This window comes from Tinamus guttatus, unplaced genomic scaffold (genome assembly GCF_059628265.1).
Source record: "Tinamus guttatus ecotype Peru unplaced genomic scaffold, ASM5962826v1 Tinamus_guttatus_pri_ptg000314l, whole genome shotgun sequence".
Classification (NCBI taxonomy): Eukaryota; Metazoa; Chordata; class Aves; order Tinamiformes; family Tinamidae; genus Tinamus; species Tinamus guttatus.
The window spans coordinates 155,782-227,567 of NW_028288848.1; the positions used below are offsets into that span (position 1 = coordinate 155,782).

The following is a 71,786-nucleotide window of genomic DNA, read 5'->3' on the forward strand; positions in this document are numbered from 1 at the left end:
TTTTGTGTTGCAGGAACACTGGGAATAACACAGAGAGTTTGCTCCAGATTTACACTACTGAAATTGCAGGCAGAACCTCCTTGCGGAGAGCAGGAAGGCAAGTTAACGATACAGATTTATTGTGAAATTCATGCTCTGGGATAAGCAGGGACAGGAGTATGGCTTTGGTTTGAGCAGTGCAGCTTCTTGAATTGCCTGTGTGAAATATGGGGACTTGATCACACATTTGCATTCTCGCAGGTGAGCTCAGCTTTTATCTTAGATTTTTCTTGATTTTCTCATCACTGTCTTTAGAAGCATTTGAGTTTTGTTTCTGGTTTTATTGTTTTTAAAATCATTTCCAATGCATTGGCAATTGTGGTTTTGGTTCCTACTTAGATCTGCAGTAAGTATGGTATTTATGCAGAAAAACATTACTGGATTCAGGCTTGGCTGTCAAATCAAAGCCTGTGTGCGACTGTTTTGTAAGGAATTGACTTCCATTTTATTCTTGCCTGTGTGTGTGTTTAGCTTCCATTGCCTTTAAAGAGGGTCGTGCTGGGTGGCTGAGGGACAAAACAAGCACTGCACAAACAAAGCAGATAATGAGAGTGGGGTTCCTGAAGATGATACGGTGCCATTCTGAAGATGTCCTTGGCTGGTGCAGAATGCTTGGATAGCAGCAGCTGTCAGGAATGCTTTTATCGTCCGTGTTTGCCTAAGAGTTTGCAACCTTTCCTTTCAGATGCTGGCCTTACGCAGCTTTCTGTGCCCCCTCACCTCTTGAGTAGATTAGGGTGGTACACGATATCTTGAGGAAGACATTGCAATCACTGGAAACCTTTGGTCGCTGTGGAAAGTGGTTGCTGCCTTGTTTGAAGAGGTTGATCCAAGTTTGCAAAGTCCTAAACAGTTTGAATCCAGCATGATTTCAAAATCATCTGTCTAGACGACTTCTAGTTGCAGAAATGGATGTAACTGCAAGATTACAAGCTTATAGCAATACCCTCCCTTCCCTGATTTAAGCCTTGAAGGAGGTAGGTAGAAGGAGTTCTGAGTCCTTGACCCCTATGATATGTTTGGCCTGAGTATTTTTCACCTTTTCAGCTTTGGGTCACACACTATTTTTCTGTTCTCCTAGGATTTTCTCCAGAAACAATTATTTCAGTAAAGGAAGAGTAAGGAGCCTTTACAAAGGAATTTATGCAAAGAGTTTAACCTGGGCCTTTATAGAAGGGCTTTGTAGGTTACCCCTGCTGCCTTGTGGAAATTGCTATCTTGCAAGAAAGCATGACAGATGTCAACCTTCTTTCTCTGCAAAAGTATGAGAGTATGTCTTCCTTTAGCCTCCTGCTTTAGGTTACTTTTAAAGGTAAATCCACATTTCTTTTCAGCCTGGCACTTAATTCAAGCATATAAATGAACTCTGGCATCTCTGCAGTAGTGCAGTGTGCATTTCACATTATATTACATTGAGAACCAAGCAGTGGAGCCTGCCTGGCTAGCAGTTTACCTGAAGACAAAGATACTAGCAGATACGTGTCGCTCATAGCTTCATACATTTGTGTCTCTCTCTTTCTAGTTTCAAGGTGTCTTCCATGTTCACTAACAAATTCTTGCAAATTTTGAACAGATACCACCGTTTTTCTGTTTATCTTTCTCAGTTTCTTATAAGCCTTATAGCTCTGTATAGTATTTGTGTTCCGCCAACCTTAAATATATTCAGTTTGTGAATACTTCAGTGTGTTAAGGTAACACCAACATCCCATTTTTAGGGGTGAGAAACTGAGCTGGAGCTTTATGTTCACAGAAACAGGGCATGTTTTGAGCCTGACTCTTAAATGCCTTAAGAATCCCTGGAAGCTCCATCTTTTAAGTTGTGAGCTGTGCTCATGATAGGTATGATGAGAATTAAGGATCTGAGAGAAAAGAGCTAATGAAGTCTGCAGCCAAGCACGGACCTTTTCATGCCAGTGCTGGTAGCTTAGGGTTTTGTGGAGCTGCAGGTAAGTAGGCACTGCTGCCCTTCACACAAGCTGCGAGATAGCCGTGGATGAAGGGCCAAATGGCCTGGACCTGGAAGCTGTCCACACCGTATATACTTTCTAAGATCCTTTCTGCTGCCTCTATATCCTTTAACAGCATGCAGAGAAGTGACAGCCACCATAAATGAACAAGGACCACACTTTTGTTTCTTTAAAGTTTCTTCTTAAAAGCATGTGAGCAAAAGAACAGTGGCCATAAGCAGATGACCTAGAAAGAGCAACAAATACTTCCCTTGAGTCTTTTTACAGGTGTTGACTATTTTCAGCATGAGATTTCATGACATGGCTTGTCTATCTAGTGGCCCTCAATGGATGTTTTTTGCAATCGCTTGCCCAGCTCACCTGAAAACATATGAAGTGTTATCAAGAGTTTCAGAGCTAATGGATTTTGTACTTTAGAGAGAGTTTAGGAGACCTTTCACCTAAAGGAGTCTCTTTAATAGGCCTTGAAAATTTAAAATGCTACCAGAGCTTATTTGTCTGCTCTTTTCTGACAAATTACATCAGTCACATGAAGGTGTTTAAAAGGTCTCATGCTGTGACAAAAAGAAAGCCAGCTGGCTCGGGCCTAGATCCTTAAAGGTATTGGAGCATTTCAGTGTCTGGCAATACCTTTCTCCCACAAATCTTGTAGCTAGGTGGAGTATTCGGCTCCAGGATTCCCACAAATAATTTATAGGGAAGAGCTGGGCAACCCTGCGCCTCCACAGACACCAGCTGTGTGAAGAAGCAATCTTCCTAGCCAAGACAGGAATACCAAGAACAGTTTTGGGATTTAGACAGTCTCCAAGCAGGCAGGTACTTTCCTTTGAGATTCCCTGCCATGAATTTTCTCCTGGAGTTAGAAGCCTATGTCTAGATCACTGCCACAAGGGATGTGAGAGAAAGTGGTAGCTGTACATGCAGAGTGGAGATGTGTCTCTCCAGTGTCATTTGGAGTGGTCCAGAGCTCCAAATCCCATATTCCACATGCTAGAGGAGTTCAATCTCCTTGTCAGAAGAGCTGACAGGGAAATACAGGCACCCATCTCTTCCAGTGTGCACACCTGGACCGCTGGTCACCTTTTGGTTCCAGCATGCTCAGAGCATCTTGAAAGCACTAGCTATGAAAATAGTGAAACACATGGTTTGAAAATCCTGCCTTAGACCCAAGGCATCAGCTGAAGCTGAAGGCAGTTTATTAACTGTGGAACAATTCCAGCATCTGCCATTTGGCATCAACTCAGATAGCTGTGGACTTAGCATATGCTAAAGCAGCAGCTTTGAGAAAGCAGTGGGCCCTATATAGTGGACACGGGTTAGAGAGAGGCAAAAACAGAGCTCTGGTCTAATGTCCCTGCTCAGCTGTATGGGTTAGGAAAGGCCAGCCAAATCCAAGAGCGCTGCAGCCAGAAGTCCCAGGCAAAGGGAATCAGCAGTGAATTGAAAGGAGTGATGAATATTGCCACTTGTCTGAAATTGTGTAGTTCTCTGAAAACTGTACATTGGTAGAAAATTAGAGTATGTATCCATGTAAACTGTGTTCATATATAACACATGAAGATTTTACATAAAGTATAAATATTTTCTTTCTTTGATATAAGAGTCTTCCATAACACCCCTTAAAATATCCAATTCCTTTAGGAAGGCAGAGGAGGACTATGTCAAGGCAAACTCTTTTTTTTCATCAAAAATCCTTGTATTTGCAAAATAGAGTATGAAACCTTGTAAAAATACCGCAGACGCACAGAAACATGTATCATAGGGGAAAAAAAGTGCTTGTGCAGTGTTGTTGATGGACCTAGAAATAGGTTTTCAGCTGTCTCTGAAAATCAATTTTACACTTATTTCCTGCGATTCGCAGTGAGGATTAGGTACCTGACTGCATTTGAAAGTCAGGCTCTGGGTACTCTGAGTTTTGGACAGTGGCTTTCTTAGAAGTTAAGCAGCAGCATCGCACAGAAAGTAGACTAGACATTAAGAATTAGAGAGTGCTTCTGAATTCTGTTTCCCCTAGCGCAAATCTTAAGAGATACTGAGCCCTCACAGTCCCCATGCAGTGCTATGCAAAATGAGAGTTAGGGGTGCCTCTGAAAAACTGAATTTAAAACTTCTTGGTTGAGTTTCCTCACCCATGTGCAGAATGAGGATGATAAGAGGAAAGTGTGCTGCTTTGGTATTGATTGAATATCCAGCACTGAGTCATTCGAGCAAGGAAGGCTGCCTGTAAGTATAGATATTTATGGCAATATTGGAATTGCTTACATATCTATTGTCTGCATAGTTAGCCTGTGACTGGGAATATGTTTTTAAATTAATGCCATTTCAAACCCATTTATCTACAGAAAATCTTGCATCAGATCTTGCATCAGTGCAGGGGAAATTGCATTTGATCCAAGCACACTATTTTCCTTGCAGCTCTATCCAGTATTTCGTGTCTTACTAACATAATCTATTACAGTGAAGTTTATAGGCCTTGACAGAGCAACATCTCAGGTGAGAAAAACGATGACAGAGAAAATTTCCTTTTACAAAGTCAGTCTTTCTGGGTCTGTTCTTGGACAGCTTGACACCAAAGGCTATAAACACAGGCTGGAATCTGAACCCTTTTCTGCAGTGTCCTTGTTTTAGAAGATACTATTCTTATCTCCTTGTGCTTCTCTCGGCGGTCATTCCTCTCTACACATTCCTTACCATGTGCTCCTTCTGGTTCTTAAACAGTAGCTTCATATTTATTTTCTCTTTACTACCTTTTCATAATTCATGCAGTCTGAAAACCAACTTCATGCTAGTATAAGAATTATGTTAGTGAACCATTTGATTTCCTGTGAGTTTGTCTCCTCTGTCTGCTTCTTTTCCTTTTCTGTGACAGTTGTTTTCCAGGAGATTTGCTCCTGAGTTCAGCACTGCATTCAGTTGTACTTTAGTGCAGCAGTTTTGTTTGTTTGTCACTAGTCCAAAACCTTGGTCCTGAAATTAATTTTCTAGTATTAATTGAATGTCCCACAAATTTAAGTCAGAGAAATTTGCAGGAAATAATAGAGATAAAACTTGGTACAGTGTTTTTCAATTTGGTGAAAGGGAAGGATTCTTCATGCCATACATGCTTTGTGCTACCCAGCACTGCTTTTGGTGCACATTCATACTTAAAATTGCCCATTCTTTATATTAGTAAAGTAAGGTCACATCTACTGTCTAAATAACAGACCAGTCAAATGCAAGCTCAAAGCAAAAGGCTGCAAATATGGACTCAGCCAAAAACACAGTCCTTTAAGAGATGTTAATTGGATTTGTAAACATTATTTTTCCACATATTTCACCGTTGAGTGAAATTTCACACTCTGTCAAGTAGTTCTTTTCCCATGAAATTTTATGCTGCCATTCTAGACATACTGAGTGCAGTACCTTTGGCAGAGGCTTTTTCATTGCACTTGCACCGTGGCCAAATGAGCCACGTTTTCTGCTGAACTGATTTTAAAGAAGGCCGTGGATTCACTTCCACTGCCCTTGGCTTCAAAGTCAGGACGCCTTGTGTAAGCAAATGGGGTCTGGACATATCTGTGCATTTGATCTATTTGGGTTTCCAAATGTCCTTGCTGAGATCTGCTGGTGTTAGGGGATCCTGAAATGGATCTGGTCTGCTCTTGAGCATGCACTGTGCTCATGTTTTAAAAAACAAACTCCTCTTTCATGTTGTACCTCTTAAAAAATGTGAGCCCATATTCTGACAGTCATTTGGATTATATAACCATCACTGCTTGCGAAATGGTAATTTCACCAAAAGAAAATAAAGTAAATGTGCAGAAAAGCAGGGATTTCTTTTTGCAGCTAGTGGAGTCAATGTGATACAATTCTTCTGTTGTCAATGAAAAAGCAAATTAATATAGTTTCACTGTGTGTTTCAAAGGGGTTAAAGCATCATGTTTGTGGTAGTTAAGTTTGAAAAAGTGACAACGCTTTAAGGAAGTATTAGTTTTTCTGCTGAGCAAATTCTTGCTTTATTAGATTACCAGACTTGAGCAGTTTAGTAATACTTCAGGCTAAACATTTAAAGGAATGTCAACAACATTCTTTTCTGTTGCCAAAGAGGACTAAAATAATAAATCATTCTTGAAAATACCACAGGCCAATGTAACAGATTTAATAAGGCGAACAATATTTCTTGCACTGAATGCTCCGTTTTAAAGATTTTGATAAAGTTTTTGTGTTTAAATGAAAATAGACAGATAAGAGACTTTTCCAGCTCACAGTTTTATGCTTCATCAAAGTAAGCGTTTGAAAGAGGTCTTCAGATTTAACTAGGAAGCCAGGGACAGACTGTATTCCCATTTACATTTGTGAAAATACATGAAATTGTTTATTTATATTTATATTTTTATGTAGTGTCTTATTTCTCTATCCATTTATAGCAGTTGTATATTTCAGATATATTTCTGTGGTGCTAATTTATATAAGATGCTAAATATTTCTTCAAGAAAAAGTAATTATGTCTTACTTTCCTCTATGACTGTTGGGTTATTGTTATTACATAATCTGACTTCTTATTTATCTGCACCTGCTCATGATGAGGACTTGCCTTTGTAGGAATAACATGATTTACTAATCCATCGTCTTTATTTTAGCATGATAGACTTCAGTTTTAGAAATCTGCAAAAACTGGTATTGATTTCTTCTTTCAGAAAGATTTTAGAGCACGTGGCAGAGTGATCGAGCCTTGGGGAACGGGCATGGCTCTGTGAGTGCAGAGAACAGGGCCGTGGAGGTCTCGCGTAACCCGCAGTGCGATGGGTGGGTGACTGAGCAGAAATCCTCGCCGTGTTTATTTGAGGTGTCCTGTGCTTTGCTTCGTGTGCCTGCAGCCTCGTTCAAAGTTCTGAGCTTAGAAGTTGCCCACAAAGAACATAAGAGATGACTGGCACATGAAGATTTGAAGAAAAATTTAGTCATATTCCAGAAACTATCCATTTCAGACCTTTTACCCCCACACATATGTCTCAAGAGTACTTTCTATTTTTCTTCTTTATCAGTATGATATATTGCATATCATAATGCTTTGTCTACTGCTGAATAAATGGCACCATATGGTGTCCTCAGTATATTTTTTTAACTTTCGTATTAAGTTATATTTTGAATCACTTATATTTGCAGACTATGCTTGAAGAACGTTTCTAATTCTTGTTTTTGAATGAACACCTTTAAAACAGCTTAGACTTTTCTTTTTAGAAAATATCCTTACAGACAAAAATCTAATCATAAAATGTTCATAGACTGAAATAGAGGTTCATAGGCATGAAATACGTAAGTTCTAACTATGTAAATCTAAATGTATACATATATAAATAATTATGAAAATCCACCTGGCAAATTTAGGGTTAAGGGAGAGAAGAAGAATCTTCTGTTTAGAGGAAACATTGTTCATCACTAGTTAATGACAGGGCTTGTCCACGCACCTTACTTGTGAGCTAAACAGTTTTAGGGCAGCTTTATATCAACATTACATTTTCTACTGTTCTTTGACTATCATTCTCTTCTTTTGCCATTTGTGGAAATACATCCATGTGATGAGTATGTACACCTCCATACCGTAGCTTTTCGGTTAGCCTTCCTTTGCATTTCTTCAGCCAGCCTTTTAGTATCCTTTATTCCTCAGCACGTATGCATGTCTTGATGTAGTTTCCTTTACTTCCCAGAAACAGAGAGATGAAATCTAATGAGCATTTCAGTGACCTGTGTTCTGCTCTGCTCTTTGCTAATCCTGAGGAGCTGCATTGACACCTCCTTTCGAGTTACGTATTCTGCACACAGCTTCCTTCTCAAATGGCTTTGGGAAAAAACACAAACAAACTAGAAAAGTCCTTAAATGCTTTAATTATCATATACCTACATGGAATGTAAGTGGCAGTTTTCCATGTAAGCATGAATCTGTAGATTTTTGACTCTCTCTGTGGGCGTATGTATGAGAGTGATGCACAGATGACAGTATGAGCACATGATGTTATATAACACCTGTTCAGTTTGTCTTGATACTTCTGTTTCAGATTGTTAGATTTTTTCCAATGTTGAAGAATGGCTGTGAATTAAGTGAACACGAGTTCAGAACATAGAGTATGACTTAGTTTGGGGCCTGAGTCCATCTTTTGGTTCTGTGCATCTAGTACAGGCCACAATAAGGCTCTTGGACATTGCTACCATGTTTTTCCTTTGGACATGCGATAATTTTCAGTGCTCAATGTATCTAAATGGTGCAGTTTGCCCAAGTATAAAAGTTGTAAGCAGTGGTTAGCACTGGACTGGCAGGTGTGTATTTAAAAGGACTCTCCAAGTGAATACATATATCACCAGGAGAATTGTGAGCACCAAAACTACAGTTTCACAGCTACAGTTTAGCAGATGTACCTTCCTCACTCTGCCCTGTCCCCTTGTTATGAAATGCTGGAGAATTCTGTGCAGATTCTGAGAATAATGAATTTCCATCAGATGCTGAGATACTAGGGATGAGACATGTTTTAAAGACAGAGGTAGAAGCTGTATAATCTGTTTCTTGTGAAGAAACCCTTCATATTCCTATGTGCTAAATAAGCTCCTTCTCTGAAAAGCTATGACACTGCTAAATAGTTTTTGTACCTCTTGTCTGTACAGAGATTTCTTGAGTAGTAGTCTAAAAGGCTATTTTTAGGAAAGGGCAAGGTAGCTACTTCACCTAGGAAAACATCCCCAGTTGATTCTGTGCTAATGGTCATTTGTAAATTATTTTTTCATGAACTAGTAGAGCAGGGGAGTATTGAAAGCAGGAAACTATATACTGGAATGGAGAAGGAGGTTGCAGTAAAAGCTATGGAGGTGAAAACAAGCAATTAGGCATTGCGTGTTTAATCATGTTCCAGTAAGGATGTAAGAGGAAACTCTTCGAAGCGTGAGACCATTATCCTGGAGATTATCCTGAGCAGGTGGATGTTCGGTTTGCTCAGGGAGTACTGAGCTGCCGCTGTCCTAGGCAGCTTTACCTTGCAGGCTTTGTCCTCTTGTTTGAAAAGTGTCAAGGCTGTAACTCTATAGATACCTCTCCTCCTGATGGCAGTGCTGGGCCAGGAGGTGGACTTGGAGCAGCGCGCCAGGGCTGTACTGCAGGTCTCCATGTCTGTAATGAGATCTGTGCTTCTCGTTGTGCTTCTTGAACTGTAAGCCGTTGAAAAATGTCTGTATTCCCTCCAGATCTCTGCGTTGTGTTCACAGCTCACCAGTTCTCAGTGCTGCCTTGAATACGGCCTCTGAACAGTGCGTGAGAGACACACGGCTCTTCTCACTGACTGGCCGCCAAGTATGCATGAATGGCTCAGAGCATGTGAACGTAGCCCTGGAAGGTCACTGCGATGGTCTTCAATATTCTCAGGAAATGTTGGCTGATGGTAACGGGCAACATGTCGGTGGTAGCTCTATTGAAATCAGACCTAGGTTAGACCATTACTGTTCTTGTATTACTACTAATGCCAGCCTATCTGGACACCTTGTGTAGTAAGTTGACTTGGGGCTGCAGCTCACTAGAAATGCTCACCTAGAAACGCTTTGTAAATGCAAAATACATATACTAAAGCTACGCTAAAGGTCTGGATTGAGCTTGGGATGAGCTGAACCCCAAGGCTCGAGAAGGAAGTTAAACCACGAGTCTGTCCCAAGCTACCGCAGCAGTGGCACTTGTCCCCGCAGAGTGGTCCCATCGCAGCTGCTGCATTTGAGCTTGGGGCACCTCGGCGTCCTACAGAATAATGCTTTGATGGTTTAAAGTCAAAAAAGCTGCTCATTCCTTTCTGTTAATACTCTCCTGCAATGTACTAAGGCAGTTTATGTTAGTGCACTGGGAGCTGTTCTTTTGTTTCTAGACCTGTGCTAAAATCAAATGTCATGTGCAGGCAAGCAGCAGATGATCTGTTCTTAGCAAGAGGTGTTCAGAAAATACCGTTTGCTGTCCTGTTCAGAACAAATTTGCAGTAGTTTTACATTTTATTCATTGCATGTATTCACTCTTTTCTTGTTATGCTTTAAAATCTCAACCATCAAAACCACAAATTCTAAACAACACATTAAAATGACCATAAAAATCACAAACTTCCTAAGAGTAAATAACCAAAGTGAAGCCTCTTAAGGCCCAAAGATTCAGGGTTGTTTGATGTGGTGACCTTTTCCAAAAGTATTTTTTCTCAAGTGAAATGCATCTTTCTATTCGTTTCCAAGGGAAAGAGATGAAATTTTCCTATATATTTTTATTCATATATAAAGCTGTAAGGAAATGCAAGGTGCCTTAATTCTGTGTTTATATATTAGATTGAGAGTCTAATTTTCCCTCAGATATATTTTCAGATTTGGATCCTCTCCTCAGATTTTTCACAGAGACACTAAGCACCTCACAAACTGCTCTTATTTCTGAAACGAGCAGTCACATGCGTTCGAATATTCTCCTCCTGCATTATTCAGAGCACCTACAGCTGAGTGTGTAACTTAGGCAACCTGGCTTGATATTGAATAATGTAGGCACTGCCTTGACATTCAGAAGGATGCCTGTACCAGCAGAAGCTATTTTTATATGTTGTCTTGTTGCTTGGAGGATCATGGAAAATCAGCCTGCATGCAGGATTTCTTTTTTTCCCTAAAAATGCACAATTTGAATGTGTGTTTATGTTTTTGTGGGTTGGTTCCTGTTATTTCTCTGCCTTTGTTAATTGCCTAAATACAATATTTAAAGCCTGGGATCAGTTGCTGTTGAAGGGTATTTAATTTGATTGAAGTTTCTGCTATTTACGTCCCTCATTAGGAAAGCAAGTATTAGAGTTGTTTGGTTTCTGATTTCAGGGGCTGCTTAATGCCAGCATAAATATTCAGCCTGCCTCCAAATATGTAATTAAAGCAGCCTCTGGGCCAGATGTTCCCCTTTGTGCTGGCGTGGGGTGGAGGGAAGGGCAGGAAGCCGCAATCCGGGTGCACGTTGTCCTCCTGGCAGCTCCCACATGATCCCTCCTCTCCCTCCGCTCTGTAAGAATCTAATTCTAGGAGGATATGGGCGGTGGAGGGAGGCTCCGCTGCTCCTGTGTGTCCTGCACTCCTCACGTCCCCTCTTTTCCCTCAGCCAGGCCAGAAAATCCTTTTGTGCCGCCTGGGGGAGGTGGAGCCGGGCGCTCAGCATCTCCCTGGAGAGCAGGGGCGATTTTAGGACACTTCTTTCTAGTGCTGGTAGGGTTGGTGTGTCCCTTTCCAGTGGGTCACATGAACACGTGGAGCAGTTTGCTGGCGTTTTAACTGTTCTCCTGAAACCTTCTCTCTCTCTCAAAAGGAACAAAAGTCCCCTCCAGGGAACAAAACTAACGCTGCGACGAGGGCTCCTGTCAAAGCCCTGTTTTGAGAGAGGAATCGTGGGGAGGGAGGAGGTGCTGAGGCAGGTCTGCAGCCGGGGAACCTGGCCCTCGAGGTGGGACAGAAGCTGTGCTTGAAATTTGCCCTCCTGCCTATCCCCCTGCCCGGGCTGTCGGCTTCCAGGGTGGAAAACGCAGGAACGAGCGCGCTCGCTGAGGCCCGAGTGAGAGAATCCAGCGCTACAAAAATTCCGCGGGAGCGGCGGGGCCGGCAGCCGGGCCGAGCGCGCCGCCAGCGCGGGGGCTCCCGCGCGGCTGCTGCGCGGGGCGGGGCTGCGCGGGGCGGGGCGGTTCCGGGCCGCCCGCCCGCAGGAAGGCGCAGCGCAGCGCGGCGCGCAGGGCTGGGCGGGCCGGGCGCGGAGCCTCCCGCGCAGCGCAGCGCCCCGAGCAGCCAGCGGCCGAGGCAGCCGCAGCGCGGGCGGCCCGGCCATGTCGGAGCCGGAGGGCAGCGCGGCAGGTAGGGGCGGCCCGGGCGCCGCAATGCGGGCGCGCGGCCCCGGCAGCGCGGGGAGCAGCTGGCGGCGGCGGCGGGCCGGGGCCGCGGGGCGCTGCGGCAGAGCGCGCTGGGGCGCGAACAAAGCGGCGCGGCTGCCGCGCAGGGACGCGCTCCTGGGCGGGCGCCGGGGGGCCTGGCTGGAAAACCCCCTTCCCAGTCCCCGCTTCCCAGCTGCCGCTGCAAAGATTCCTAGTGTTGGACCTAGGGGGCTGGCGGTGCTGCGGGAGCCGAGCTGGTGCAGAGCGTGATGGATGTGGGGAAATGTTCTGGATAAAAGAGCTGAGCTGTGGTGCATGTGAAAGAGAAGGGGCACAGAGCATCCATTTTACAAGTCATAGACGGGGATATTTAGCAGTAGTATCTTCACCATCATCTACTGTGTGAAGGCAAAAGACCTCCCGAAAATATTCTCTAAGTGCTTTCTAAGGAAAGGCTCTGATTTCTGCTTTGTTTGCAGTTACCTGCAACAACTTTGCAGCACGCTGCTGACAAAGGGAAGGACCGAGTGACAGGTTAATTTGTGCTAGGTGACAGCTTGCAGTATTGCGTGTTTTGCAGAAAGTTACACGGGTGGAGCAATGTATTGCTGAATTAAAGTCACTCATGGCTAGGAAAAAGCTACACAGAAGGGATTTTGCTAGAAGATGGAATATTAAAGCAGTGATGTTATACCAGCAATCTAGATATTCTTTCCACTTTCTATAATGCTGAAGCTGTCAAAGAAAGAAAAACGGGGCTAAAATGTGATTTAGAGAGTCTGAGCATGCAGTGACAGTGCTGAAGCTGCAGTAATTTGTTGCAGGATAGCATAATGCGTAAAAGAAGTGTCCACATGTGAAATCCCAGTGTCGTATGCAGTATCTGCAGATCGTTTTTATGGCTTCAGTTAGCACAGCATTGCAGTATCCGCAGTTTGGCTAGTACGAGCCTGCATGAAATTACTCATACAGAGGAGCTGTTATGTTTAAGACATTTAATTATATTATCTTTTGACACTTTTAATGCATTGGCTTAAAACTGGGTGACACAAATTCAGCCGACAAGTTTTCCTTTATATTACACACACTGTAAGGTCAGAGTCTGAATATTTAGCATATTCCCACTCCAATGCCACTTATTTTTCAGCAGTGCTCCATAGTAGCAGTAGCTACAAAGTTTCCATAAAGCTTTAGCTAGCTGAATTCAGGCTTCCAGCAATCCCTTCTATTCAGGGATTGTTTTAGCAGACAGCTATGTGGTGCAGCAGGACTTCATGCAAGTCTCCAGGGTGTGACCAGGATGCGTCTCAGCCGCAGCTGTGAGCAGGAGCTGAACAGGCTGCCGGCGCCTTTGACACTCACTCAAGTCTGAGCCTCCTCAGGAGGCAGGTTCTGTGCAGGTAGACCTGTTTTGTACTCGCAAACATCAGTTTTACATTTTTTCAATTACCCTTTTGTTAAAACGCATCCTCAAAGTGTACTTTTAATTTTAAACCAATAATGGCTTAAGGCTCCGTCATCTCCAGTTTCTGCCTGGGAGTTGGTTCTGCCTCTTGATGATGTCAGGTGGGTTTTGAGCAGTGCTGATCTTCAAAGAGTTCAACATTTGGGGTTTCGGAGCATTCTCTCTGTGACCGTGTTAGTCTCTAGGTATTGCAAAGGAGCTACAGAGCTTATTTGGTGATTTGCAAAAAGCCACACTGGCTTTCAGTCAATAGTAATGGGAAACGTGGAGAGAATATAAAACAGGGCACTCTGCTGCTGCCTCCACGTAGGCAAACAAGAGCAGCCATGACCTTAATCAAGCATGGGACCCCGTAACCTTTTGGGGAAGATGGAAGAAGCTTGAATCTACTTCATGTGTTTGTTTTTTGAGTGTGAATTAACCACTGACACTTGCCATGTGTCTGCTATGAAATATCTTGCAGCTCTTAGTCAAATCCTTGGGCTATTTTGTTTATCCATGGAGGATTTCAATAGTTCTGCCTCTGTCGCTTGTCACTTCCCTGTCTAACAGCTTTTCCAGGTGAAATTGGAAATGAGGAAAAATTTAGAGGCACCAGCACTTAGGCCTGTTCAGCTGGGTTTCCCCACCAGTAAAGGGCTTGAAGAAGAAATGAAGCCCGTTGTGCCTAAGGAATGAGCTTTGACGCTCCTTGGCATCTTCACAGCCTCCCAGTGACGGCTGTGCAGCCCTTTGGTTGAGGTTGGAGATGTTGGTGCGTGTTCCCATGTGTGAACATAAGTGAGCTGACATCTCCATGACACACCTGTAGGTCCCGCCTGAACTGCAGTAAAAGCCCTGGCTTCTGTGTTGGTAAACTGGAACTGCCCTTTCATTTCTCCCATTGGTTTTCCCTGTGCCAAGAGATCTGAGTTGCCTTCTCTATATCCACACATATTTTGGTCTTAAAAAGAGTGTTTCGTAGTTCTCCTTACTCAAAATATGTCAGCTGAGGTCTGTGGTGTTAAGAAACATGAAGTATATGCACTTTAAATAAGTGAAAGTTTTAAGTTTTGCCATAGCTACTCTTAAGGCAGTACCTTTGCAGCATGTTAAAGTTAGGATGGCAGCAGTGAACTATGTAACCAATAGGTATTACAGTAGAAAATTCCTCCAAAGTACCTCTCAGGGGGACTTGAAGAAAGTTTTAATGTAAAAACGCAGTCTGTTTGAATACGCAATAAGTAAATAAATACATGAAAATACTCAGAATGTGGATGAGAGTGCTCAGCTGATCAGCCTTTGCTTCTGTCTTGTAGGGGCTCTATTGAGGACTGTCTAGGGACGTGCATAGGTATATCTAAGAAGTGCTCTGTAAAAGCAGCGCTGTGCTGCTGTGATGTGGTTGTGTTCCACAGGGGCAGGGAAATTGCCCAAGATCCTGCAGCATCAACTTCTGCACATCCTCTCCTTTGAGTGGCCTGCACAAGGAAGGTGGATATTTGGGGTTCTTTTGCTCAAAAACCTGCTGTTCCTGGTGCCTAATGATCTCCTTGAAGCCAAAAGCTTCTCTTAATAACTTTGGGCAAATTTGATATTACTGTAAATTATATTAGGGTCTGAATTGATTTTTCTACTGCTTCTTAAAGCAGGGTCATAGGAAAGGTCTATATCCATTGCTCCCCCAAGTCCCATTAGACATGAACCACTGATGAGGATTTCACGCTCTTTGCACGAGTGAAATGGATGCTGTGCACGTGTAAGACAATGAAAAGCTGTAAGCAAGGGTCTTGGGAAATCACATCAAGCCTACAATTTGGCTGTAATTTCTGCTACCAAAGATTAGGGGTACTGTCTTTTTTATATTCAAGGTTCCTTTTAACCTTTGCATTCTCACTTTTATGAGCTACATGGCTTAGTTCCACTTTAGAGTAAATAGTCTGTGATCTGTCAAGGGGATCTTTGGATCATCAGGAAGGATTGGCTGAAAGATTGAAAGATATTGGATGTGGGAGCAAGTTGTGATAAATAATTCATTGCATGGGAGGCATTACAGTTTCCAGTAATCATGCCCTTTAGTAAACCAGCTTTCTCTATCTTGGTCAGACACCACTTATTCCTTCATTTTAATCTCTTTGGAATATGGGCTGAGAATTTGCCTCTGAACACATCTCCCCTGCTGTCAGTTTTAGAGTATTTCTTTGTCCGGTACAAGGAAAGCTGAAGGGTTCCAGTGCTTCAGCTTTTAGGAAGGAGGTGGTTGGGTGTTACAAATGAAGCCGCCTCTTCCCTTCTCGCAGGACAAAGTTGTATCTTCTGCCAAAACCCCAGAATGCAACGAAACGGAGAGAGCCTCTGTGGCACGTTTTGCTTCTGTGGTAGATTGCGTGCCTATAACTTCCAACATAGAATTTGTAGTTGGTTATTAGACATCCTGTATTTCCAGCTGTGCAAAATTGGGAGTCCACCGTAGTAAAACTAAGAAGTGAAGTTCCATAGCTCTCTTGTAGCTCTTGGCTCTTCCATCAGGAATTCCTCAGTGCCTTGGTCAACACTCATAGGCTGTGTCCTGGACATAGAGCTTCCTAGGAATTTTTACAGATATTTCTAACAATTTTCATCATTAGGAGTCCAGACAGAAGTGTGTATGTCAATGTAGTTTTATGGTAACACTTCCACGCCATCTGTGAAAGTTTGCACACCCATGTCTGAAGAACAGCCTTGTCTCTATTGCATTAATCTGTTCATGAAGTAGTTTTCCTGGGGAAAGAAGCAGAGTTAGATAATTCTCCTTATTGAAGATGTAACTAGCATAGGGAATCATCTGGGACCACTGGTTCATCATGGGAACATCACCCGTGACCTGCACCGTCTGGAGCACCCCATAGTCAGCCGTTCTGCATGATTCTCTCTGATGGGGCTCTGTGTGCTCATATCCACGCTGTTTTTCTTTTCCATGTGAAATCTGAAGAGAGGATATTTCATGCATCCCCCTTGTTACAGCAATGGAGCTAGTTCTTCCTGGTAACAGAAAACAAGAACATAAAGATCACACTTTTATTAGGATGTCCGTCTGCTAGGCGTTTTGGGGCAATGCATCCCTATGGCAATTCGATCTTCTGGATTTTGTCTTAGTTTGAGGATTCTTGATGCTTTCTCTACACTTAAAGATGAACGTGCCCCTGGTTATGCTGCCCTGACTGGCAGCCCCATTTCCTCGTGCAGATCTAAGAAAAATTTAACACCTTTTCCTTAAGTTTCCATGGTTACCTTGGTAGAGCACACATGTTATAATCAAAACAGTAGGGAATGCCATTTACAAAAGCTGTCAGTATTGTCCTAATGGAACAGTCACATTCAAGAAATAACCTCTTGTAGTAGCTCATGCTTCCTCAGCGCTGCTCCTGTGACGCTTTCGGCCTTACCAGCTCCTTTGCAGGGTGTCCCATCTGCTCGTCCCTAGGAGAGAGCAGCTCTCAGTTGACGTTTCACGTCTGCTTGGTGAGTACTGGGCTGTGATGCACGAGCATATCATGGTGTTTGGGTTTAATCCTGATGGGTGCTGCATTAACAACTCTGCAAATGGACTTTCATCAGTGGCTGGTTGATCTGTGATCTCTGAGAAGCCTGAAGATCTACTCGCTCTCCTGTTTGTAGCCTCTCTCCTTTTAAGGTGCTTTCCATTAAGCCTGGTAGTGGATCTATTTTCGAGATTGCGAAAAGAAAAGAATAAAGAAACACAAGTTTGTTTTGCATTTAGCTATGAAATGTCACTCAGAAGGTAAATCAGTATCACTATAGATTCACTGCTGGCTTTGAATTGTGAATTCAAATTCACAACTTTCAGTGAATTTTCACATTTGACAACAGTTTTGCAATGATCAATATTTTATCTTCCATCTTTGAAAATGAATCTAGACTTGCTTTATTTTCAGGATGCAAAGACATAGGGTCTTGAGAGGGTTATTAGGTTGGTGTTCAGACAAAACAGAAATTTTTGTAACCTTTTTTTTTCTCTTTTACTTTTCTTGCCGGTAAATGTATTTACCAAAGAGAGAGACTGACATCACAAATGCTCTGTTTTATGAGTGTTGTCCTGGAAACCTGAGCAAAATCTCACTATTGCTATTCCTGACAAGCTTGCAGTGAACTAAGCGGATGAGGTGGATGATGGCAGATATAAGATGGAGAGACAGAAGGAAATACTTTTTCTAGGAGGGTATTTTTTCACAGAACCCAGGTTCTATATATCAGTATTTCTTCGTTTTCTGATCTTATATCTTGTTTTGGAAATCGGGAAAAGATGAGAAGACATAGAGAAAGAGGCTAATTAGTGCAAAAATGCTTAAGGGAAACAGGTCCAAAGAGGAATTTGCTGAAGGAAAAGGAGGTTGGTTAGTGTGAATTAAAGGTGCTTATTGCAGAATTATGTGGAATATTTAGGAGAACTGACAACCACCACCGTGAGCCACAGAAGTTGTCCTTTTTATCGCCTTTTTATCCCTTTTATCCCCTTTTTATCAGAGTAGCTGCCCTGTCCATCTGATGTGCAAAGCAAAATGACTTCTGTCTTTTCGGAGTAGTTTGTGGCTGCGGAACAGTTGGGATCGGGGAGAAGACTGGAAAGTGGAAAATATGAAGCTTGGGGGAGGAAGAGGGAGCTGATTTGTCTCAAAAGCCAGGAAGATTCCGGGGCACTTGGGCTGGAGCTGGATTTATGAGGTTGCAGCATAGATGAGGAGAGCCTGAGGGCAGCCTGAAGGTCAGATTTATCTATTGGTGTAGACCTGGCTGGGGACACACAGAGCCTGTGAGCTGTGCGTGCAAACATGGCTAGTCTGGTTCCGTTAGCTCCCCAAGCTGAGGCCAGCACTAATCTAGGTAAAACAGGTTAGATTACGATCTTTCAAAAAGAGAAAAGAGGTGAGCTTAATCCATGTGGCACTATCACAAGGTTATTGCAGATTGCTGTGGGTCGTGGTGCTCTTAACAATAATGATAAAATAATTAAATGATCTTTAAAAGCTTGATAGTATAGTGCAAAAGTAATTCTAGTTAAAGTGTAAGTATGATGGTGGGGTAATGTAAAAGTGGAAATGAGGAAGGACATAGCTGATAAATTCTAAGACAGACACATTTGCTGTTATCCGAAGAATTTTCATTTGGGGGAAGAGAGTTGTAGTGTTTTTTTATTTTGTTTTGTTTTGTTATTGTGCTTTAATTGATATCAATGAAATGAATACCCGCTTTTTGTGTGACTGATTATTATACCATGGTGTTAGAAAGCTTGGATTTGGAGCAGAGATTAGATATGGCTGTATCTAGAGAAAGGAAGTTCATTGTAGTCTTCAAGAAAGCAGCGGGATGCCTCGTGGCCTTTGAAAAAGAAGAGCAGAACTCCGATTCTACTGACATTAATAGCAGTGGTATCACTGATTTCAGTAGAAACAGGAGATTCTTGCTTCTGATATAAAATATGGGATCTTTTTATTATGCATAAGAATATTTTTAAATAGCAGTTGCTGTAGGTTTTGCAGTTGCTTTTTCATATCTCGCTTTTTTTCTTCCATATTATTTTCCAAGGCCATCTTGGTATTTGCAGTAAAATGCTCAAGGTTGTCAATCCTTTTGAGAGATGAGATATTTTGTGTTTAATGCAAAGCGAAGTCTCAGTAATAGAAGAAGCTGGAAAAGGTTCTCCTCAGCAATGCAGCAGTCAGAAGCTAATAGCAGAGCAGTAAAATCCTTTTCTCATTGTACAAACATCACTAACAAGCTTTGCTTGCAGTGGTTATTGATACTTAAAATGGTATACAGTATTTTGAATGCATTCTTCAGTGAATGTGGGCTACCCTGTACCTATATTTCTGTAGGCATGTCCTTTTTTTTTCATCTGGAAATGTTGCCCAAACAGAAAATGAGGAATGTGGCTGTTCATCTGAGATTTTGGCTTGACTTCCAACCTGACAGAGACGAGAGCTACATATAGTGTAGCAGTCGCTTTCAGCAGCTGCGGGATGGCTGGAAATTCCAGAGGGCTGGCCATCAGACACGTGCCAATGCTTTATATGTGCTTCTGTATGGCCTGGGAAAATGATTAGCGTGTGCATAATAGGTCCACATAACTTAGATTTATTGCACTCATAAAGATCAGCTGTCCGTGGTGCATTTTCAGTAGGTCTAATGCATCCTGCCTTACTCCGTGCGTCCGGTTCATCAGCCAAGAAATAGCTACGGGCCCCACTGGATTTGGTGTGGGAGGAGTGAGGGCAGCTCTGCCACCCAGGCGGGCGAGCGAGCGCAGGGACATGTGGCTGCCATCCCCTTTGGGGGAGCCAGAAAACATGCAGGGCTCCCCAGTAGGTCCCTAAGCTCAGGTCAGAGGTTCAGGTCTCCGCAGTGAAGGGAAATCATTGAATCGCACGCTGTGGAGTGAGAGAATTGACTTAGGAATATACATTAGTATGCAAACATTATTGTGAATGCACTCAAAATGCACCAAGTATTGCCTGGAGTGGGGAACAGCATTGATCCCGTTGCTTATTCAGCAACCCATGAGGAGAGCTCAAATAGCAAGTGTCAGGTTTGTGACTGCTCCAGCAGAATCACAGTGCTAAGAATGACCTTAAGATATTTAGGCTGAGATATAACGTTCACTCTCATGCTCCCACGGAGAGATGTTTTCACAGGGACGCTACCTATTTTCTGGGTTGCAAAACAGCTGTAGGAGACGCAGATCCTGAAGGTTCAGCGAATGCACTTCCTCCCAGCTAAGCCTTCCTCTTTAGAGGCTTGACTTTGGAGTACTGCAGTGTGCTTGAAAAAGTCCACGCTCAGCTTTCTGATGGTAAATTTGAGGCTTGATGCCTAAATTTTTCTCCCTCACCCCCTTTTTATTTAGGTTATTCCTTTTCTGCTTGGTGAACCGATGACATAAGACCCATCCAACAGTTCCCCCGCCTTCCGCAACTGTCTGGATTGCTGTGCTTTATGCTGTTTAACAGCCCATCCTGCTTCCCGAGTCACTGCTTTTATTTGTCCAGTTAAATTCTTATTCGGAGACAAGACACATTGGCAAAAACTTCAGTTATCTGTTCCCTGGATTATAGGGAATCACCTCTCAGCAATAAGGCCACAGCTGTGGGATGCCACTTCATTGTTGCAATAAACAGTTCCCCTTGGCACGTGAAGCAAAATCAGCTCTGGCTGGTGCCTGACGCAAGTGACTTTAATAAAATTCTAGTAAAATTAAATATCTAACCAAAGCAGATTTTGTGCAGTTACTTGAAGAATTTTAGTTTTAGTACCGCCTTGGAGACACGTGGCAGTGAGGTTTAACAGTCATTTTTCTTAAAGCAGCTCAAAGGCTGCTGTCTCTAGTGTGACCGTCTGGGGCCACGGTGATCTGTGTGTCTGCTGCCCTGAGCGGATTGCGAAAGCTCATTCAGCCTGAGCAGGAATCTGCTATGGGGTCCCCACGTATTCCAAGCAGACTCATTGTCTGCCTAAGGAGATCAGCTGGGATTAACTGATCTTTCTAATTCAATAATGAGCTTGAACCTGCTCTCCAGATCTATTAGTAAATCAGTATTCAGCTGAATGTGCTATTGGTTCCTACTGCATCAGCTAAGCTGTTATAAATGATGCAGCCTTGTACTTTTTTTTTTTGCCTTTATGTTGCGATGCTAAAAATTACTTCTCTGTTGCATTTCAGCTTAAGCAAAGTTGAAAATACAGACCATTGCTGATCGCTTATTGGAAAAATAGGACAGGCTAACCTAGCTCTAGGCAGGAACCACAGAAAATAAACCCATGTGTGTTTGTATGAAAAGGTCTAATTTAATTTAAATCTAGTTGATAACAAATACAATTCATGTATATTAATGCAGTATCTGTTAGTCTCTTGATTTAATGAGAACTCTAATTTTTAGAGGATTTGCAAGTTAGCTAGGACCTCCTGAATGCTTCAAAGATTGGTAAAGAAGCAACGTTCTCCATTGCCCCTCCTCTGCTGGTCATCTTGAAAATGCAGAAGGCATTTTAAGACGGAAGACTTAGCAAGCCAACCTGTTTTTAAGGACTATTCCCAATACCTTGACACACTCTAGGATATTTTATTTTTACTTTTTTGGTCTGTTATTTGGATTCACTGTAGAATTCTTTTGTTTAATTGTGTGTTTGCAGGAGCAGGATATAGCTTAGATGGAGTAAGACTGTGAATATAGGGCAGGATGATTGTGTTTTTGCAAGGTTTTTTGTTTAGTATTTTTAGATAATAAAAAACAGTAAGTCACCAAGAGCATCTTCTTCCAGTAGTGTTGAACGCTTGGTGTGATGTAGGAAGAATCAGCACTTCCACAAATCTAACCTCAATATGTAAGCCCTGAAGAACATTTCAAAACCGAAATGAATGCACAAATTGCTGTAAACATTTTGGAGGAAAATATCTGTTTTTTCTGTTACGCAACATTTTCTGCAAGTAGTTAAGACAGCCCTCTTGTTTCTATTGAATGTTTTTTCTTTGTTAGCAAATATTTTTATACTTCTGGCCACAGCCACCTAATCACATGTTAATTGAGTATCCACCCAAGTCTGTGCACTTCTACTGGGTGAATATCAGAAGAGTTATTGAATCATCCTTCTCTTTGAGACAAAGGAAAATGTGTGTTCTGTCACACAGGGTTTTCTTTGTATTATATAGAGCTGTAAATAACCTTTCAAGATACATCCAAGTGAGAGCTTGTAGCTGAAGATAGACTGGCAAATAGATCCCTGAAACATGTGTGCTGAAACAGGCAACCCAACAATTAGGAACAAGGAGAAAACATTAGAAGCACATAGACCATGGTTTATGGCTCTGTCTTCCGAAGTCAATGTCCTGGGGTTTGCTGGAGGAAATTTCCTGCTTTCAAAAATACTGCATCAGAGTTGAGATTTTCTGATCCGTTCAGAAAGGCAGCAGTGTAGGAGGAATAGGAGGAACACATTCTGCTACTGATTCCTTTTTTTTTTTTTTTTTTTAAACTGAGATGTTTTTCTTCATTTCAAAGACAAAATGTTGATATTGCAAAATGAAGTTGTTTTGAAAAGAGGAAAAATTTGGACAAATGGCTAAGGCAGCTAATAACAGGATCTAATTGAAATAAAAATTAACTGGACAGAATCTCTGCTTGTCCCATTTTGTACTTTACTGCAGGAGCATTAATGTTATGTATTCTTGGAGAACTTGTGTAGGAAATACTTATATTTGGCTTTTATAAATACTGCTGAAGATTAGAATCAATGTATATGTTATAATTAGCACAGAAGTAAATGTTAGAACAAGAGCGCTGTGAAGGCGGGAGGGAAGATGGGCGGTTTAGTCTGTTTAGTCTAGAGGCCTATTGCAAAGTTTTGAGTGTCCTTCCTGCAAGCAACACATCCTTGATTGCCAAGGACAACGGAGTCTTCAGCAAGTAGCTCTAAGGTCTCTTCTTGCATAGAAGTTCCTGCATCTTCTTAGAGCAGTGCTGCCTTGTTAATATTTAGTTATTTTAATGAATCGTTTCCTTTTTCTATCATCTGCCCATTTTCATAGGGCAAATGTAAGAAGGAAAAGATACAAATAGTGTGTTTCATTATTTGTCCTTTAGATGTTCCTCTAAAGGAAGTTTCAGTTGTGTGCAGAACACAAATATTTTTTGATAATTTATTAATGATATTTTGTTCTCTCCCAGCTGGGTTCTGTCCTGCAGCAATATTAACAGCTGCAATATGTTTCAGTGCACAGTACTAAAGAGAAAAAGCAGAGTATTGGGAAAGTTTAGTAATAAATGTTTTTGACAGAGTAATTGCAACGTATCCTTACTGAACTGTCAAGTTGATATCAACTGTTCCTTTCCTTTTAAAATGAGTTCTTTTTTGGTCTCGCAGCTTCTGGTAGGTTTCTGCATTCACACCTTTAAATCACCTTTAAATCACAGGCTATTAACGTAAGCACATAGCGCTCAAGCCACTTGTTCTGCTTGCTGAATGTATCTAGGAAGACATCAAAAATTGTGTGGTAATGTAGAAGGCAAAGGAACGAAAGTAGTCATCAAGCTCAAATATTTTTAAAACAAAACTGCAGTTGAACTGCATGTTCTAAGGGCAAAAAAAATCCCACACAATTTATGAGGAGGCTGCGGAATTTGCTTTCTTTTTTAGCAGATGGAGTAGCAGTAGTAGGCAGAGCAACTGTCCCATCCGACTTATTCTCCATACTGACAATGAAGAACTGTTGTTTCCTTTTAGATGCAGTTTCCACATCTACTTACTCATCCCCAGCCAAAAGTTTGGGAGACCCTGGAATAACGCCACTGTCTCCATCACATATTGTGGTAAGAAATGCACTTTTATCATACGCTATGTGCTAACATTGCTTTTTCCTGCCTATTCCGTAGGAGGTATTTTGTTTAGAATGTCATTTCTGCACATCTTGGTCTTTTTTATACTATCCATAGCTTTAAGTGGAATTTTGGTGCCACTCGAGTTGGTGACAGAGCTGCTTTTCACTTGAGCAGGGGCCAGGCAGCAGCACACTGCAGAGTGCCACTGTTCATGCTTGTTCAGGTCGTGCTTTATATCACAGCGCTGTGATTTGGCTGCTGTGAGTGGCCCATGACCCCTCCACCTCTCCTGGTTATCAGTCCCATGCCGCTCTGGACTGGGTTTTTCAGGGCTTGCAGGATTCTAGATAAAAGGAGAGGCAGGGAGAAGAGTTCAGGTTTAATATAAGCAGCTGAACAACCTCTCATACTGTGACATAGAGAAAAGAATGCATAAAGAGATTCTGAAATAAATGTTATAAGCATTCATAAATTTTTATATACATTCTCATCAACAAATGCTGACATATGTACTATAAAGGTTATTGCCCTGTGTTGGGTTGTTTTGTCTCCGCTACTTCTCAAGTATTGTTCAACTGTGAGCAGTATCTCATGTCCAAGATCATATAACTCCTATGGCAACAAAATAAATCCCAAAATAAAGCACTGATTGTTATAAACATATTGTTCAATTAAAAAAAAACGAAATGCTGTATGAGTCATAAGTTTTAATGATACAGGATGACAGCTATTCCAGGAAATGAGCATGAAAGAAACTGATTCAACTGGATATTCATAAAAGGCACCAACGAATACATATTGATTGAGTTGTATATTAAATTTTTACTTACATTAGAATACAGAGCTTACGGGAATTAATCTTGGGCACAAATGCACTTTTAGGGATGTCCTTATTTTCGTGGAAGAGACAAGCATGTCTCTCAGAACTGAAACACTGAAGGATATGTTACAATTATGTTTCTGATCACTGCCTCAATGTCTATTCTGCTTCTGCTGTTTGTCAGAAGGACTCTGATGCAGATGTTGCTGTGGAACAGATATTTCTTGTGGTTGTGGCTATTGATTTTGGCACCACATCCAGTGGCTACGCCTACAGCTTCACCAAGGAACCGGAATGCATCCATGTAATGAGGTAAGGGCTGCAATGCAGCAGTTAGGTTTGGATGGTGACAGCAGGTATTGCCTGCAATTGCTACTGATATATTCTGCCAGAGCTGTAAATCTCTAGATTTATCTAGTGTTACCACAGAGCACATCTTTTCTTCGTCGTGATTACAGTTCTCTATTGCATCTTATTGTATTTTAATTGGCTTAAATAGTCAGCATAAGCTTGTCACTGTTGTGTTATTTTGCTGAGTTTCTAAGATGTCGTGAATAAAACAAGAAATCAGTGAGTATTTAGAATCATGCAGTGTGCAGCGCTAATTTAATTAAATGCTAAATCAATATGTTCTTACCCACGTGACTGTAAGAAAAAAATGCACATTTATAAAAACAGTCATGACATTTACTGGGATGGTGCAGGATATTCAGCATCGAAGGAGATGTGTGAATTGCTAGTTCATGTAGGACTTGGCAGGCCCGGACTCCCCCGGTAACAACGCCCTGGTTGTGTAGGACCTGGGGTAGTTTGGCAGGTGCTTGAGTCAATGCAGTGCAGTGTTCCCCAGGAGCACAGGGCAGAGGAACAGCCCATATCCTGGACTCCCCTGGTGTGTGTGGCACTTTTTAGTCAGTCGTATCCAGAAATGGGTACTTAATTTGGCCGATTTAAGCTTTTTAGCATTAGATTTGACTAAAATCCCTGATAATGATCTGCAAAATAAGCAATCAAAAAGCATGAATATGAAAATCGAAACTTGATATGAAATCTGTTCTGTATTGTGCATTAAGGGACAGAATTTGGATGCTGTTTTGTTATTTTGTTTTATTTCTTGCTTAAATCATCAGAATCTGCATTTTCCCTCTACAGATCTGATGCATGTGAATCAATGCAATCACAAATGCAAAAGCTATTGTGGTAGTTACCTGAAAGGAAAGCACCGCAAAACATTTTAATAACTTTTTTTTTTTTCAGTTTTTCTTTCTTTTTTCTTTTTTTTCTTAATTGTGTAAAAAGACCTAGATAGAGAAAACTTCAGGCATAAACAAAGGATATCTGAACAACTTAGCTGTAGAAGTTCCTCTGAACAAATTTGCTTTTAGATCAAGAAGTATTTTACTGTTTATTACTTGTAATGCTGAGAATTTAACAGCCAAAAACCTCTCCTGATGTAGTCCGCTGTGGTATACTGTATTTTTTTCTAAGCAAAGATGGTCAGTTTGTATAACATTGCAAAGTAATTCAGGCAAAATATTTTAATAACAATAATGTTTACAAAAATATTGACTGTGTTTCTGGCTGTGAAATATGTTGCTGGCAGGGAGGATGTCCAGATTGTTCATTGTCTTGTTAATGGCAGGATCTGGGAGAAGATATAGCTGAAACTGAATTATGAAATAGTATATTTATATAAAACCCTAAAATTCCGTGTCAAGAATTGTAACTGTATCAGGATAAGCCATGCAGTGGTTCACAAGGCCTTAAAAAGGTTGCATTTTGTACCTAATTAGGGCTGCACACAGGGTAATTTGCAAATATTTCAGCTGAGTAAATGTCACTTCCCACCCATACTTAGAATGTTTACATTAAAATAAACCATACCAATGATACGTGGTCCTTTTTGCTTCTTAACATTTTTTCCACTTTCCCTCCCTCCCTAGTGTTGATCCTTTCCAGACATTTGGATTTCTGACTGCATTTTAACAAAGCTGCTTTTCTGTAAAATATCTCAGAGAAGGGTAAGATGGTTTCAGTTAGAAGGTCCTGCTTTGGTGAAAGAGTTAATGTACAGTGCTTTAGAGCCCAGTTACATGTGGAGTCTCAGCAAAGTTATGGTTCTGGATGTGTAGTTACTAGACAAACAAAATCACGGCTTAGACTGTGTGTTTGTTTATTTGGTGCCAAGCCCAATACCTGAATAGATGAGTTTGGAGGCATTGACCCGGCAAAGTGTTTTGGGCATATGTCTAGATTTAAATGGATGAGGAGCCTCACTGATTTCTGCAGACTGAAGCATGTGTTTGGAATTGGGCATATGTTTCTAGATGGCTGATGAATATCTTTGCCTTGATTGCATAGTCTTAGTTATTGTTTGATCAATTTTAGGTAATACTTCATGCCTGTAAAATCCTATTAGTTCCCTACTGCTTCTGTAAAGATAGCTGTGTTACCTTATGTCAGGTTCTTGTCGCAGACTAAAGTATACATTGAAATGAGTGTTATTCTCTGCATATCTTGAGTCTGTGAATAAATTTTTACGAGCAATCTGGCCATGGCTTCAATCAGCACCTCAGTAAGTAGTGCCAGAGCCATAATGAAACGCAGCCACATGCTATAGAACCAGTTAATACCTTCCATTGAAGTGAATGCGTGATATTTCACACAGTTCTGGGAAACTCCTACTGATTTACATGCGCTTATTCCTAGCTGTAAATGCTTTGGCTGCCCATGGCACAGCAGCAAACTGAATTTAAGTATTTCACAAATGGAAATGCACAGAAAAATATGTACGATTATGAAACAAATTCCTATCTTTAGAATGAAAGAGAATGTCATCTAGTTTCAGTTTCCAACTTCTAGTTTGTTTTGTTGTGTTTTTTTTTCCCCCTTTTTTTTTTTTTTTTTTCTTTTCCTTCTCTTCCCTATTGGACCGTGATTCTTGGCAGACCCGCGCTCGCGTCTCACACATCCACCCTGAGACATTCAAGCACATTTTGATGACCCCACTGCTTCATTTCTGGGACTCTTGTGCTGCTGGTCTGGATCGAGTTCCCATCACTCTCTCAGGGTGACTGTTTGCTCTGTCTTTTAGCCAGATTCATGTTTGAGGAAGGACATTTCTCTGATCTTAGTGTAACTTGGCGATCCTTTCCACAGTACTTTTGCTTTAGCTCTTTTTTTTTTCTCTCCAATTTTACTATATAGTTAGATCTTCTGTAGCTGTAAGCTGTTCAATACCACTCTGATAAGCTACTCTAATCAGCCTAGGAGCTGGCCTCAAATATTTAAATTTAGGCAAAAATTCCCCCTGAGTTCTGCTCAAGCAGACACTTAGCTGTGATGCAGCCTTCATGAAATAATAAATATCCTTCATGTGTTTAGAGTCTCGTCAGCTCGCACAGGGTCCTGCTCTTAGCACGCATTGCATTTTTTTTTTTTTTTTTGGAAGAGCATTATTACCATCATTTTACCTGTTTCGGAAGCATTGGAGAGAAAAAAAAAAAAAAAAAAAAAAAAAGGTGATGTGGTCACAGGTGTTGAAATCCTGGCCTTACCTAAGGTACTGAAAGAAGCCTCTATTAAGTGGCTGAAGCTTGGAAGTTAGGATACCCGTGCTGTTGACTGCAGCTCTCTAGAAAAACGGCCACATAGGATTGTATTTGTTTATTTATTTGTTTATTTCTAGTTTCCATTTAAAAACTGCTCCAAAATTGAGCATCTCATTCTTTAGACAGAAAATTTCTGCCGTAGTACTGCGCATCACTCTGTCATTTCTTGGATGGGACCTTGAGGGTACTTATTCCAGCAGGAGAAAATGTGTCTCTCCCCAAAGAAGAACAAAGAGCTATTGTTCCTGACCAGCATCTAAACACGAGTTCTGTTGATGGGATTTCCCACCAGTGACTCAGAGTGAATCACTAATGATCCCAAGGCAAAAGGCTGCCCTTCTGCCTCCTCTGTTTGCAGCTGGCGTGTGGGATTTGGCATTCCGGTGAAATAGGCAGCGCTTTCTGTTCATGGGCTGCTAGATCTGTGCTGCTTGTCACTGGCTGCGTATGTCTGCTCCAGCACCTACTCAGAGAAACTATTTTTCTAGGAGCAGGTTAGAAGAAATGAACTGGAACCAGAGTCTTTGCCCAGCGAATAGCCCTGGGGCTGAGCAGCAGGGCCAGTGGATTCAGCAAAGGTTTCCCTTGGATGACAGTGAAAAACATCCATTTCTCATCATACTGTTGCTGCCTTCAAATCAATGGAAGTACCCTCTATATTAGATGAAATTCTTGGACACGGGGATTCCCTGCCGTCATTGATACTGCTGCAAAGAAAAGGAAGGGCATATTCTGGAACCATCTTTATTTTTTTCTGGGAAAAAATGCTAAAAAAAAAAAAAAAAGTAGGTAATAAATAGTAAGTGGATCTAGCTGAATGGTCATAATGTTTTCCAGCACTTTATAAGATCCTGTTCCTAGCTAATTATTTTGCCGAGTATTAACCCCTTAGACTGAAATTTTCCATGTCAGTTTTCTGCTCCAGGCTGGAGGTTAGTCAACTTCCAGCTAATTCAATTGCCTCAGAGAGTAAAATGAAGAAAAAAAAAATCTGAATAACCTTCCTGTGCTGCAGAGTCAAGGGCCACAAGGCAACATGGTCTGCTTGTGCTTCAAGGGCTTTGGGCAGCAGCATGTTCGGAAAGTGTGTTTTGCTAGCCCTAGGAAAAGCACTCCACAATCCATTTAATAATGAATGTAATTGCCTTGTGATCCTAACTTGGCCTCTTTTTGAGCTGCATTCTGATTACGGCTGATAGTTTGCTCAGATTTTCCACTGACACTTATATATATATATATATATATCTGATAAGTCTTTATTTCTAGTGTTGAAAGCAGTTGTATGTGGCAGGGAAACAGTAATGGGAGTTCCTTGTTCTAATCTCCTTTTTTTTGTGATGGAGAAGTGAAGAGAAAATAGACATATTCTCAGCTATTTCTATAATACCTCTTTTTCCTATATGACCTTAGAGTTTTTATCTTCCCCCAGACTTCTTACTGCCTTTAATACAAAGAATGGGGCGTGTTTCTGTATTCCGTGTTCTTCTGCTCTTCCTTATTCATTCTGTGAACCCAACTTTGTTTTATTTCACACTGTTCAAATCTGAACTGCAAAATGAAACCATTTTCGTAGGCCTTTTTGTGTAACTTTTTCCATAATCCCTCCCTGCTTCTCAGGCTGTGAAGAGAGCCTTACAACCTTAATAAAATAATATAGCGATAGCTGACTTTTATGCTCAATAGCGAGGGAAAGATTTTAGTATCTATGAGATATTTGGGAGTTGAGGAATCATCTTTTTTTTAAGAGACTGTAAAATTTTTGTATCATTCTTGACATTTAAAACAGTAATTTCTTTGGCTTTAGGTGAGTAGAAAGTGCAGGGAAGAGTGTTTGAAATCTGCAGACGGGGTGGTTTCAGTTTCAGATGTCCAGGAAATTAGGAACATGCACAGACGTGGGATATTTGCTAGGCCGACTTGTTTAGCATCACAGAGCTTTCTGTGACAGAAGCAGGGATTTAATCAACCTGTGCACACTGGAGTCAGCTGCCTTAAACAAGTCAGCAATTAAAAATGGGGAAATGTATTTTCTTACAGTAAGTGTACAAGTAGTCTGATTTAAGATTGCATAGGCTCCTGTTTTTTTGAGGATTTGGCTTTTCATTCTTTGTTAATGTTCTTAATTATGGGACTTTTTCCATGCAAAGTGTTTAGTTTGAAATTTTAAGTGTAATGCTATTTCCTAGTTTACTTTTCTGTGGCTTACTTCAGGGAATCTGTATTCTCATCAAAGAAATAGTATGATTGTATCCTTAAAAACTACACAGCTAGATGCAAAAATATTGGATTGTCTGAAGTAAAATATGGCAGTTGTCTTTCTTGAATGTGAATAAAAACACTTGCTTTTGGTCTCACGAGGACTTAAATTTAAATCATTGGAAAGGATAACAGTGTGTGCCATCTATTGCCATTTGTTTTCTCACAATACGCTGTTTTTCCTGCTGCTCTAAACATGAGCATCCCTCACCAGAGATGGTTCCCTTGTTCGCTAGGCGATGGGAAGGTGGAGATCCAGGCGTTTCCAATCAGAAGACACCCACTACTATCCTCTTAACACCAGAGAGAAAGTTCCACAGCTTCGGATACGCAGCAAGAGATTTCTACCATGACTTGGATCCGAATGAGTCTAAGCACTGGCTGTATTTTGAAAAGTTTAAGATGAAGCTACATACCACTGGGGTAAGCAGTAGCTAACTGCCTTTGCTGACTGCACATTTGCTACACAAATCCTCTGCAGAAGGTGCTAGATCTTGTCTGAAGATTACACGTGAGATAGGAAGCAGCTTTGTTTATAGGTTTAGAAAGTAAGCATATTAAATAAAATGCTTCAATTAGCATTTTTTATTTATTTATTTTGCTTGTTTCTGCCTTTGGCAAATGTATTTTTGACTGCCTGCTTTCTAGATCATATCAGTTCGTATCTGCTTCCCTTAGATCTTCCTGTCCTAATTTTCGTGGGTGGAATTCATAGCTATGTAGGGAGGCCGCATGCGGTCTGTCTGCTTTAGAAAATCTGTTCAGAAAGCAAATGGAATATAAAAGGCATGTTGAACTCCTGTGCACAGAAGCAAATTTACCCAGATTATTTGTAATAATTTGAAGTTATTCCTACTGATTATATTTTTGTCTTTAAACTGTTCTAGAGCTTTGGCCCTTGGCCAGTACTTTATGTACTGAGATGCTTTCTGGTTTCATGTGTTGGTAGGAAGCCAAAAATCCATGCTTTTAGCTCTTAACTTGGATTAAATACCTTGCATATGCAGCTTTGTTACAATTAATTACAGATGCAATTTATTCTATTTAATATTTTGCCCATAGTGCTCAATCTGCCTACAGTTATTTGTAGACATGATAGGTGTACCAAAAAAAAAAAAAAAAAAGAGAGAGATCTATAATAAACATCAAATATGCTCCAGGAAACTCAAGTGATGAATTAGATCATCTTCAGAACAATTTTGTCACATTTTCCTAGCCAGGTGGATAAAGAAGAATTCCCTTTCCTCTAGCAGTGGGAATTAATTTTTGTTTACTTCTTGCTTTGAGTAACTTCCAGTTATTTTTCTTTCATGTAGAACCTTACCATGGAGACAGATCTGACAGCTGCAAATGGCAAAAAAGTCAAAGCACTTGAGATATTTGCTTACGCCCTGCAATTCTTTAAGGAACAGGCATTAAAGGTAGAGTAACGCTTCCTTATCTAAAGTCTGTATATTTATAACTGATAAAAAAACGTGTGCCAAACGCTTCTAACCTTGCCAGCTTTGACCTCGGTAGTATTTGATGTAAACAAAGCAAGGCAGCTGTAGAAACGCTGGGAAGGCTGTGGACTCTTCAGAATTCAGAATAGCCTGAAGTGATTTCCCTTCGCATGGGGGAAGCTCCATTCAATAACAGCAAATATATCACTGCCATACAGCACTCTGAGGATTTTCTTATTGGCATACAATTTTTTCTGCTGCCTTTTTTTTTTTTCCCCATGAGAAATATTGTTTTGAAAATAAAATCTACGGTTGCAGGGCCTGAAGCTCAGCATCTCGCTCTGCACGTCTGAGAGTGGCTTCTCCCCAGCTGTTCTGCGGCTGGCCCCGTTCGTTGTTCTGGGCTCACCCAAGGTTCCCGCTCACGTTAAAGCCTTTTTTCCCATAAAACCTCCTAGAATTGCCACCTGCTGATGTCTGCTGTCCCAATCCAACACTGTCTTCAGTGGCTGCGCAGAGGAAAGCTGGATTTATTCTGTAATAGAGATTATTAAGAGCTTTATTGCAGTCTAGCGAGTTGAGCCTCGCGTGTCCAGCGACGAGCCGTGCAGTGTGCGCGTCGGGGTGGCCTGCCCCGAGCAGGTCGGTGGCTTTGCCTGTGTGGGACTTCTGCTCCGTAGGGACGTAGCCTCCACGGTGCAGAGCCGCGCGGGGGTCCTGCCCAGCGCTCCCTTGCCGGCTGCGCGGGGTTAAACTGCGGGTGCCTTGCCCAGGAGCCTGTTTAATGGTGCTTTGGGTCTTGTGCAGATGGTTATGCTGAGAAATGTTGCTTTTTTGCCCTGATCCTCAATGTACATTTATATAAAACAATCTAATGAGCATTAGGGAGAACCTTGAAATAAGACATAGGTTATGAGTTTAATTCCAAGTTTGTACTAAATAGGGCCCATTTGTACTGCCTTCAGTGTCAGATTTTGCCTGTTTTTAGGAGAAAGGCAAACAATCTATTATGAATTCTTTCCAGGAAAGAAAATAGATTTTCTAAGTTTGTTACAAGCTAAGAAATAACAATTTTATTTTCCTGTTTCACATTTGAAATATTACAAAACTTCCTTCTTGTAATTACCTTGTTAGGTCCCAGGAATCTATTTGATGTTTTCTTATGAAATGTATATTCCTGGTAGACAGTGTCTGAGATTTAAAATCCCATGCAAGCAGCCAAACATGAATTAAGTGCAGATTGGCTTCAGATGCACTATCACAATGTCAATGTAAACAGCAGCAGTTACTTGGCCAAATTAGTTGTTAAATCTTCACCAAGCAAGTGCTGTTTAAAATAACCTTGTTAGAAAGCCAACCTACTTTCTGAATGGGGTTAATTTAATCTCTGTGAGATCTCGGTCTGTTCTTAATGGCTACAGAGGCCCAAATCCTCTCGCTACAGTTTGAAATCCTTGCCTGGTCAAAGACTGTATTTGATTAGAGTTTTAAGTGACAGCCCCGATCCTTTGCACGGTTCGGGTAAGTTCTTAAAATCCCACGTATTTGCCATGTTCCTCTTCAGGGTTGCATCCTTTCTTGAGGTTGATAAAGAGATCTCTGTGACTTGTAAGTGTGTGCTAAAGCTAATTAGACAAGCGATGCAAATGGTCCGTTACCCTGGATTATAATCATCTGTCCATTGCAAACGCTCACGCTAGAAAGGTACCACTCTTCCACTGTGGGTTTTGAGTTGTGGCCTAGCTAAGTAAACACAACACCTTGCCCTGGCGCATGCAGAAACATTCTGCTGCAGTCTAAAGGCCTGTTGTTCACCTCTCTGAACCTTTCCCTGTTTGGAGGGAGATTTAGATAGGACATATGGTAATGACGTTTGACTTGGAACCCTTCCCAAAGCATGTCAGTGTATCGCCTAATTTGCAGAGGCAATACAAACTCTCCTTTTTTTTTGAGGGGGGGAAAAAAAAAAGAAAAATAAAGGAACTAAACTACTTTTGAATGTTTGCTTAAAGCAAACCTTGCAAGGAGCAATCAGACTATTTTTTAAGGTTTTAACTGTAACTTCCCCTTCCTCACTGAGCTGTGAAATTTTGATTTTAAGGTGATATATAAAGAAGTCATTGAAAAATCGAGATCATAAAATATAATGTTTCTGAATGATACCTCAAATATTTTTCTGTTTATTCACATTGATATTAATCAAGATACATGTGTGAATTCTTCAGGTTTAGCAGCAAATACCACAGTGTTACTAAGTACATGTATAAACATTCTGTAATATCCAGCAATGCTTAGCTGCCTTAAGGAAAACTAACTTTCCTACTTCATGTTAAGCAGGAAAGTTTTCTATAGGCCTCCTGCAGAAGTGTCCACCCTAACTGTAGGTTTTGACACAGTAAAGCTTTTTTTGACATGTTAGCAATATTTTATACATTCTGATTTGCTGACAGGAAAAAAATAGAAAATTCATTGTTACTTGATCTGGCAGAAAATGATATGTTATTATAAAATTGGGACCCATTATCTTACGTTCACCTCTGTTTTCCTTTGGTTTAGGAGCTCAGTGACCAAGCGAGCGCAGACTTTGAAAACTCTGAAGTAAGATGGGTCATTACAGTGCCTGCTATTTGGAAGCAGCCTGCAAAGCAGTTTATGAGACAAGCTGCCTACAAGGTGAGATTGCAGGGTGAAAGTAGGAGTGCTGCTTTAAAGCTCTGTTTGGTAACCTAAATGATAAATTGTGTTTGGGACAATTGGCACTAATATTCTCTGTGTAAAACTGGACTAGAAGAGAGTCAGACTAGAAACACTGAAAAAAGAAGGCAACTCTGCAAGGCAGTAGCTTCAAGTCATGTGGATTCAGCTCTTGAGTGCCCTTCTCTTCCTGTTTAGATTTATATATTGGTGTCCCTCACTGCAAGCTGTAATGCATTAGTCATCTTGTACACTGTATTCCTGCCGAATTCGGAGCACAGGGAGCAGATGTAGTTTTGAGACTGAAGGGAAATTTGATTTAAATAGTGGACAGGGTTTTGTTTTGTTATTTTCCTTAGGTCATCCAGGCTTTTAAAGTACAAAAATAAGGAAGAGGAGGGAAAGTAGAAAGCCCTTTCAGTGTTTTTTTTTTTTTTTTTTTTCCCATTTTCCCATGATAGGAATGAAAAAGACTGTGAACTGGATAGTCTGGATATAAAATTAAATTCAAATGTTATTTTCAGTAGTAAAAGCTTTCTGTGCATTTAACCCTTTCCCACCCTGTAAATCCATAAAATATGCACACTTTCCATATGCCTGTTCTTCATTTCAGATTCAGTTTGTCTGTGATGTATTAGATGTATGCATTCTTCTTTTCATGAGGATATTCATTTTATATTTTGTTTTATTTATTTTTGGTCCCATAGGTTTACTTAACCCCTTGGCAGCAGATGCACAATGCAGTTTGTAACATGTTTGGTAGCTTTGGAGTAACTTGCAGAGTGCTCTTGGGAAGCACCCAGATTTTTCTAACGCTGTTTCTACTCATCTCTAATGTTGAGCAACATTTTTCTTAACAGTCTTTATTGTGGGATTGCTAATGCTAGTGCCAGAAGCAAAACACTCTTAAAGTTCTGATGGAACGACATGGTCGTAGGTAAATCTGAACCACGAGAGACCCATTCGTTATCTTTCTATATCGTTGTCTGCCTGCTGTCTGTGTGCATGTGTGCTTGTGAAGTGGGAGCTGAGCAAGGAGCAGGGCAGGGCAAGGTAGATTCTTGGCACTTCTCATTCGTGGCACTCTGGAATGTTGTTGAATAGTGTCTGTGTCTGTGGTTTTGTCTGTGATCGTGTCCTTTTATTGGCAAGCTTGATAACCAGCAAGGACTGATGAGGCTTTTAGCCCAGGGCGTGTGATCAGTTGCAGGAAAACGAAAGAGTTTAGGGGAGTAAGTGAATGTTTACTTAACACACACATTGGATGTTTAAAGTAAATGGGGGTGAAGAAAGAGAAATGGAGAGTTCTGCATCGTCATTCAATCCTTCCCATTCCTACTGCCATCCAGGCCCAACATGTTCTTCAAACTTGTACATAAAGAGAGATTAAAATGCGCAGCCCTCTAGATCTTGTAATGTGCAGACATCTTGCAAATGGGAGCCTGTTGCTGTAAGAGGCATCTGGGTGCTGAGCAGAGGAAATGACGAGAGGGCAGCGGTGGACACTTGGTTTCTGGAAGTGCACTCAGGTGCAACCGCTGGTGGGAACGGTTGATGAGCAGTGTAAATCCGCTCTAGTGACCCGTGGCAAGGGACCGAGCTCTAAGAGAATAAATATACTGGTAACTTCAGTCTCTGTTTCACAACATAAAGTCCAGCCAACACTAAAAAAAATAAAGTTGGGACCAGTTGTCTAAGCAAGCTAAACTGCACGGAGCTACCAAAAACAAGTAGAAAGCGTTGAAGAGCTGTCTTTGCACTTAAGATCTGCCTCCTTCTGTTCAACCTAAAATCTCAGTACGTCTGACATTCCCTCATCACTGTTGTGTTGTTGCCAAAACCCCCCTGACCCGGAGCTCTTAATAGGCCCGTGCATGCCCACGGCCTGCGCTGCCGTCGCTGTGCCGCCTGGTGTGCGGACGCGTCGGCCGGGGCTTCCCTTCGGCTCATGTTTCTTCCATGTCTACATCCAGGCCATCAAAATCCTGCTACTTCTGCTGCATAACAACTTCTCCTGTCTGTGCACGCTGCTGAGCTTCCCTCGAAGCTGCTGTGGATTTTTTTTTGCATGTCAGTTACTGCAACGTCCTTTCTTGGGCTTCAGCAGCTGTGATCTGCCCTAGTTCATATCCTTCCAGGATGCTGCCATTAAAGATTTGTGTAGTCTCACTTTTGAGGGGGGATCAACCATCTTCTGACCCCTTCATCTGCCACCTCTTATGTAAGCTGCAGGTCCTGCATGTGAATCTCTGCACTGCTAACTCATTTTGCTCCTCTAAAGCCCTCTCTAAGATGGCTCTTCTCATGTCTGCAAAAAAATTGATTCTAATTGGCTCACTGGTACATGAAAACTGCTCCTATGGCTTCTTGCTGTTACCTTGTCTGCCCCGTCCCTAATGATCTTTTTCTACTCTTTTACTCTTTTGTTATGCTTGAATTTTTACCTCTTTGAAGCAGGTACTTGTTTATTCTGGATTGCCTTGCTCTCAGGAACCTGCTAAAGGACTAAACGTAGTAGGCTGTAGAGAGCTGTGTGCCTTTACAATCTCACTATGCTGAGTAAAAATTGCTTTGCTCCTGAATAACAGCCCAGAGATTTCTTTGTGTTGCTTCTCCTTAAACCCTGATACCCAGACATAGTTATAAAGCTGTATGTTGCCTGCTGAGGTCTGGTATCCTGCTTGTTCTATTTCTAATATTTGCTTTGGTGTAGCACCAGCAGCAGCTCTGTGCTTAGCAGTCTTAGAAGAAGCTCTCTTCTTACCAAGAACTTGCATCGTGAGTAACAAATTCAAATGTTTTCTAATTGTGGAGCAGTGTGGCCTGCTCGTATGGCGTGCAGCGCTCCATGCTGCTCCTCGGGGCCTGCCCTTACTCCTGTCCTTGCAGCAGTGACAGCCTCCACTGGGCCTGAAATGCAGAGCCCAGCACCACAAGACGGCCCAGGTGTGAATCAGGCCACCGCTTGGTCATGGACACGGCCTGGCTGTCCCAGCGTTGTCACAGCAGCCTGTGAACGTGGACATGCTGCCAGGATCCCACCTGTGTGTCTGCTGGGACTGTACTAGCAAAGGAAAATTCAGCATTTTGGTAGTCTTGTAGCAGTGATGGCAAAAAAAATGGAGGTGTCTCTTTAGGGGAAGATGAAACTCTTAAGGGCATTCAAGGCTATTTATGTTTAGTATATAGAAACCGGGCAAATTTAGGTGAGGATGAATGGCTGGCTCAGATTTATAGCTGATTTCTGCTGTCTTCATGTCTCACTGTGACAGCACTTTTAAACTCTTATCCAAATGAAATTCATGTGCTGTAGATTGCTTATCTGGGAAACAAGATGTAATATTCCTAGTGGTGTTCCTTTCTAGGAATGATGTTCTTCCAGCTCATGTTTCAATACAAATTCTTGGGCCCCAGTAAACACAGCTGGAATTTTTTGAACATGCTAGTAGAAAAAACGTAAGAAAGGGGTTAGACTGTGACAGGAATATGTCTGGACTGCAGAATCTATAAAATAAAGGAGTGAAATATGGCGTGCCAAATGTGCCCAGGGCAGAGCTAGCCTACTTTCATAAAATTGCTCTCAAAATCCTGTAGTCCTATAAACATCACTCAACTGCTCACTTACTCAGAGACAGTATAAGATTTCTTTTTTCTTTTAATATGTACTGAGGATTCTGAAATAGAAGTCTAGGGCTCTAATGTAGATTTTTATTCCAATTACAAATACCAAAAATAGCAATTTGCATGTATAAGCTTCTATAAATAAATAGAGAGGCAGTCTAGACTATTGGCTTAAGCACAAGAGCCTGAAATTGAAGGCTTTTTTTTTTAGCTGCCTCTTACAGTGAAGTTTTTTTCAGTATTTTCACCTCAGTTTCATTGTGGAATGAGCACGATAATCATTATTTAACACATTGTGTTCTTGGCTTACATAACATTTTATTGATCAGTGCTTGCCTGCTCTGTGGAGAAAAGTAAATAAATTTGAAAAATGAGTAGTGTGATGGCACATGCAATCCCTTGCCAATAAAAATGTGAAGGGAAGCACACTGGAAACTAGCATTTAAACGAAAAAGGTTGTCTTAGGCTGTTCTGAATGAATTCTGGCCTATCAGAAAAGAGATGTGGGTGTGACTGTGAGCACAGTGAATTCTTTTGTCTGATGTGAGGTTGTGTTTTTTTTTTTTTTTTTTTTTTTTTTTTTTTTTTAAAAAAAAAGGAAACAAAGACCCAAACTACAAAGCAAGATGTTATCATGACATGGAGTTGGAGCAGCGAGCAATATGGAGAATATGGTAGCAACTTTCTCCTGTAAATAAATAGTACAGCCTTCGTTGGGTACTCTGCTTAGGACTGATGTTGCTTCTAAGGGATCTTGTTGAAAAAGAACAGATTCAGAACAAAGAATAAGACAACAGGCCTCAAGAAACTCTGTTAGTTCCAGGATTTTCTATGGCTGTTCTATTAACCTTAAAAAGGAAATGCATTGATGTTATACCAAGAGTTTTAAATATTAACCTTCAACCAGTGTTTTCTTATACTGTCCATCCCTTTTGTTTCTTCACGCTAATAAGAACAAGAGAATTTAGCTATTGAGAACGAGTAGCTAAAACACAAAGCGGAGATATCAGCATTATCCAAGGCAGTGCTTTTCATCCAGGTGATGCGTATGTCGAATTCATAGATCTAATTCATTGGTGTCATTGAGGTTGGGTGCTGAACACTCTGCTGAAGAACTGATAGCCATGGAGTTGCGCAGGATATCCCAAACTGTCATATTTATAACATCATTTTGGAAAGGATGTGAGACTTCAAGTGTCAGGACTTAGCCAGCATCCAAATGTAAGGTTTAATGCGGAAAACAGATTGCAGCAAACAACTGTAGAGAGTTTTACCTCATGCTATGGAATGTCCCTTTCTGGATAACAGAGTATCTCTGAAATGAAGTACTGTGCCAAGTGAATTTGTTGGACACAGTGTTCCCATATACTGATACTTGTTATTAACACAGTAGTTTCAGAAGAAAAGAAGAGATTTTTAGCTTTATTCTGTCTTAAAGTAGCTTAGAAAGCCCAAGGAAGTTGCATCTTCCTGATTAAATGAGCCAGTGGCTTACAGGAGCCCATATGCAGCTATCCTGACAGGCTGTTTTGTAACTCTGGAGAGAAATTTCAATGTATGTTGTGTAATAAAAATAGGACATAGCTATTGTCTCAGATGTGCATGTCTGTTCTGTTGCTAAACATTTTCCAGAAGAAATGATCTACCTTTTGAAAGGCACTAAGCACTTTTTCAGTTTAGAGGGAGAAAAAGAGAAGGCTAAAAATGAGTACACTAAAGTAGTTGTATCCTTCCAGCTTGTAGCACAGTTGGGTTTGTCTTCTGAGCTAGAGAGGGAGCTTTCTGAGAGACAGGAAGCTAAAGACAATAGAGATTTCAGGGCAAATAAAGGCACTTCCTACGTTCCTACAGGCCACAGTTATGATTAATGAGAGCTGTGGCAGTGTAAAGTAGAATTGACCCATAAGTAACTTTAAAGGACAGTAAAATGCATTAACTATAAAGGCTGCGTTGGAGTCTCGTATGTATGACTCAGTGCAGTTCCACTTCTCCAGACTCGTGGGAGACATGTTGCAGGTTCTGAAGTCTTTGGTTGTGTTGACATAGAGGCAGCAGCTGCTCTGACAGGATTCTTGTATGGACGGCAGGAAAAATGGGCTTAGGTGCCCCTTCCACCATATATGGAGATCAGAGTGGGAGCAGCAGTTCGGTGCCAGGCTGTTTGCAGGTTCGTGAATTAGTGCTGGGCTCTTTGCCAGCGTTTGCTACCTAGACTACCCTTCGATGCTACGGATGGAAACACGCTATGGGTTAGGCCCAACCTGCAGCAACCAGTGAGATAAGGCTGATGAAAAGCTTAATGAGCTGAAGTTTCTTCTAAACTTAGGCAGTGAGCACGACAAATCTGCCATCTGCGTTCACTTCCATAAGGGTTATTGCCAGCTAGCTTGGGCTATGCGTGTGTTACTGACTACTTGGTGCCCTCTCTTCTCGCCCTGGTTGCGTGTCCTTCCTGACAGGTGAGCCAGGTCAGGAGAGTTAGGAACCAAACCCACCGAAAACAGCCGCGCCACCCCAGTGATGCTGATCAGCATTGGGCTGTGATTTGCTGGTGCAGCTGAACTGACCTAAGGCCTTTTTTCAAAAATTATTTATGCTCTTCTAGCTTTGAAAAGTCGGCTCATGCAGTTGCAGCTTTTACAGTTCTGTCATTTCCCCACTTCATTTGATTTAAAAAGACAAACAGCTAGAGAGACTTAACCAGATTGACACCTGTGAAGCAATGTGAAGCTAAACTAAGCTTGTTCCTTTGTAAGTATTGTCCCCTTTGGTATGTAGAGCACATGCAACTGGAATTCAGTTCTGTCTCTAGGCAGTGGGACAGACTTTTGCTATAAACTACATAAAAATGCAATGATGTTCAGGCATAAGCAGCCTGGAAAGCTGGTGATTCCTTTGGAACAGTGATTGTTAGTGGAGGCAGAAGTGTGTTAATGCATCAACTCTCCTGATTATTTGTGATTCCCTTGAGTCCATGCTTTCACCTTATGGTCTTAAAATCTTTAGCATCATAAGGATTAAAACTTTTATGAAGTGATATGTTAGGAAGGATAGTGCATCTTGTAGCTATGATTAATTAGGGAAGCATGACTAATTGAAGAGTGAAAATCTACACAGGGGGAACTTAGCACAGTGGGAAATGTGTATGAATAAATGTCAGTTTACACACATGCTGATTATCCCGGCAGGTTCACAGGCAGCTGGCAAAGCTGTCTGCTAATTCACTTCTGTTAAATTTGGCTTTTCCATTCATGTGGAACAGTTCGGAGTTTTGGAAGTTGTCTTTTCTACTGGTTTTGCCAACCAAGTAAATGAAGAGTTTTAACAGCATTCTAGGTAAGATTAGACATCTCTGTGCTAGTCTTGCAAAGCTGTATGTAAAGCCTTGTCTGGTAAAGCTATATATAGATCCTCTCCTTTAACAAATGTCTCAGTGCAGTGGAATCCACTGAGTAGTGGGAAGGAAGGTGAATATTATAGCAGGGAAATGTGTTTCTGAGGGCCTTATAGATTGCCTGGAAAGGCACTGAAACTACTTAAATAGCTGAAAATCAGAATCTTCTGTTCAACTGGCCGAAAGGTTGTACTAGAGGTTCCAGGCAAAAGAAGAAAACAGCAGTTTGAGAAGTTTTAACTACAGCCCAGAGGAGAGGGAAGAGTTACCCAAGTCCACAGACAAGTATAAACCAGCATGAACAAGGCCTAAAGCTAGCGGGTGCCATTATAATCAGTGAGTGCTACAGAGCTTTCCCCTAGAAAAGTGCAGTACAGCTGAAGAAGGACCCTTTTGGATCAGAAATATTCCCTTTACCATGTCCTGAAGAGAAAGTACTTCCATACCTGTGTCTGCAAAGCACCTTTGCTAGAAATTCAGTCCCAGCGGGCACCCTTTAAGGGGAGCAGGGAAGAGATGCCCCTTGCAAGGCAGTCAGCTTTCATCTCCCACCTTGGAAAGGGCAGCAGAACCTTTTCCACGTGGACCTCCTTGCAGCCACCTCTGTAGGCTTCAGCATGAGCATAAGAGGTAATCAAATGACCAACAGGTCTTCAAAGAGGGCAGATGTGTTTGTTCAGTGAAAACGTGGCTTTAGAATAAGGAGGCCTGTGCACTGCTAGGCAATTGCTCGTTTTCTGCCTGTGCACTTGAATGCTTGTAAAATAGTTCAGGGCTTTCCCCAGGGCCTTTCCTGTGCGTCACACAACATGTCTGCTAGCTTTGGAATGACTTCCCTTGTCATAGCTGTTATTTTGTAAGGGTTTAGGTTGTGAATTTCCTCCATGTTTGAATGGGATGGATGAAGTGCAGTATCCATGACTGCGAGGGGCGTGAAGTAGTGGAAGCTTTAAAAGAAGGGAGCCTTTTTCATCAGCACTGGAGCTCTTGTTTTCTGCCATGTTTATCTTACTGTTTAGGCTGGGAGTTCAGTTGATCCTTGTGGTGTTTTCGTAGGGAATACAGTTTTCCTTCTGTATTCTGTGATTCTTCTAGCATCACATGTAAAAGTTTGACAGTATTGTGTGTTCTCTGTGCTCTCAGTGCTCCCTCTGCTTAGCAGAGCTCCATGTTTCCCTGAGCTTTCATGGAGCTTGGAAGTGCTTGGGACTATCTAGGTCTATACCTTCTCTGAATTTCATTAAGTATTTTGGGCATTTCAAAGATTTGTGTTACATATGCATTTAGTAAATTTTACTGTTTAATAAATTAAAGCCAGGAAATTATTTTGCAAAATCCAGAAGACTGAGTCCCACAGAATGAAGGTTTGATAACAGAATCAAACAGTGCTTATGCTCTCAAAAGAATTCCAAATTCAGATTGAAAGCATAAGAATCAGATTATAAAAATAAGATACGAAAGTACAAAGTCTAGAACTACCAATAAGGCATCCATACAAGCCTGAGCTTGAAGTTCAGGTCTGCTGGTTCCCATGCTTTTAAAAAAACAACATCTTTCCAAAACAAATATAAGAAAATTAATTAATTAGGGTTAACAAATGATCAAGAACACTTAAGAAAAATCAACTAGGAAGCGAGTCTCCCTCCCTAGAGAGGACACTCCCTCTGCCCTGGGCTGAGGCAGAATTTTTCAGTGTGGGTTGTTTTACTGGCTTAAATTACTGTGCATCCTGGATGCATTAAACTGGTCCTTTTAAATCGCTTCCTAAAATCACTGGTGGCTGATGCTCAAGCCTGCGAGGCTTCTTAGGCCTGGTATGCTTTTTATGTCTGCAGTTTTAAAAATAGGATAGCCTTCACATTAAAGTGTAGCATGAAGAATGTTTCTTTTTGATGCCAAGAGACTCAACTGCAAGTTCTAATTGCAAAGATGACTGAGCTATGTTGAGAAGCTTGTGAGGCCCTGAATAACTGCAGGCTTGTTATGGTGAGACTGGTGTTTCTGTCCCACTGTCAGATACAATTGGTTCCTCTCACTGATACACGGGGCAGCAATTTGACACAGCAGTTGCAAAGAGAGGAAATGAAGAACTGTAGTAGGTCTTCTGCAGGTGAGGAAGTATTTCTGGTCTTTCTCAGTATGTAGTATCTCACCATTCCAGAAGCATGGGAGCCTCTGTGTCCATTCACAGTGCTATCTGTCTGACCTCCTGCTTGCAGTGGGTTTATTTGCAACTCCAGGTCAGGTTAGGAGGGGTTTTGTCCAGCCCAGTTTCGAAAGCCTGCAAGGACAGAGGTGTATTTATGGGTGACTATTCTAATGCTGCATCATTTTCCTAGTTAAAATGTGGTTTTATTTTTCTGTAATAGTCAAATGGAACTCAGCAAACTGCGCTTTGTGGCCGTTTCCTCGTGTTACATCTGCAAGCAGCGCTGAGAAGAGTTAATTTGCTCTTTGTAACTGCACTCAGGTAGTTCTCGGCAGCTCCTAGGTTGCCCCTTGGCCTGCTCTTTGCCAGACTGAACAAGCCCAGCATCCTCAGTCGCTCCTCACAGAGCTCATGCTCTTATCCAAACCCTCTCCATGTTCTCCCTGTCCCTCTCAAACCAGGGGTGTCCCCTGTGCAGCCGTGACAAGCTTGGCTCTGCAGCCAGTCCTCACTGCAGTTAGCAGCCAGGAACACTTCCTACGCTGTTGGTTTTCAGTGCAAGTGCTATAACAGAGGGCTGTGAACAATTCCAGTGCTTTCTTTGGAATTAAAAACAATAAGATACAGTCTACACATTGATTAGATGTTTTCATCCCAGCGTTTTGGAGTTGGTATACATGGGATTTTTCTACCACAAAATTAAGCCTGGTTATAATTAAAATGCTAATCTAAATTCCCAGCCCCTCTAACACACACACTTATGCACAAGCTTTTAAATGGGGCATATGTTGCTGTAACTGGATGTTAAAGGATTTTACCTAGAAGCTTCTTTCACAGGGGTTTATAGCTCGTGAGCTCTGCCTTCAAAGGGCATGCAGCACCCCCAGTTCACTCTGTATAAAGATTGTTGGGAGGCTGTGGATTTGTTTCGAGTTAGTTTGTTTGTTTGAGCTTTTAGCATAGGCAAGCCCCGGCAGTTCAAAAACCCCTGAACACACTCTGGTGTTTTAAATGTATTTTTAAAAAATGTACTGTGTAAGTGTATAGTAGCAGTTTCTAATACTTTGCTACAAAAGAGAAGATGTCTTGGGCCACGAAGAGAGGTCTCATGATAATACCAGTATTTTAAGGACCATTTAACAACCAAATTACTTTGGAGTTGGTCCTCCTCCATCTTTCACATTACATACTCATTTTGCACTAGGTTCCAATGATTGCAGAGGTCTCTTAATTCTGTGCACCACTCCCTTTCCCAGTCCTCCCCTCCGTTAAACCAATTAACTCTTCAGTTTCTTGTCTTTTGTAATTTTTATTTTGTCTGCCAAATGAAGTTTCTGCCTTTACCATAATCTGGGCTTTCATTTATACACTCTCAGGCAGGTTTGTCACAAAGAGATGAGCCCCTTTGCCCTGTCACTCAACCATACAGATGAGAAGGCCGACACTGAAGAGCTCTGCAGCTGAGGTATCATCCATTGCAATTTCACTTGTGAAATGCAAAATACTATCAGCAGCATCACTGCTGATAGGCCAGGAGGACACAGGACAGCCACAACGCTAGCTTTGGGTCAGGAGAGCACATGGACTTTTACCTTGATGCATTCTGAAAGCAGAAAAGAAATCAAAAATTTCTTGATTCTGTCAAGCAGCAAGCACCTGACAGTACAGATGTGAGGTTTTTGTAGAATCAACCACTACCAAAACATTGCATTGAATGGTTGAAAAAAATAGTGTTAATCAATTCTCAGTTTTTCTCGGTTTTTAGGGAATGAAATCCTGAAGCTGAATTTTCTTCAGGAAGGCAGCACCAAGGAACTCCTTCTCCTGTCTCTGGAAAACCTCAGCCTCTTCACTGAGGTCCCCGAGGGGAAACTGGGTGCCTTTGAAAATCCACCTTCTTTTGTGACTGTTGAGCAATTTTAAGGGCCTGTTTCTGAGTGTATAAATGAACTGAGCTAGAAGAGCTACCTGACTTCACTCCCTTGTATTTATTCACCTTCCTTACTATAGTGCGCTACTCTCATCATTCTGAAGGCTAACAGCAAATCACCAGTATATGTGACAGTTCAGTGATTTTTCTTTTCAAATTTTTCTTCTGAAGGCTCCCTAAATTTTTCAGGCTGGAGAGGCAGCAAAGCTGCACGAGTTGTGCTTTCCTCACAGCTCTGCGGTACCCGCTGGTGCCAGCGCCGGGCAGCTGGGAGCTCCCTCGGGAGCCTCCACGCGACTGCGCTGCCTCTTGCCCCACCTTCCTCCTCCTCTTCCCTGGCAGGCGCTTGTGCTGGAATTAGATCTCAGCCCAGTTTGATACCACGGAATGGCAGAAAGTGTTAGCGGGTAAAGGAAAATGAAGGAGGGCTCCCTCGGCAGGGCCGGCAGCGCGTGGCGCGAGCGCACAGTGACCTGCCTCCTGAAGCAGAGCACGTTTCATGGGGCACCTCATTTCCAGCTGCTGTTTTGTGCTGCCGGGAGTGAGCCACGCAAACCCTTCTTCCACACAGCCTGACTTGCAGTCGGGGCTATTGTTACTGATTATATAAAATCTTTAAAAATACACAAATACTGATGTTGATTTGCAGCATCCATTTATTTGGTTGAATCCTGTTGCCTTGTAGATCCTCATTTCCTAATGATCCGTGCTATCTTTACAAGCATATTTCACAGAATCCAACTTCTGGAGCTTCTCTCTACAGACGTGGCTTCCAGAGCTCTTGGTACCACCCAGAAGGGTGGCATTTCTTGCATGCACCCACCGTTACACTCACCTGGGTTAAAGCCTCTCTTCAGAGAGGATTAGTTTGCTCTTTGGCCAAGAGGAATTTGCGGGGTTTGGGGTTGAATTCCCATCTTAGCCAGTGTGGTGCAGGAACCTGTGACTAAGGTGCTAGTTCTCTGACTTCTGTTCTCTTGCACCTGTTCATCTGCCTGATCTATGCAATTTCTTTGCATCTGAAAATGTCTTATTAGGTGTGACTGTGGTGCCTATGACGTGCTAGATCAGGCCTTATGTAGACTAAGGAGTGTATTAAAGCAGCATATTGGTATTCATACAATCAGCCAAGATTCTTAGCATGTTTCTTTTTCCCAAATGATCAAACTTAACCACCACAAAAATACCAAAATATATTGCATAGTTATTGCATAGAAAAATGCCTTTCTTTCCTGACTTTCAATACATTAAGGACAAAGGCCCCAGTATACCTATTTCATAGATAGGTAATTTGAGCCATAAAGGAGTACAGAGAGTGTTCAGAATCATTTCTCTGGTTAATGGTGAAATAGGAAATAAAATTCATTTCTCCTGAGTATAAGCACACTATTAGCTTATCCATGTAACTAGAGAAATTTTGTTGGTTTTTCTGTCCTGCAATTTATATGCATATATATAAACTTTGCGGCTGGAGTAATTTACTTACTTCATTTGACCCTGAAAGCGATATAGCCAATGTTATTAAAAATGGACCTAGCTCAGCAAACAGTAATCCCTGGAGTAAAAGGGAACCAAGGGATCAGAAGGGCTTCTGTCCCGCTCCTGCAGCAGTGAACCCCACTCTGAAATGCAGTGCGAGCATTAGCACCAAATTAGAGTCAGTTTGCGGTTTGTTTTGCCCACTGACTCTAGATTCTTATGAAATTGGGGTCAAGACCAGGCTGCTTAAATAGATCTGAATAGTCCTAGATCTGAGGAGTTCTCCTTTCCCACCCTTCTTAGCCATTTCTCTCTCATTTTCCAGACCTTTTTCCCAGCTGTGGTGAGATTAATGTATATTTTCACTGTATGCTTTGCCATGAGGGAGGTGCTGATGTTATATACAGCCACACAGTTTTTAGAGACATTTTTGTCTATATTGAGATAACACTCAAGTGCAAGAGCCACCTGAATCTAATCCTGTAAGTGTAGGAGGAGAAGCCCTTTTTCCCCTCCCTGCCTGTGCTGCAGAACATAATCACGTCAAGCCTGGGTATGCGAGAGCCAAGGAAAACAGATTCCTTTGAGGCAGATGAGTTCTGATCCACAGCAGTTACGTTAACTTGATCCTTAACCTGATGCTTTGTCTTCTGCATCTTTAAGTGTTAAAAAATGTAATAGTGGAGTGTAATAGTCCTTTTTTACAGAACTGGCTTCCACAGCAGGCTGGGCCTAGGCAAGCCAGAACGTGTGAAGCTCAAGGACGTAAGGATCAGTATGGAACTGACTCCAATCAACATCCAGTTCTAATAACAAATCAGAACTGTGAATTCAACAAATGGAGTAATATTTTCTGTAAATGCTTTTTCTCAGTGTTAAGGACCGTAGTGTCTATTATTCTGATCAGTTTTATAGCTCGGAGAAATGGCTACACTTTAATTTAAGGCACGTTCTTTCACATTATGGGTCCCAGTGCTCCTGCATTCTGTTGTCTGCCAGTAAAGACAGCCCTAGGAGCTGCCTTTTGTACTGTGTGGAGGATGGTGTGTTTCCTACTATGCCCTTCATTCTGAGTCCACCCCCGTGCTCCAAGGGTGACAGAGGTGACACTGTGGGGCCAGCGTGGCACACAGAGCACCCAGGGCCTGTCTGTGGGGCTGCCTCGTGGCTTTGGGTCTGCGTGTAGAAAAGACTCAACTTGCACGCAATATTGTGCTGGCTTCCAGGTCCTATGTGTTACAGTATCCAGAAACCTTAAATGGGAATTTTTCTTTTCAATGTGCAGCACAACGTGGCATGTGAGTGTGGGTTTTAAAAGTATTTTTAAGTTGTGGTAATAACGTCCTGCACATTGAATAAGTATTAATTAGTTCTCTGCAGATGCTCAGGGAACTAGTCTTTGCAGCCTCAAGTACCAGGAGTGTGTCTGTGGTCACCCGTCCAGCGCTGTCTCTTTCCTGGTGATACATTTCCATGGTTAGGGCAGCACAGCTGGCACGGCAAGCTAAGAATTTGCTCGTATCTGGGTGTCAAATTCTGCATACCCCATTCCTTGAGGCCTTTAAAGCAGTCACTTTTTGTCTCATTCTCTGGTTCTTCCAGGTGTATAAATGCAAGAATCTTCTAGAAATAAATTCATTTTTAAAAACTTCCCCATTCCAGCAAGATTTCCCCATTTCTGTGCTGGGCTTTTATTTGTTAACATTCTTGGAGAAACTGCTGCCTGTTTCCTTCATGTTTCCTGAGCGATGGGGGTTACCCCAGCACGGAGCGAGTGGCCGGGAGGTGCCCTGGGCAGCCTGGAGCCGGGGCAGGACTGGGGCTGGCTGTTGTCAGCTGCCCGGGCAGTGCAGCCGTCCCACTGCCAGGGGGTCTGCGTGGAGGCTTGGAGCCCTGCGCCTGCCTCCTCCAGCCTCGCTAACTCCTCCATCTCCACTCTAAGCTGCACTAGTGCTTGGGCAGCAGCGCGTGAGGCGGAGGGAAAGGAATGAGTGTAAAACAGAGCAAATTCCCAGCCTCACATGGCTCAAGTCTTTCAGCGAATGCTTCCCCGTTTGTCCGTGTTGACCATGCGCTATCATCCCTCTTTTCTGTGCGCTCAGTGTTTTTCAGCATCTCCTGTCCCTTCCTTCTCAGCTGTGCTAGTACTTGTACTGCTTTTGTCTTCATCTGCTCAGAGCCTGCATTAAAGAAACCTCATTGCTCAGTCCCTCCCGTGCAGTCTGTGTGTGTTCCCGTTTCTTTCTCTGTGCCCCTTTCCCCACAGATATGTCACTGTGTGCTATTTGTAGATATACATATCCATGCAGTAATGTGCTATTTATAATACTCTGTGTAGAAATGCTGCTTATACAACGTAGTATGTAAAGAGTCACTGTTGCCACTTATAGGATGCTTCATACCTTCTGCTGTACAGGATTTGGGGATTTTTTCTTTGGTCTTTTTTTCTGGTATGACATAACACATTCTCCGTTGTAACTGGCCCTCAAACTCTGTCAGGAAAGCTTTTTAGCAGAAAAGGGTTTTTTCATGAAATCTCATTAGGATCAACCGTTCTTTGAACTGTTCAAAACTGTCATTTCTTTTCTCTTGAATGTGTTCCTCGGGAGATATTTTGATTATGCTATTTCTAGACAAAAAGCAGTAGCAAGAATAGCACCTACTAGATGGGGAGGATCTGAGCACCCGGCTTGGAGTGCAGCCCCTGCTGCAGGGCAGGCTGCAGTGTGAGGATTCTGGTAGCAGAATCAGTCTTGGAAAGCTGTAGCAAAATTCCTTCCCCCTCCCACCCCAGAGAACAAGCAATCAAAAAACCATCCAGATGGCTTTGCAATTAATACAGTCCTTTTTTATATTATTTTTTTCCCCAGGTTAGGAAATACCAATGCATTTCCTGTGTGTGCAACTTGGCTCTTGTCACCTCTGGGAATACTTCATGATGTAGCCTTTGGGTCTAGATATGCTTCAGCAACAAATCTATTTTATGTTCTAACCACCAGCAATAGCAATTTTAGTGCATAGACTGTACATGAAAACAAGAATTGTTTGTTTTGCCAGTTCATCAAGCAAAGGTCATCTGTGCTGATAGCTATCAAAACATGTGCTACTCAAACTTCTTATGGGTCATGATAGCGGATTTAATATATGTAAAAACTGCAGCAGGGAAGCAGGGAGCTATTCCATATCTCCATATTGGGTAGGACAAGAAATGCGGACGTTAAATTGCAGAAATAAGGATTCAGATTGGACTTTCAACAAAACTGTCAAAAGGCAAAGGCAATAAAGAACTGAGATTGTGGGAGGTGGCTCTGCATTATTGGATATCTTTAACACGTTAGATAAACAACTGTCAAGAACGCCCTAAAAAGAGTTGATTTATATCTTGAGTGTTGCCCCTTCCAATTCCACAAATTAGAGTTTTGTGATAGAAGAGGTCAGTGGGAGATTGCACTCAGGTGGGAGGAATGAGCTGGCTGCAGCCAGCCTGGCCCCTCAAGGGAGGAGGCGGAGGAGGGGAGTCCAGGCTTGTGCGAGGCATCATCATCATCATCATCATCATCATCATCATCTTCCTCTCCAGCACAGCCCCAGCTTCACACAAGCTTCCATGTGAATGGCGTGGTGGCAGGGAAGTCTGCCTGGCACTGTAGTCTGTGCGTAACTTGTAGGGTTACTCTGGCAATTGTCAATCCGCATTTTCCAAACTTTGGAAGTTTGGAATGGAGAAATATAGGAGAAAAGACATAAAAAAAACAACTTTGTCAAGTGTTTTTCAATATTTTTCTCTAAGCTGAACTCTGGGAGTGATGTGGTTGCGTGAGAACTTGTGGATGATTCAAAAACATTGTGTCTGAAAACTCACTATCTGGAAAACAAGTAGAAAGAATGACAATTGTTAGTGTTATGGTTTGGGTTTATTTTTAGGCTTGTTTTCATTATCTTTTACAAAACCTGCCTAACTGTACTTTGAGTCCTTGAATACTGAGCATTTTGAAGCTATTATAAAATGGAATGTACCTAAAAGCTGTGGATTGGCGAATACCAAGTACTGAGTTTAAGTCAAAAGATGCTAGGATATAAAACAAGACATACTTAAAATACAGTCGTGTAAAAAAGAGGCGAAGGATATTTCTTCATTTCTTAAAGGAGACTAGGGCCCCCTCTTAACACGCAGATTCATGGATTAGTTGGAGTTTTAGGCCATTCATCATGGGTTTCCAGCTGACTTCTCCTTGCCCACCTGCAGCACACAGAGCTGCTGGGGCAGCCGCGCGGCATGGTAAGCGCATGCGTGTTCTCCTCTTAGAGCCTCCGGGGTCGGGACTGTCCATAGCAGCCAGGAAGGTTCCCAGATCGGGACATTTAGAAAATGGGAGCAGCTTCTTTGTGCATTGAACTTGGAGGGCTGAACCCTGGACTCTGAGAGCTGGGGAAATGCTTGTTCACTTGCTGGAAAGGGTCTGACAGGCTGCAGTGTTTGCTACCCCACGTCTCTGATTAATTCTCTCTCACAGGCAGGAATGGCAACTCCGGAAAATCCTGAGCAGTTGATCATTGCCCTGGAACCTGAGGCTGCCTCTATCTACTGCCGAAAACTTCGCCTTCACCAGATGATAGACCTGAGTAGTAGGGCTCCTGTCAATGGTTATAGCCCAAGTGACACAGCTGGAACTGGATTTACACAGGGTACTTCTTCTATTAACTCGCTTGAGATCCTTGTGCCTAAGTTTGCTTTGTTCCTCAGGGCTGTTTTCCTACCATTTATTGTCTTCACTCCCTTGCAATGTTCCAGTCTAGCGTTAATTTGCTTTTAATATATTGTTTCATTATTTACTCTAATTAGCTTACTTCAGTTTTTTATCCAGCAAACACATTTGCACATGCTAAAATTTTAGCATGCAGGTATCTTCATTGCCTTTACTAGGTTGTTGTGGGACTCTGTTAGAGACTAAAATTAAAGAGAAGAAGAGTATTTGCAGATTTATTTTTTCCTTAATTCAAATTAATACTTCATGATTGGGTCAATTTTTATCTTATATTGGAAACAATTACGTTTGCTGCATTATTGAAGTGGTGTCATACAATGGGGTTTGCAATGAGACACAGTGTGGGTTGTTCTTCCAGAGTTTTAGCAGATGATACTTGCCTATGAAATAGGCAGTATTAATTACTAGCAATGCTAAGACACACAGAATTGGAATTCCATAGAGAATTTATCTACATGTTGAAGAAACTGAATATGGCACTTCTGATTTATTGGCACACGACTGCTTGAGACTATCAATGTTTGAAGACTGACTCACACAGCAGGACAGAGCCTGGACTGCAGTTTGAGTCACTTGGCCGAAGTTCCTTTAGCATCGAAGATTCCTGAGCTCACCTGAGGTTGGAGGGGGACAGTGCTGTGACTGTGGCATAACGGGCCACGCTGCCTGTCGTGGGAGTTGTATCAGCTGCACTAATGTCAGGGCTAGTGCCCATCTATCCCAGAGAGAGTTTTTTTCAGAGTAATTTGTATTTTGTCACATTTACTGATGAAAACAGCATAAGCAAATGGAAGATTAAGCTAGTAAAGCCATTCCTTTACTTTCTGGGTTTTTGTTTTAGTCAGACTGAGGCATCACATCGTTTCATCGTCTCCGTGCACCTCCCAGCTAGCAGTTGTCAGATGTGTTCAGTGTTAGCGAAACCCACGCAAGTCCCTTCCTCTGCACTCCCTTCTTTCCCCTGTGTTCATGTTCTCATCCATTCACCTTCCATGTGATTTTCCATGTCCCCACTTCCAGACTCTATGGGGATTTGCCTCTGGAAAAATAAATTATCAATGAAAAAAGTATCTGGCTAAGGGGTGTTGAAGCTGAGCATGATCTGTTTGACAGACCTCTAGGGATTCTGCTACAGGGTCTTTTCTTGGACAGGGAGGTATTGTTCTCTCTCTGGACTTTGTAAGGTAAAAGCTACTGTTGATGAGAAAGATTAATTAGACCAGAATTAATCAAAATTAAGGAAAATAAGTTTTGAGTGAATTAATCTGGGGTTGGATTTCAAATTTTGTATGGACATGGCAAGGACCCAAGAAAAGCTGGAAACGGATTAAGAAGTTTAACATAAACATAACCAGAGGGAGGCACTCCAAGGGCTGTATTACTGCTGTGAAGTGAAACCCCAAACTCTACTGTTCATAATGGCCAGGGTAATTTTACTCTAGTCATGGGTAACGGCGTGATAGCACAGGCCACTCCACGTTGGCTTCATGGAATGTTTTGCAGCTTTTAAATGTTGAAGTAGAAATTATTTTTTTGCAAATTAATTTCTAATAGTGTTATTAGAATACACTTATTTTTAGTTTGTATGTAGCTAAATTACTCTGTACCAAAGTCCTCTGCATATTTATAATAGACCAAATCTTATTAGTCAAAGACAGATATAATTGATTTGCTTAGGAAATAACAGCAATATTAGGTTCTGCTGTGCAGACTATAGATAAAACTAGAATTTCCATAGGTAAAGGTTGAAATACGTATTAATGTCTTTAACCATAGGCGGGTGACTCTCTCCTGCCTGAGAAACTCAGACTTGATGATCTCTTTGGGCCTTAAGAAGTTGGGAAACTGTGAACTTGTGACCTGCAGTTTTCACATGTTTGCTTAGAGACAGGCTCAAAGGTCAGGGCTGAAGGACTCACCAGGTATTGAGCGCCCAAAATCAGGAATAGGAGCCCTGGACTTTGCCCTTCCTAGGAACGTTTAGGTCCCTGTCGGTCTCTTCTGGGCTAGGGCTGCCACCTTGTGGCACAAATACCCCTTGGCATGGCTGGCAACTGGGACACCTGGTTACAGGATGCATTTTAAAAACCATAATATAAAGTGTTGTAAGGAAGGACTTGCTTGTGGCCCACAATATTAGTTTCACATTGGTTGGTTTTAATCCACTTACTCACAAGGAAGTTCAGAATGTCTAAAAAGACCTTTTCTTCCTTCTTTCCAGGAGTGATGTTGCATTCTCAATGCTAATACAGTGGTTTTTATCCATCTGTTCTATTAAATAGAGATATGTCACCTGGTTTGCATTTGCTTCCTGTACTGTATGCTGTCAGCTCGTGCTTACAGGCAGTAACTTTTTCTCTCTCCATGACCAGCTAAGGAACACGTCCGCCGTAATCGACAGAGTCGCACCTTTCTGGTGGAAAATGTCATAGGAGAGATCTGGTCTGAACTGGAGGAAGGTAGCATTCTTTCTCGCAGTAATTCTTCTCTTTTGGGTTTTATATTGTGGATGAACATTGCATTTCCCACAAATTTGCTATGCACTTTAGGTTCTCAAAATGATTATAAATAGAAACAAAAAATACAAGTGCATAAAATACAAGTGCTGCTCTTAGTTACCAGGGCTGAGCTGCAATTCTGCATGCTCTAGCAAAGTGCATCTTTTTAAGTGGATGATAGAAAAGAAACTTCTTTTTAAAACACAGAGCAGAACTCATTTCCTTGGAACAGGCCTTGCAAGCATGCCATAATTTGGAAGGCCACCAGCATGTACAGTAGCACGAGCAGCTCCATTAATCCACCTCAGCACTCATCTGTGCTAAATCAATAGCTCTGGACATCCAAATTCCATATTTATTATCAATCACTACATTATAATTGTTAGTAATTATAATTACATTTTCAGTGCAGACAGCCATGACTTTATGCAAGCCATCACTGCTGCTGTTGCTAATGCCTATGGGAAGTTTTCCTAGCAATATAATGCTGTTTTAATGCTAACATGAATATCACTTGCTGTGCCTGCTGCAAACCAGGTGATCGTTACATCGTTGTTGACAGTGGAGGGGGCACAGTGGACATGACCGTTCATCAGATCAGGCTTCCTGAAGGGCATCTTAAGGAACTGTACAAGGCAACAGGTAAATGGCACTGTCACTGCCTGCTCTTCTGTGTAGTATTTGACTTGTTGTCAAAGGTAATAATCTGTAGTGGATAATCTGTATTATTCACTACATTTAATTAATGGTTCTTCCTGAAATAAGATCAGCATTCCAAATTAGGATAGCCTAACTGCTGCTCAGTAGACAAGGGTAAATCAGTTTATTCTCCTGACATTTTGGAATAGTAAACCTAAATTTCAGAGGGTAAGAAACTGCATCCTCCTTTGTTCCTCACTTTCAGGCGTGATGCTGGTCTGGCCTCTGCTAACGAGTCATCATCTCCAGGTATTCCAGGACATAGCATACAGATGAGAAGAGCTGAGTGTCACACCAGGATCCTTGTAAAGTGACTTGTAAAGAATTTTCCCCAGATTTGAGGGAAAGGTCATATATTCCAGTAATTTCACAGGCAGTGTAACCATCTGTGGGGCCCTCCATTCCCTTGGAAAAATGCACAATGATTGGTCCACAACAAAGATGCAGAATGCAATTCCTTGAATGATATTCCTTTCCTGAACTCCTCTCTATACACAGTCAGTAGTGCCAATCTGCTGTGTATGTGGTGAACTTGGGATCTACTAAGAAGAATATTAAAACTGTCTTTTGTCTGCAATACAGGTGGGCCATATGGTTCTTTAGGCGTGGACTATGAATTTGAAAAGCTCCTGTGTAAAATATTTGGAGAAGATTTTATTGATCAATTTAAAATCAAGCGTCCTGCTGCCTGGGTGGACCTGATGATAGCATTTGAGTCGCGTAAAAGGGCAGCAGCTCCAGACAGGACCAACCCACTGAACATTACTCTGCCTTTCTCCTTCATTGACTATTACAAGAAGTTTCGGGGTCACAGTGTAGAACATGCCTTGAGGAAAAGCAAGTGAGTAGATTTTTGAGCATAAACAGATGCATAATTAACAACTGACTGCCTAATTACATGTAGACTAAAAGATATTAATGTAAAAATGTAGTATATTAATGAAAAATGGAATTGCCTGAAGCATGATTCCTAGAATAAAAAGTTGTGATCAGCCTCTTGCAAGTCTTTTCTGTAAAGACTATAGTCTCATGGTGCTGTTTTCTATGACTTTTATCAGGCCACCATGCAGAGAATCACAGGACAGCTGAGGTTGGAAGGGACCTCTGGAGATCATCCAGTCCAACTCCTCGTTGGTTGCCCAGTGGCCTATTAAGTCACTTTCCTGAATTTGACCATGTACTTTGAGTCCCTTGTTTATTAATGATTTTATTTAAGAATCAGCCCTAGATGATACTTCTCATGTCAGTTCTACTTTCCAAAGTACTCATTTAAATCCAAGACCCATTTCATAGATGGGAAAAGAGATTAACAGAATATGAGGGTCAGAGATAACAAACACAGATGCATAAAAGTTAATTACTGAGAATGATAATTTTTAGAGGCTGAGTCTTGAAAGGATTCCAAGATCAGGAGATTGTCCAGGATCAAGCACCATAAAAGACAAGATCATGGGTTATTGCAGAAAAGGAAGTGAGGAGAAGGTAGAAGTAGACATTTTAACTCTGTTGATCATCTTCCTCCCCTCCCTTGAAATTTTATTGTTCACGCTGCCTTGGGCTGGGTGAGGCCAGGTCCTGTCCTCCAAGCAGACATGCAGCTTATGTATCATGCAAGTTCTTGCCTGTTTCTTATGGCTAGACTTGTCTTAATGTCCTTCTTCATCATTATTTTCCAGCGTGGACTTTGTGAAGTGGTCCTCCCAGGGGATGCTGAGGATGAGCCCCGATGCAATGAACGCTCTTTTCAAGCCTACAATCGACCAGATTGTTCAGCACCTGAGTATGTATCCGTGTGTAACCCCACTTTCTAGCCGAGCTGAGGTGGGAGCTTCGTTTGCCTGTTTCAGACCGGCAAATGAACAACCCAGCTAGACAAGAAGTCTAGTTCTGAAATGTGTAGCTCCCTACAAAGTGGCACTCTGCAAAGTAGGGGACATCCCCTTAATACGCCTTCCTACTTCATTCTAGTACAAGTTCTTGAGTGTGATTCAGTTGTGTTGCTGTCTAAGCTCAAATTATTTTGTACTTCTAGGACTACAGGCATTCAGAAGGCTGAAGGGTGCTGGTTAGCTCAGATCCTATTTTCCTTTCTCCTATTTTTGGAAAGAACTAATTAACGTCAGGGACATAATTATGTTTCTGATTTTTTCCTGTTATTAAGACCTCTAGTTCATTTCTCATCCGTGGGTGGACTTTATAAAGTCATATTTTTTTCATGGCTGCCCAAATCACTGACAGCTCTAAACCAAAAATAATAAGTGATGCATCTTGATAAAAAGTATATCCAGGCATGACTTAAGCAGCACTGGATATATTAATCCAGTAATAGAAAGTGACATAGGCTTATTGTGAAATTAATTACTCAACCTCTGCCTCATGGACAATTTGGTTTGTATCAAGCAGAGTATAATATATAAGCTGAGCATGGTATTATTACCTACACATTACAAAGCACTAATTTAAAAAATTGTATTTGGAATAGAGTATCCAATTTTGGTCTCTCTGTATGAGGAATTATTAGGTAAATTTGAGAAGAGATGAGACAAATTATATGTGAGCAGGAAGGAGACATCTAGGATTGCGATAGTTTGGGCAGACCTCTCAAGTCATGCTACCTCGGTTACTCGCATGAATTAAGGGTGAGCTTTAGTTATGTTCAGTGATTAAGCTATTTGTTTTTTGGGGGTGATGTGGGCTTAAGCTAAGAGGGAACATGTGTAAAAATGCAAGGAGGAATTATTTTACACATGGTGCACATTGCGGACAAGATGGGAGGGTTTGAAATAGGAAGTGAATTTAAAATTGGATTAATTCTCTGGAATGCAGCAAAGGGCTTTGAATCATTTAAGGTTGGGAGCATCTCGCTGCTGCTTGCAGTGACATTCGTCACAGTGCGGTGTCAATCCCCCCACCACAAGTATTCTGATTGGCAGAGTTTCTGTGCTAAGAATCAGTCTCCCTTTACTAGCTCAAATGAAATCAAAATTCTCTTCAGGGAGCCTAGCCCCCATTTCTGCTTCAGAACTATCCCATCTTCCTAGGGAGTTCCTGTTCACAGGCATCGCCTCAGTGGAAGATAGTGCGGAAGAGCCCGTGGCTCCTTCTGCACCTCTGAGGAGGTGAAGCAGAAGTGGACCTTGTGCTTGCTAAGTTCAGGGGAGAGCACAGAGTCCCTCAAAGCACGTGGCAGTTTCAGATCTTGTGCATACGAGGACAGCAGGAGTGATTTTCACCTGTGTGTATCACTTTGCCTCAGGAAAGTTTTCCCTGACTAATGGCCTTATTTCTGTTTAGGTGACGTGTTTGACAAACCAGAAGTGACCAATGTCAAGTTTCTGTTTCTGGTGGGTGGCTTTGCTGAATCCCCCTTACTTCAACAAGCTGTCCAGAGTGCTTTTGGGTCCAGATGCCGAGTGATCATCCCTCAGGATGTGGGGCTCACCATCCTTAAGGGAGCCGTCCTCTTCGGGCTCGACCCCGCCGTGATCAAAGTGCGCCGTTCCCCGCTCACCTACGGGGTCGGGGTGCTGAATCGCTTTGTGGAAGGGAAGCACCCGCCGGAGAAGCTGCTCATTAAGGATGGCACGCGCTGGTGCACTGATGTCTTTGATAAATTTATCTCAGCTGACCAATCTGTAGCCCTTGGAGAAACTGTGACGCGCAGTTACACCCCTGCGAAACCTTCCCAGTTAGTTATAGTGATCAACATCTACAGCTCAGAGCAAGACAACGTCAGTTTTATCACTGAATCGGGAGTGAAGAAGTGCGGCACCCTGCGCCTGGATCTCACGGGAACTGATGCTGCAGGGCCAAACCGACGGGAGATCAAAACACTCATGCAGTTTGGGGACACTGAAATCAAAGCCATAGCCATTGATGTTGCCACCTCTAAAAGTGTCAAAGTTGGTATTGATTTCCTAAATTATTAGCAGCCCATTTTCTCCACCTGTTTGTGAGACTGTTCTTCCACTATTTCATTTTTTGACTTTCATAAATCATGTAATCAACTTGAATTTCAGCAGGCTAGATGAGAACAGCCGGTAGGTAAATATGCCACGTTGGTGACCTTGGTTGACCAAAGGCTGGATCTTAAAGGACCCTTTAAAATTTTGGGGAGCAAAAGGTTCAGAGGTAGTAAAAGTTCTTCAATTGCTCAAGCATGTTCAAAGCCCCACCTTTATAAAGTAATACTGATTGTTGTTGGGTGCTAAAGACTAATTTTAAAAATATGAAATCGTTAGATCTTTGTTATGAAATCCTTCCTCCTCCCAAGAAACACTCACCAATTCACAAGGTGGTTGTAGGGATTATTTGAAAAAAATAGAGACTAGCTTACAGTGTTCTTCTGTTCTCTTGATTTTTGCCCTGTGCTTTCAGAATTTTTAGAGCTGAAAGCCAAGTACTTAATGAAATAGAAACTGAGTTTCTTAATTTCTGAGATTCCAAGAAAATAAAATTCTTGGAATCCTTAAAATTAGATTATATAATGTATATTGGGAGCCTAATATTAACTACTGCAGTTTGAAAATAAAGCCTTTATTGTTAAAAGCTCTTAGAGTTTCCTTTTCAGGCTATTTTAAACTTTTATTGCTCTCCATCTGAAATCACAGACTCATACAATAGTTGAGGCTGGAAGGAACCTCCATAGCTCAACTTGTTCGACCCACCTGCTCGAAGGAAGGGCAGCTGGAGCTGGCCGTTCTGGACATTACCCAGTTCGGTGTTGAGTATCTCCAAAGCTGGAGATCTCACAGCCTTTCTAGGCAACCTGTTCCAGTGTTTGAACACTCTCACCCGGAAAAGTCGGCCTTTTTGTTTCTTTAAGTGGAATTTCTTGTGTTTCAGTTTGTGCCCGTTGCCTCTTGTCTGTTCACTGGTTACCCCTGAGGAGGGTCTCCATTTTATTTATGCCCTCTTAGGAGGTATTTGTTCACACTGGTCACCTCCGTCCCTCTCTTCTCCAGGCAAACAGCCCCAGCTCTCTCAGCTTCTCCTCCTGTGTCACTTAGTCCCTTAATTGACTTTGTGGCCCTTGGTTGAACCTGCTGCAGCAGCTCCATGTAAAATACAGTTAGCTGAAGGCTATGCAAGAAGTTTTAAACAACTTAAAATGGAGAAAATTATCAGGTTAAAAGTATCATAACTTATTTTCAGTAGCAAACATTTTAATAATGGAAAATATATTTCTGTGTTGAGTTTAACATGCATTAAAGTGGGGAATCATCGAATCATAGAATACTCAAGGTTGGAAGGGACCTCTAGAGGTCATCTAGTCCAACAGGCAGGGTCACCTAGAGCACGTGGCACAGGACTGCGTCCAAGCGGGTTTGAAGATCTCCAGAGAAGGAGACTCCACAACCTCTCTGGGCAGCCTGTTCCAGTGCTCTGTCACCCTCACTGTTAAAAAATTTTTCCTTAAGTTCCTGTGGAACTTTTGGTGCTTCAATGAAATGACAAATAGCGTTAACGGGATAAAGCATTGCAGTTGTGGCTGGGAGCACTCAACTTCACTGCAGGGAAAGTTCAGCAATGGCCACAGAAACATCTTGCTTACCAAATAATAACTTTCTAGATATATTTTCTTATGCTTGTTCACCTGGAGAATTTCTTCTGCAAGTGTCATAGTTTTTATTTAGTAAAATCCTGCTAGTGAGTAACGTGAAACCCTGGATCTGTCTCTTCTAGGAACCGATAACCTCTAATGCAAATCCAAACCCCCAGGGTAAGTCACAGACTGATCTTGACCCATAAAATCACCCCAAAATGCTACCAGCACTTGCAAAACTTTGGCCCAGAACTGATAACCTGCTGGAATTCAGTACATTTTTGAAACTGTGCAATGTTAATTGTTGAACTACACCTTCCTTTCTCTAAGTTTAGCATGAGTTAAAGCCATGACTGACACTTTTGGGAAATGAAAGTTTTAACAATTACTTCACTAATTTACGTTCCAATCCTGCACTTCAGATTTCTATGTTTAACTTAGAGTTTTGCCACAGCAAAGAGTGCAGAACTGCCTGGCTATGTTTTGCTCTTGAATTTTGTGTCTCCTGCAGAATTCCTGAGTAGAATGTGAAAAGGAATCTGTTTTGCATTCAGTTAATTTAAAAAAAATAAGAATAAAAAAACCACAATGATGACTATGGAGAATGCTAGTCACGGTATCCAACTGGATACTTTCTGTAATTACAAAGTGTGCTTGCTAGCATTCAGTTTCCTGCTGCCTGCTAAATGCTTTAAAAGCTAAATATTAGAATTTTTGTGTGCTGCTTTCCATGGTTTACAAACAAGAGTAACTTTAAGATGACTTATGAACAATATAATTTTATGTATATACAATATTTAAATATTGTACAGACTCTTTCTTTCTACAGTGCTATTTTCTTGTATAAAAATGCTCTTTGCCTCTGTTGATTTCATTCAGCTGTTAATTTTAAATGACAGTTTTTCAATCAGCTTCCGTAACTATAGGCTTTAAGGGATGGTAAGATATGAAATGTTAAAGGCTGATCTTATAATAGTAGGAAAGAAATGTTGGTGTGTCAGAGAACACAACATTCTTCCTGCAGTGCCAGTCATAGCAATCAAGCCTATTACATGGATTCACTGGTATGGTGGTGGATTTATTTCATTTCAAATGGTCACCTTTACATTCCTAACAGTTCATCATAATAATGGATAAATCCTCCTGTAAAATCATGTTAAAGTTGTATTAAATGTATGATCTGGATATACAGCTTCTTCAACATTTTTTTTGCCTTTTTTTTTTTTTAAGTATCTCTGGTTCAAAACGATGCTTGCCAAAGGCAGTAACACCACTTTGCAGTAGCTGCAGGCCAGGGGCAGCAGAGGCCACTAGTCTGCCAGTGCCCGAACACGAAGTCCGTACAGAAAACAGGCTGCAGTGTCTGCGCTCTGCATTTCACTGAGTGGGTCCGACCCTGCACACACTTTTTTCCAGAACTTTTGTGGCCTTAATGTTAGCACAGAATCTAGTGAAACCTCGGTGACGTGGCCGCGGCCTTCCCCCAGAGGAGACCCGCTGCTCACCATGTGGCTCATGACCTGTTTGCAGTGCACAGGAGCGGCAGGTTCTGCAGCTCCTCAGAAGTGGAGTTTTTGAACTGTAGTGGTTTTCTGCACTTTTGTATTCACCTTTTCTAAGATTCTACGTGGATCCAAGCAGGGGTTTATTAACCAAATAATTCTGCTGTAACTAAAATGTGAAGATTTTGCATATTTTTGCACTTCCTCATTATCAAGCTTATCTTTGCAGAACAGGGAACTACTGAGCAAACTCCCACCTGACCTCATTGCCCTCTTTAAACCCAAAAATGGAAAATTAGCTTGTCTCTAGTGAATTAGGGTAAGGAAGTAGAATATTATGCTATGGTCTGTAGTCTATAGCCCTGTTGAGCAACTTTACATGGTAAGTGGCATATGGATGCCTGTTTTGATAGTGAAGGTTGTTAGGCTATAAAATTACTATGAAATTTGTTAGGAAATGAGTCATTTTTAGAATAGTAATTCTGTAACTTTAGCAGGATATTCCCTGCAGAGCATTTTTCCATAGGGATTGCGGTTGGCATTGTGCAACTTAGTGTTGACAAGGGCTGCTCTCCTTAGTAGAGAGAGGCAGCCTTGACAGAAGTTTTTCTTAAGCAGCAACTGGCAAGAGTTGGTAAAAGCTACATAGCTCCAGGCTGAAAGTTAGCAGCTAATTGTGATAGAAGGACTGATTGTACTAGAGTCTGATAAATGTGCAGTGATGGTTAGAACAGGTAATACTGGAATATTTATACCACTGTATATATATATACAGGAGTTTTAATGCATTATTATGAGAAGGCTAATTATATATTGCAGAGATGTAATCGCCAAGATAGGCTGCATATTTATAATATGAAGTGGCTTAAGCGGCTGAATAGTATAAAAGTTGTTGGGCATAATGTCACAGTACTCACCTGCTTAAAATATTCTTAAACTATATTAGAAAACCAACCATTGTGGTCTTGTTCACCTCTGTGCAAGATAAGTTCAGATTTCACTGATGTTTGGAGCTGTTCACAACTTGTCTGGATTGTATCTGAGTGTTCTTGTGTCTTCAACCATGTCAAATAAAATATGTTAAAACTAAATTTTATTTGTGTTACTATTTTTATGAAAATCTCTATAAGAAGCGAGCAAGGTTAAGTCATGCACATTCACATCATAACTGAGCAAAAGGGACACCAACTGTACGTGCTGCATATCGGGGTTTTTAAACCTGTTTTGATTTTGGATACCTGCAGTCTTTGCTCCGCGGTTGCAGCGCTCTGGGTACCGCTACAGACTATCAAACAGGCTGCTGCTTTTTCAGTTCGCTTCTGTATTTCTTAGAGTCCACGTGAGCCTACGGTTGAAATCCACTGTTGGGTATCGTACTCAGATTCCATAAAGCTTATGTAGCTTTAAATAGGCCATTTGTTGGGTGTTAAGACAAAAGGCTGTCAGACAGTACCAAAAAACATTAGGTATTTTCTATGAGACGTTACGAATCAGAATGAGAGCTGGGAAATGGGATAAGCTCAACACTCAAGACATACCTTTCTTGCCATTTTTAAAAGACATTCTCTACAGAACTATCATGGTATCAGGAATATGATGGTGCTGCTGATTTTCACAATCATCTAAGTATTTCTTTCAGATCCTATTGATGATAACGAAAAAAATACAATAGCAAATAAGATGTAAACAAAAAACACAGCACGTGATAGTCGATATTGCAGTCGGTCATAGTCCATGGCAGCAGGTCTGAAGGAAGATGCACATTGAGCAGAGAGTAAACATCTGAACAGGGTTCACATCCAGGGTAATGCAAAATTTCCAGGATTAATATTCAATAGTTCATCTTCAAAATTTATCAAAGGAGGAGTTTAAAGTAACTTGCTCAAAGTGTTGCCTGTGGAAGAAGAGGAGAAATATCTTTAAGGAAACAACAGGCCGATGGCTTTGAAGAATGACAGTGCATGAGTTTCCCCCCGAAGCCTTCAGGCCGCCACCAGCAGTGACGTGTTCCCCGCAGATACTCCCAGGTGTTGGCGTGCAGGGCGCCAGAGAGGCAGGGAGAGGGAAGGCCCTTCCGAGGAAGAGACGGCGCCAGCCTGGGGCTGGCTCTGGAGGGGCACCGGCTGCCGCAGGCCGCGACGGCTCCAAACGGTCCCTGGAGGAGCTCCCAACGGCCACCCGAGCTCCCAACGGCCGCTGCAGGAACGCGCAGTCGCCCTCAGAGCTCCCAAGGGCCACCAGGTCGCGAGGGGCCCCGCGGGGAGCAGCGCGGCTTCTCTGTGGAGCGGGGCCGCCGAGGGCGGGCGGCGGCGCTGGGCCGGCGACACCGGCTGCGCCTGAGGTGGGTCACTTGGATGGTTCTTTGTAGCGTCTCCCCTCCTGCTTTTAGAGTTGAATATTCTTTGCAAATTCTGAGCTAATACTTGAGTTTCTGATGGAAACTTGTGCGCTGTTGTTATGGTGTTTGAGAGTTCAATTCCCTCTTATTCTTTATACCGATGTCTTAAAAATAATTTTACGTTCTGACATAACATCTTTCTCTATAGAGTAATTCCCTTGCGCTCTGTATCTATCTCCTTTAAGGCCCTTTATTTCACTTGCTATCTGGGAGGCCTACGAGGCTTGTGGTTATCGTGTATCAGCTCCAGCATTACCTGTAAGACAGCGACCTCGTGAGTGGCGGTGTGCTGGTAACTTCACAACATCACTACCCTGCAACCATCTAAATGTTACTCAGTAAAAGCTACAACCTGAGGGTGATTTCGACCCACCCTCACTGCTCACTCTGCCTTCGTGCCGAGCGCACGCACTTACACACTCCTTTGGGACACTGTACACTGTGTGTTCCGTGATGAACCAGATGCTCCTCTTCAGTTTTCTTAATAGGAAACAATAGGATAAAAGTGAGAATCCATTATTTAATTACAGATCTTTAAAAAAATCAACTTCGGGGATAAAATAGCATCAGATTTACTGATTGGACAAATTCTGTGCATGGTCACACTAGCAGAAGTTCTTAGAATTCAGTTTGTTCTGGAGGAGCTGCTGTGGGTTTAACCGGACAGAAACTGTATTTGGCCGGCTAACTGAAGGGGTAATTTTTGTTTGTTTGTTTGTTTTGTTTTTCTTAATATAAGAAAAAAGGTGATATTGTAATACAAGGGATATGAATTTAGATATAATTATCCATTTTCTTTCAGTTATGATCTCTGTCCGAAAACACCTAGATGCCAGAAATCTCCCCATACCTGGATACACAGGTGAGCAGTATGTTCAGGCTTCTTCTCGCCCATAAATACAGCAGAACCAGTGAGCAGTGAACGGCTCTGCTGAGGAGAACCTCAGCTGGTGAATGGGCCACATTTCCAGGCTCTACAACAGCCCATGGAGGCTTTTCCGTTTTATCTGATGGAGCAAAGCACATCAGTACTTTTTATGGTACTTCACTATGAGTTTTTGTCATGCACAGAGGCTGGGTCAGAACTGTAGCTTTGTAAGCTTTGTATTTCAACCTAGAGTCAAACTGGGTTTTGCTCCATGTTCATTCAGCTGGAGGACGCAGGCTAGAGCTGAGCAGCAACTGCAGCTTCCAGTCTGGTGTAATGCAGGAGTTTTAACTGCCTGTCTTTAGTATTTAGCAGAGTCCTGCTCTTTAAGCTGAGCTGTAACACAATATTTAGTGATGCACTTGTAATGAAAATAGATTATTACATGGTGACAGTTCCCTTTGAGAGTTGGTTTCCCATGTGAAATACTTTTCTGATAGCGCAGTTTGTTTTAATGGAATCACAGTTTCTAACCAATTGAAGATGAAGCTTAAAAATTGCCCTTTTAGTAAACTCAAAGTAAATTCAGTTTTATTATTAAAAATATCTATTCAAATTAATTCTTCCCCATAGCTAAGAAATGACATGAACACTGGCAGAAAGGGTTGTACTCTCTTAAGCCTCATCGGAGGCTGGAACTGAGGTATCAGGCCAAGAAACTTAATGTGTCTACAAGGACCTACAGGCTGTACAAGCTCTTTGTGCATTTGCGGATCTGGGAATGTTTGTAAGACCCCGCTGCTCTGAGGAGTTTCCACCACCGTTTGAGCAGGGCCGTGTTTCACGCTAACCGTTGCAGGCCACATCCCGCTGAGGTTCTGCAGCATCGGCAGCAGCTACGGCGGCGACGCCGCGGTGTTCCGGAGCCTGTTCCGCAGCGCGACGCAGCGGCGCCGCGGCGCGAGGGACGAGCTGTGGCGCCGAGCAGCCGCGGCGCCCCAGCTCCCACCTATTTGCTGCAATGAAGATGTTTTACAAGTACTTCATGACTATAATTATAAACACCACCCTAATAGGCTAGGTACTGTATTTAACTTGTAATGAACTTGATTTCAGCTAAACATTCAATTAATGTTACTAGTACAATGGGAAATATAATTACAGTCTTCAGGGACACATTAAGAACCAAATTTTGCTTTCAGTGTTCCAGCACATTGCTCTGATTTCCAGCCGAGTTGCATGTATGTGCATTCGCTGCCTGAATTTGGCCCTTTCACTAGATGTACCTGTTCTAAACTTTAAGATTTTCTCATATGAGCATGCTTATATTTAAAGTTACAGTCTCATCTTGACAGGATGTATTTTGTATGAATCCTACATCAGTTTGGCTGGTATTAGAGAAATCCTTGCTTAAATAGGGTCCCAAATGGAGCAGTGCTTCACACTGAGATGTGCAGACAGTGTTTCCATGCTGGTGCTAATAGTCACTGAATAGTACTCACTGAGTATTTAGCACTAAAAAAGCTCAGTATTAGCACTAAAAAAAAAAATCTTCTGAGAGCAATGTCCAACTTCCCCAACTTGATGCTTTCAAGCTCTCCCAGATCCTACTGTACTAAACATTTATATCCAGTTGCTCCACATATTAAATCACTGCTCTACTAGTAAAGATTATAGTAGTAGTAAATGTTAGAAGTAAACTTACTTTAACAGGGGATTTAGCGCCTACCTTTACAACAAGTTTCACTGCAGCCTTATCCACTGGCTACATACAAACACGTTTCTTTCACGTTTTAGTTAGTCTTACATTGTAATTCTCCCACAGTTTCCTTCCCAGTTCTTCAGGCTTCTACAGAATTTGAGGTTCTGCTCTCCCCATTCAAGCCTGCTGAGTATCTTCTCTTAACAACATAATCTCCAAATACAGATCAAACCTTGACTTTCAAATGCATCGACTCAAAACTGAATTCCAATCCAGGCCTTTCGCAATTTCTCCATATTAATTAAGGCTTGTCTTGAAAACGGCATTTTTTCTTTGTACTTCAGTCTTGTATAGGATGCCCAGAAATCCATTCTACCATGAGTACTATATGTATATATATATATAAAATCTTTGGCTACAGCTCTTAATTTTGTCACTACCCCCTTTCTTGCTGTACTGCTGCATGTTTCACTTAGCTGCAGCTACCTCTAGTGTTTGAACAGAATCGCTATTTTAACAGCAAACAGAAAACTGGTGTCTTGACACAGGAAATCACTCGTGTCCCATGGAAATGTTCCACAGGCAGGAGACAACTTCCTCAGTGAGAATTTTCACAGTGCAGAGGAGATGACACTGACACGCTTACGTGTGGGAGAATTTCACTACGTAGGGACTGTTTCAGAGCTCATTAAATTCAACAGAAAGGTTCATCCCAACTTCAGGATTTAAGTCAAGCCCATCCTGGCTTTTAGCCAAGCTCTCGAGGCCTTTGTAGCCACAGAAACACATATTCCAAAGTAGTATTTCAGGGGTTGTCTGAATGTAGCTTATCTCAGCAGCACTAAGGGTTATATCAAAAGCAACCAAGCAAATACCTCAGCAATATAAAAGACCTGAAGAGCAGTATATGAAGTATGTCAATTAACTACAAATACTTTATGTAAGCCATGAAATTCTATACCTTCAATATTTAGTGTATAATTTTTTAGGGGCTGGACATATTTTTGAAGGAGTATCTTTCTTTTTCTTCATTTTTCAGGCACTGTGCTAATTGAGAAAAATTTACTGGATCCCCCTCTCCCAGGTTGGACTGGCTTTGTGCCTAGAGCAAAAGTCACTGAACTAGGACATGGTGTTCGTTACCGTGTGATGGCAAAAAATTGTTTTCAGGATTTTAAGAACTTAATAAATCAAATTCCGTATGATTCTTCTCTCAGCGCCCAGAGGTAAGTGCTCATAACCACGGAGGAAGGCAACCTGCACTGTGAATATTGTATAGTGCAGCAGAACCAGCACGTGGGGGAGAGCGGTGCTGGGCTGAGCGCAAGGGGCAGGAGGAGGGAGCTGGAGCGTCCTGCAGCCAGGGCCTGGGTGTGGGAGAGCACAGGGGGACCGAAGGAGATCGGGGAGGCTCCACAGCAGGAAGGAGTGGGGACACAGCCAGGAATACCAGCGAGTTGGACCTGCCAAGCCACAGCAGTCCAAGGAGTTGGAGCTGTGACTCTCCTGACGCAACATGGAGTATTTCCTTGGCTCTGAGGAATCAGCACCTCTACTAGGAGCTTCCTCCTGCCATCAGCCGATACGCGGGGACGCTAGACAGAGCTGACCCTGTCCTCTGCAGTGCAGAGAGTGCAGAGCACCACCTCAGGGCTGCGCTGGTGTGTACCTCACACACACCACATGTGGTACATGTGCCATTCTCAAAAGCAGTGAAGTTGGGAGAAGTTAAGTTTGATGCAGCCCAACAGATGCTGTCCTGCATGGCAGGAGCTCCAGTATTTACCTGTGCCATCTTACAAGCAATATTGGCCATCTTACAAGCAATATTACAGTGTCACCCTTCCCTTCAGTTAAATGTTCTCTGTATGTTCCTTGCACAAACAGAAGGCTCCGTATAGCAGTAGTAACTGCAGGGTTTTGGGACACCCAGGTGCCTTATCTGTGCAGAAGTCCTTATCTAGAGACAGGCAGGAGGACAGATACCTCTGCCATCGGTGCAGCAGGGTCAGCATTTAAGTCTGGTAACTGTGTGAAACATCTGAAGAATCAGGAAACATAAATGAGGGTGTTCCAAAATGCATATAAATTAATTTTGTAGTTATTCTGTTTTGTCTTAGAGGTGAGACACATGACATTGAAGTTCGTAAGGCACCGCACACCTATCAGCGATTCTACAGGCCCGAAGGCATGATGCCAAAATACACTGGGCACATCCCACGTGAGCATTTGTCACTTTATCCCCTCAGAGTCAATATTAACTGTGTCTTTAGATTTTCCCTTTGCTATCAGGGATGCCATCCAGTGCTGTGCATAACCTCGGTATGTCTGTAAAAGGAGGTGTTTGAAATGAACTGAACAAGATCAGATAAACCCTTTACCATCTAGATAATAAAAATTAATTAGCACTGCCACAGACACCTCACTAGAGCTTGATACTGCTGCTCGCCATCACCACCCTGTTACAGTCCTGCTTTCAGGAATGAAGACACTGGCTTTGCAGCACACAGTGAAATAATAAACACTGGCTGATGTGGGAAAATGGAGAAGAAAATTGTGACAGCTCCCAGTCACAGAGGAGAGAAATCCATGCCAAATTCTCTGGCTTCTCTCTGCACCTGTGCAGATCCATCCAGTGTTTTTGCTGGCTGCAGTTTAAGATCTGTCAGAGCATTTCAGGAGATACATTAAGCTGGGAAGGACCTAAGACATCACATATCCTACCTTCCTGCGGCAAGATAGGGTTTGTTCTGCCTAAGTGATTCCTGACATTTGTTTAATGTTTTTAAACCTCCTGATAATGCAGTGGTGCTACCTTTGCAGGCAGTTGATTTGCATTTAACTGTCCTCACCTTCCTGGAGTCTTAGATAATATCAGCTCTGAATCTCTGTGGCTGCAGCTGAATGCTGTTACACCTTGCCATATAGCGAGAGGACACAGGAATATTTCATTCCTTTCCATTTTGTGGCAGGTTTTAACATCCAAAGAGTATTCATATGCTTGCCCTCAGTCTAATTCTCTAAATTAAACCCCAAGACTTTCAATCACATTTGGTAAACCTATAGTTTTTTTTTTTATGCCTATTCTGGTCGTTTCTGGGATGACACAGTGGACTGTGGTTTCTTGCAGATAAACATCTAATTGCTGGAAAGACATTTGGAAATCTCTGCCGAAGCAGCTCTGTGTGTGCACACACAGAAGACTCCTACGGTGCATATCTCACTAAGAAGAGGAATGCCCTGCTGAAGCATCAGCAAGCAACGAATGTGAAGTGAATAACTGAGGCATGTTGTGTTTTTGCCTTTTGCAAACATTGATTAAAGGTCTTGGGTGCAATCTAAGGGGTGTGTGTTTAAACCTCAGGGCCGTGTTGCAGCAGTTAATATTACACTCATATATTTGGATGTGTTTTTGATACATTGCGCTTATGAGGTAACCACAAATTGTGGTTATGAGTCATACACAGTTTTGTGCTCCTGTAGCTTTTAGCAATTTGCCTTGCTAAGTTCAGATAGTTGTGCTATTGATTGAAAGTGCGTTGAGCTTTTGAGCTACATGAAAAATGCTGGAATGGATCATTTAAACTTTCAGAAGGACTTGTTGCAAGAGTTTAGGTAGGATGCACTGAGCTATAACACTTTTGACTGCAGACCAAAAATAAATTAAAATAGACTTTCTGTAAGAATAAAACCTAATCCACCTGGTAGTCATCCCTACTTTTGACTAGGGGTCAGCCTTTATGTTTCTCTCAGATATTCCCTGTCCTAAAATCTCCATCTCTTCCTTGGTGACTGTTATGGCACATGCTGTACTTTGAAAACCAGTATCTGAACAAAGAGTGTTGGAAGAAATAGCCGTGGACTCAATCCCTTAATTGCTATTTTACTCTGAACTGATGAGTGTGGGAGAGCCACACACTTCATAGATACTCATTGCTTTACCTCTCAGCATTTCACTAGCCTCATAAGCTGGTGAGATGACACCAAGGTATGGAAAATCCTATATATAACAATACTTTCAGCTCTGCCTAATTTATGGAGGAAGCAGAACTATTCTAAACAACAGAGCGGTTCACTTGGCAAGTATGTGTAATATAAACTCAGAAACTTAAGATTTATTCCATCCGTCTTCTTCTGTTCTCCCACAGGGATGAAAGGAAATGTCTCCCCCATTACTCCTATGCCCCAAATCCTAAACATAGGAGATTATGGGATTGGTATGAGAAACCCCAAAAGAGCTACCATTTAGAAATGCATGGTCTGCAAAAGTCCTTTGACCCAGGCCTGGTCAGGAGCGACAGAGCAACTGAACCTGTTTTGGATACCAAAGCAAAGCAGAAAGAAGCGGTGAAATTCCCCGAATTTACTGAGCTGCTCTGGGGGGTTACATTATATTAATCTTCCTAGAACATTATTAGCATATTCACCTGCATTTAAATAATTTATTTTTTCATTATATGCCAACTTAATTTTTTGTTCTTTCAAAATTATTGAAATCTATGACAAGAGGTAGTGATATGAGGAAAGGTTTGATTTCTGGTTTGTTAATCAATTCCATAATATCTCATTCTTCACAATTGCTTTATTTAATAGCACCAATTTCTGCTTTCAGGTCTTGACTTCCCTGTTAAGCATTTAAGTTTCAGATTTTTTTTTTAATCTTTTAACCTTTATCCCTTTGATTTTTTTTCCCTCAGCCTATAATTTATTATACAGTCTCCTG

The 71,786-nt window shown here is 41.9% G+C and overlaps 1 protein-coding gene across 2 annotated transcripts; it reads left to right on the top strand.

Moving 5' to 3' along the window:
• Positions 1-11,791: 11,791 nt before the first annotated feature.
• HSPA12A (heat shock protein family A (Hsp70) member 12A) lies at positions 11,792-59,161 on the top strand. 2 transcript variants are annotated; one of them, XM_088528584.1, is made up of 12 exons: positions 11,792-11,861; positions 23,595-23,680; positions 24,694-24,821; positions 30,613-30,799; positions 31,693-31,797; positions 34,375-34,491; positions 51,600-51,771; positions 54,224-54,310; positions 54,887-54,991; positions 55,631-55,889; positions 56,725-56,828; positions 58,343-59,161. In XM_088528584.1, the coding sequence occupies exons 1-12, from the start codon at positions 11,834-11,836 to the stop codon at positions 58,975-58,977; spliced, it is 2,013 nt and encodes a 670-aa protein (XP_088384710.1). In that variant the 5' UTR covers positions 11,792-11,833; the 3' UTR covers positions 58,978-59,161. The 2 variants fall into 2 exon arrangements, with proteins under 2 accessions (XP_088384710.1, XP_088384711.1); XM_088528585.1 differs by having other exon boundaries at positions 24,697-24,821.
• The last annotated feature ends 12,625 nt before the right edge of the window (positions 59,162-71,786 follow it).

Excerpts from the sequence above, each read along its gene's own strand:
- HSPA12A (XM_088528584.1), top strand. The coding sequence starts at position 11,834 with ATGTCGGAGCCGGAGGGCAGCGCGGCAG. Across the intron at positions 24,822-30,612 it reads GAATGCATCCATGTAATGAG|GCGATGGGAAGGTGGAGATC; the intron begins GTAAGGGCTGCA and ends CTTGTTCGCTAG. Across the intron at positions 54,992-55,630 it reads GGAACTGTACAAGGCAACAG|GTGGGCCATATGGTTCTTTA; the intron begins GTAAATGGCACT and ends TCTGCAATACAG.